A 72089-nucleotide genomic window follows, 5' to 3' on the forward strand; every position below is an offset into this window, starting at 1 on the left:
TAAACGATAGACTACTCTTTTCAGTGTTTTATACTTCACTTTTTGATTTTACGCCACTGAGCCAGTTTCTAGGCCATTGACTGGCTGCCAAAGAAACATACACTTCTTTGTTACTAGAAGTGGTTTTTCAGTGACGAGCCACTGCTGCAAAATTCTGCTCCTACTTTGTAAAAGCCATTAGTATATAATTCTTAAGCTTTTCAGCCTGTTTGAGATGGTTACCAAAATCTTAGGCATGTCAAACTCTTTGGGAAAAGTCGCTCTTTTCAGGTATCATAGTCTCACAGTGGCATAATTGTGTTTAGCAACACGTGTTTTCAAATATTTAACATGTGTTAATGTGGTTGACTAGAGAGAGAATATAGGTTGTATCAATATTGCTTTCATTTTTGCAATTTTTTAAATATCTAAAGCTGTGAGAGGGGGAAATGGCAAGAAAAACTGGGAATTTGTGGTCGATTATTATTTCAGGCTGTTTGTAACTTCAGTATTTGGTAGATGAGTAATCACTGGTTGGGTAGCCTAAGTGTTGGCTAGACTAGGCCTAGTCTAATATCAGAGGCTGTTTAGTGGTTGATTCTAAGTAAAAATTAACTGAATAAAATAAATATAAAATTTAAAGGGCTGATTGCTTGAAAGTAAAGAGTTTGTAATGCACTAGAATATCCTGTCCAATGTTGCCAATGTATTGGGTGACCTCCTGAGAATAGAAATTGGTAAAATTCTAATTTAGCTATTTTTGGCTATCTTGGAAAGTGGTTAGGTTAGGAAAATGAAACTTTCAGGGATGTTTGTACAAGCTAAAGTATGTCATAGGAAGGTAGGCTATTTTGAAGTACCTAGGCCTATATCCACTCCATCTTTCTCTAGAGGGCCCTGAAATTGGCCTACATGACATGAAATTTTGACAACACAGCATTTGGTCAATAGGCTAGGCCTATATACCAAATCATATTATTGAGTTTCAAATAAAGTAAATACACCATTTGATGCCTTTTTTTATGCTGATGACAAATATAACAATCATTTCTAGGCCTATCAGAAATGAATTTTAGCCCCCCCCTATATATGCCAATTCAGGGTATATATTTCTACATTAGAGGGGGGGGGGCAAATTTTATTTCTGATGTAAGTGGGAGGTAAGTTTAAACTTTATCCCCCCCCTTATGTAGAAATATATACTCTGAATTGGCATATATAGGGGGGTGGGGCTAAAATTCATTTCCAATAGAAATGCTTGTTATATTCATAGTCAGCATAAAAAAGGCATTGAATGGTGTATTCACTTTATTCCTAACTCAATAGGCATAATATGATTTGGTAAATATTGACCCAACATTTTATTTTAATTTTCAGTTATCAGTTTCCTTTTCTCTGGCTTTAGTTCTGAAAATGCAATTCCTGTTATTTGAGTAGAATTTTAAGCCATATTAACGTTTTTTCAAAAATTTAGGAAATGTATTTGCATATCTTTAAAATCTCATAAATTAGGATAGAGCGAAGTTGTGAAATTGAAAAAAATTTTGTTGTATTTCATTTAAGCAGAAGATCTATTTTGCAAGGTTTCACTTTTATAATACACAGATTTTTAAAGGTCATCAAAGGTCAGGACCCTCTAGGGAGAAAAGGAGTGGAGCTAGGTGCTTCAAAATATCTTCCTGGGACATATTTTAGCCTATAGACCCATCTCTAAAAGTTTCATTTTCCTAACCTAACCCCTTTCCAAGATAGCCAAAAGTAGCTAAAGTTAATTTCTTAAACCACATTGACCTGACATCACATAAAGAAAGAAAAACAAGTAAAAATGGGGTTTTTAAAGGCCAAATGAAAATACTGAAAAAACACAACAAAGCAAATATTTTGAGAGGACAAATGCCTCTCTTCTTCAGTGCAAAACAAAATAATGTATCCAAGGAAAGTGCCAAAGAAAAAAACAAACACAGAAAGTCAATGTGAAAAGAACCAAAAAACCAAAGAAAAAACTTAAAAGATGAATGAGATTCAATAAAAGCCAAAACTTATGAGAATTAAAACCAAATACCTAACAACCATAAAAGCAAGTTATTTCCCAATATCCACAATTTGCACAAAATCCGAAAAATTATGAACTGTCATTGATGGATACTAGCATACAACTGAGAAATAAAAGAAAAGAAAACAATTCATTCACTCAAAAACAAAACAAACCAGCAATTAAATAAGTTGGAGAACTATGTCATCTGATTTCAGATTTTAATAATTTCATTTCTTGCAGACACCCTTTGAGACGTAAGGGGTTGTTCACATGTTTGATTATATGACTGGGAAAGTGGTTCAAGGTTTATTTCAGGGATTACTAAAGTATTGGCTTCTCTTTTGAGAAAACCAAAATATGACTTGTTTATTCTTAAATCACCGGAATCTCTGTTTAAAGCTAGACCTAAATGTTGGTATTTATAAATTTCAACAGCTTCTCTGTAGTGCTGGACAATACCTTTGTCATGCAAAATTAGGCTAGCTTGATTAAACAAAATAGTATGGTCTGAGTTTTCAAAAATGTGCTCTGTAAGGGCAGAGTCAAAATTTTCTGTTTTTTTCCACTTTTTAAGTGTATTATTAATTGAACTAGAGTGCTGAGTTAATCTATCTGTGAGTTGCTGATCAGTTCTTCCAATATACCAAAGACCACACAAACAAGGAATTCTGTAGACACCGGAGTTTTCACCTATCAGGACAGGGTCTTTACCTTGATAAATTTGGGACCTGATAGTTTTTCTGGGTCTATAGTAAGTGTAAATATTATTTTTTCTTATTTTTTGTTTTAAATATGGTCTGAAACCCTTTTGACATATGGGAGACCAAGATATACTGAATTTTCCATTTGATTTGTGTTTTCTGTGTAACTATCTGATAATCTTTAAATGTATTTTGCAATTACATAATTTATTAAACTAATTGGATAACCATTCCCAAATAAAATATCTCTTAAGGTGGCTGAGTTCTAAATCCAAGAAGCATGTTGAACAAACTTTCAATGCTCTATCAACTAGAGAAGTTGTCACTTCTTAGAAGATTTCATTCAAAACAGATCTATATGCACCTTAATTCTGGAAAAGGACTTTACCTTAATTTTAGGCTTTCAATTGGCTTTTGTTTACAAAAGTAAAATAAGTCAACCAGTTATTTCAATAGCCTAGAATTTAAGTCATATTAATAGTTTTTTCCTACACTTAACCCAGCAACACCAAGCATTTCCATTTGGGAACATGGGTTTTAAATTTTCATTCTGCACTGTTGAGTAGCCCTATGCTAAAAGAAAATTAATTCATTCCATTCAGTTCTAAATACAACAGCTATTCACAGTAATTATCTTGTTGCCAAATCTTAAAGCTCAAGTGAGTTTTATCTAGCTTGTGCCAGATACAGTTTTTTTTTTTATTCTAGTGTAGAGTGCAATCTCATGGAATGAGAGTAGAATTATAGGGAGTAATTACATTTTCTAATCAGTTCAGTGTTTTGTCTTCTATAGTGTGTTTTTGCTATTATTTATGAAGTTTCACAACTGAATTTGCAAATACTTGAGTATGGTCCCATTTGGGAATGTTTGGCAGATACAGTACTAAAATGGTATAGGCTATTTGCTGGTTCATCTAAGAGTTGTTGTTGTATCTTTAGATACCTTTTTAAATCCTTAACACTTTGGGAAATAATATCATAAATATAGAGTGATGATAAAAAGACTTGAGATAGCAATTCAATTTATCTTCTAATAGTCCCACCTGACATATCAGGTGTAAACAATGAAGAAAATGTACATGAAGATAAAACATTATCTTTGCATGATTTACTTCCAAGAGACATTACTGGTACCCTAGAAGTTGTTTTCTCTAATAAAACTGATGTAGAGATAGAACACTTCAGTGAAAAAATAAATATTTCCGCAGAAAAATTCATAGAAATGACTGATGCAGCTCAGGAAAGTCAGCAAGTAAACAGAGAGGGGGCTAGAGTGAAGAAAAGTAGATCAAAAGAGTACTCACCCCAAAGTGAAAGAAATTAAAGGATTTTGGTAATCTTGAGAATGTGGATATGATATTGATTGATGGGAGATTCAATGTTCATGAATTTGGACCCCTGTGATCTTTGTGCACTTTTCTACAGTGAGCAAACCCAAGGCTTTACAGTCAAAGAAATGATATTATACACAATACATAAAGGTAACTTCAGATGTCACTTCAGTATTATGGACCTTGATTGCTTTCTTGCCATTAGGTCACTAACCAGGTATTACCAAATTCCAAGTGAGACGTTGTAGTTTTAGAAGTGCAACAAAATGCTTGTTCCAGTGGTCAGTAAGACAATGAGTTGACATTGTTTCTTACAAATAAAAAAGTAGTTGCATTTTGTTACCTTAAAATTTCAGCTAGGAGCAATCTAAGGATTTCTCCTTGTAGACCTCCAGAATGATGACTTGAGTTGTACACAAAGTTCTTTAGTGACCAAGTGCTGTTCCATGATCAGTAGCATCCCAATTGAGTTTACACTCTGGAGAACTTCTCAGCATCCAGACTTTTTTTGGAAACATCAACAAATTCAGCAGTAACTGTTTCATTAGATAGTTTGTTCCAACTGTTGACATTTTATGATGAAAAGAATTGAGTGCAGACTCTAGGTATTGTAGACTGCTTGATAACTTTCAGGTAATGACCTCTAGTGTTTGAGTTGCTACCAACATCAGGAAATAATGCTTGGACAGTATTAGCCCTCAGTAATTTGTAGGCTAAAATGGCATGCCCTCTATTTCTCCTATAAACAAGTGCAGGGAGATTCATCTTTGATAGTCTTACCGGGTAGGAAAGCTTCCGCATGACAGATCTCACTTTGGTGTTATGTCTCTGCACATCTTCAAGAACTTTTATGTCTTTTTAAAATATTTGGAGGCAAGAGACATTCCAACTTCAAGCTTCAGTTGCACAAGTCCCTTATATAGAACACTGATGACTTTAGAGGAAGAAGTGGAAATAGTATGCTTAGTCAGTCCCATAGGGGAACTAGCCCCAGTAGGAGTCCTCTTAGCATGAGTGCTGAATTTTAGTTTATTATCATTAGTGACACCAGGATCCTGCTCATTATTTACAGGGGAGATTGGGTGGCCTGAGAAAAAATAAGAGTGGCAAGGACTCAGTTAGCCAAAGTGAATGATATGGCACTTGGCAACAGTGAATTCAAGGAGCTGGACCTCAGCCCATTGACCCAGCAGTTGAAGACTATTTTGTAGCAGGGTATGATCTTCACAGGACAAGGCTGGTCCAAGAAGCTTCTGGTCATCCGAATAAAGAGTTGATTTACTGCTGATAATGGAAGGAGCATCATTGATGAAGATATCAAATAGTGTAGGACCCAAACACTTCCCTGAGGAACTCCACTCAGAACATCCATAGAGGATGGAAGAATACAATTACCAGTCATCAAATAACTGAACACATTGAGATAGCAAATAAAGAAAATCAAGGATCCTGAGCAGGTATTTTTCTTCAAGCTTGACTGCATGTAATTTAATTGCAAGTTGCTTTTGACACACTTTGTCGAAAAGCTTTAGAAAATTCAAGCAGAATCATGTCAGCAGGCATCCCAATATCAAGTAACTTGGTGATGTGATCATACAACTCAAGGAGATTGGTGTTAACAGATCTTCCTGAACAAAAGTTGTATTGTGAACTGTGTGAAACATTATTTGCTTCAAGGTGTTTAACAACTGCAGAATTGATTATTCTTTCATTTTCCTGCTGATGTCATGTTAATGGGTCAATAATTTTTAACACGGTCCTTTTTACCTTTTTTTAATATAGGAATGACATGTGCAGTTTTCCAATCCAGAGGGACTCTGGAAAGATTTAATGATAACTTGAACAGTAGGGAAAGATGTTGACACAAAACTGTATGACATTCATGTGGGATATGTGGGTGAATGATGTCTGGACTAGCAGATTTATTCAGTTTGAGGGATATAAGTTCCTTTAGAACCAATGTATCAGCAATTAGAATTGGTTCCATATTATGTGATACATCATATAAAGGAGATCTGAGATAAACAATACTAGAACTGGTGGAAAAAACATGACAAATGTTGGTGGAAAATTTGAACTTTCAGCTCGGGATCAGCAACTGATTGACTATTGTGCAGGACATCTGGGACTGTGTATCTGCTGCTACATTTTTGAGTGGCATAATGTGAGGAAGATTTAGGGTTATCCTTACCATCCTCAGCCAGTTTTTCTTCAAATCTTCTCTTCAACTTCTTTATTTTGTTGGCTCTGATTACAAAAAGATTTGAAGACTTGATAATTTTCTGTGGTCTTATTTTTTCTATAGTAATTCCATGCTTGGTGTTTTTTGTTGATTAGCTTGCTTACTTTGGTAGTTAAAAAAGGTAAATGTTTTGCCTGAAAAATTCTGGTGCAAGACTTTTCAACATACAGAATTTCCATTTTTACATTTGACCCGCTTTCATCAATATTGTCAGTAATAAGCTTTTTCCAGTTGACATTGGCAAGTTTTTTAGAGCCTAATTTGTAGTTTATATATTTTAGTTGCTTAGAAAAAGGTTGTTTGGTAGGCAGACATAACTCAAAATAATTACTACCTATTCATTATTACCAACAGGCCTGGTTATTACATTCATAGTAAGAAGGTCATGATTACTGAGAATGACAGGATCAAGTGTGTTGGAGACTTGACCTTCCCTGAAACGAGTTGGTTGTGATACTGTTTGACAGAGAGAATTGTCAGAGAAGGAATACAAAAAAGGAGAATATCTAGTACAAAAACCAAGATCTATCAATCCATTGGATTTCAGGAAGGTTAAAGTCCCCCAGAAGGACAAGATCATAGCTGGCAAAATTGGACATGACATGTGATAACATGGCAACCAAATTAGATTCAGTGTCAAAAACACAAGGGGCACCAGGGCTTCTATAAACAACACCCACTACAATTGAGATTGCTTGCTTGTGTATTTTTATCAAAACAGACTCAATTCCATCAGTAGTCAGAGAATTAAAATGAATGAGACTAACATTTAGTCCATCTCTTACATATAAGCACACTCCTCTATGGAAAAGTAATGAATTCAGGTTAGAAAAGAGTTGGTAACCATTGATTTTGGTTTTATCAGGTGATAAGACTGACAAGCTGTTGCTGTAACATCCACTTCTTCTGATATCATACAAAAGGAAAGTTCAGAAAGCTTATTAGGGAGGCTATCAATATTGGAGCTAAAGAACCTCATTCCATGTGAGGTAGGAATCTGAGAGGACGCAGGAACCAAAGGCCTGGTAAAGTTGTTGGATACAGCACTATGAAATGACATAGAAGAAACAGTAGGTGAGCAAGTTGTTACAGAAGATACAAAAGAAACATCAGCATCAGACAGGGAAACATTAATATGGTCACTACTAGACAGATGAGTGACAAAATTTGGTGGTATGAGCCCATAAACATTTAAACAATTTACAGAGGTAGAAGGAGGCACATACATTAGTGGAACATTGGTCAGAGGGATTGCTCCAACTGGCAAGTTTTTTGAATGATGGCACTCTTACAAGTTATCAGATCTGCCTCTCCATTAGCTTTTCTGCATTTCAACTCCTCAACTAGAGTTCTATGCTTTATTCAATCTTCCGTTGGACTATCACCATAGAAACTGATTGATCCATTTTTTTCAAATGATTTCTGCATTATTTGCTTTCTAACTTCAGTTGATGGCACAGAGAAAAGGAGAAGAGGGGGACAGCTACCAGAGGGTTGATGGCTATTTGAAAGTTTTTTTTACTTTGACTGGGGAGGGGGTACTGATATCAACTCCATAAGTGTGTAACAGATAGTTATACAGGAAAACTGCATCATCAGTCTAGGTGGGGATTCCATATGCAATGACATTCAAACGTCTTTCAAAACGCTGACACTCTGAACGTGCTATCTGACAAAAATCAGTTTCAATTGGCCTACAGGAAGTAGAGACAATTGAGAAGCCACTAGGTCCTGAACAATTGAAACAAAGCAGAAATGTCATATTTAATGTCAGTTCTCAGTTTAGAAAGTGTTTGGGGTCAACTGACTAGTGGTGGTAAACTCCATCTTGAGATCTTCCCTAAAAAATTTTGAGGAATTATCCATAACAGAAGCTAACTTTGCTATCATGGCCTGCTCACTAAAGGGGGACGGGGAGAGTCGATTTTTCAGGCTGGACATGACCATGAACAAGTAAGTGCTTGCATCATCTTGCTTAATAATTTATATTCGCCAGGAAGACAGGTCCAGACAATCGCCACAAATCTACTTTTCACAAATGTCACACTCTATGGCAGAGAACCCCTCATCCAATTCTGTAAAACAGGCAGCATACCTATCATGGCCTTTAACTGGGCCTACGTGTTTACACTTTGCCTTGCTGGACATGATAAATTCAACTAAATCAGAAAATGAAACTAAACAAGTCCAGGGTATGTGGTCGGCTACTATCTAGTGCTTAGCTACTAGGTTACTACCTAAAAATCTCTCCTAAAATCTATAAAATCTAACAAAAAATACTTCTCTGCAACAACTTCTTAAGCTGTCACTAAATCAGAAACTTGGAATTAAGGCAAATGCTTCTTAAGAGTTAAGGCAGACGCTTGGATCACTGCCTTTGTACAATAAACAAAAACAAAATTACAAATCAAAATATTGAATTGGAAATAAGTCACAAGTACCATTAGATTACTGGTTAAAGTCATCTCTCTGTTTCTTCTGAAATTATTTGTCCTTTTCCAGCTTGCACACTTTCAATCCATTATGCAATCTGTAATTATGATTTATTGGACAGAATGGCAAAGTTTCCACCATTTCTAAAGGCCATTAATGTGAGCTTTCAGTAGTTTGTTGTATTCACTATGGATCTATCAGTTGATGCATAAATGATTCCTTGTTTGGTCATCATGGATGTTTTCACCAGAGGAAAGTCTATCAGATTTGAGCATAAAGCATGGGTCCAAGCGTCTTCCTGTGGCTACCCTTTCAAACTTTGAGGTGTACATAGGGAGAAGGTGTGGTCAACAGGACAGACAAAGTGAACCTTTGGGACAAAGTGGTGAGTGACCTTCTGAACAAAGTCCTGAGTCCAGCTTAGCACACACTTTACTTTGATAATTTCTTTACTTGTTTGACCTTCTGGTGACACTTTGCACTTATTGGTATCTAGCTACAGGTACTGCCAGGGAAAACAGATTGAAGTGTGCAAGCTCGAAGAGGACAAATAATTTCAGAAGAAACAGAGAGATGACTTTAGCTAGTAATCTAATGGTACTGTGATTTTGGGGAATTAGAAAAATGCTAAGGCTGTTTCTGTTTCTAAAAATCATGATAGTATTTACCCAATGCTTTCCATGAAGCACTACAGTTCAGCAGAATAAATGGAAGTGACAGTCCATCAGCTAAAGATAATTTGCAACTATAATGCTGGTAAGGGAGGTGTTGACCTTTTGGATAATGCACTGTTGAACTACTGGCCAATAGTTAGAGCATGAAATGGCACTGGGTAATTGGACTGAATAAATTCTATAGAGCAGTCCACATAAATATCACTGAGGTAAACAATTAGCAACTGGATTTCCTAAGTAAAATATTTGATAGATTAGTGACCAACAAAACTCATTGTGTTCCAGGGTTTAATGGAAACCAGGGTACAATTAGAGTGTTTCTTAAAAAGCTTCCAGCTCATTTGCTTGATACTGCCCTGAAACAAGGGACATGCAAGATGTAGATGAAAAACACTTGAATGCATTTAAAGTGCAACTTCATTTAAAGATCTGCTGAAAAAGTTTTGCTCTTGAATACATTTATGTATCTCTTGCTGTTTTATATGAGTTTTAGTATTGAATAAATTTGTAGCTGAACATTCACATTTAAGAACATACTCTATCCCTATTTCAGAAGTTAAAAAAGATTATTAGCTACTAGGAGCAGGTGTTAACTGGTTAAGAAATAGTTTTGCAGATAATATTTAAAACTGCATAGATTGGGATTGAGCAAAGGTCTGAGGCTAAAAACAAATTTCTCGGTGTCTTGTTTGGGGACAAGATTCATTGTTGCAAGGTTTCATTTATAACACAAAAATTATAAAAGGTCAATGCCCTTAGGATAGGAGAGAACTGGAGCTAGAAGCTTCAAAAAACCTTCCCAGGAGATCATGTTCCTTATGCATTCCTGAGAGTTTTGTTTGCCTAGCTAAACTACTTGAGTTACTTCAACTACATAAAATCCCCAAAACAACACAAAAAATCTAAAAGTCTTATATCATTCCTAAAAACATTTTACAAACCCCATAATTCCCTCCTTGTGGTCAAATATATAGTCCATATTATATATTCTCTGTGAGTTTTCCATATAAAACTTTAATCGAATATATTTGATGACAAAATAAGAAAAAAAACATCAAGCAATTGGAAAATTCATGGAGAAAATATAATTTGGGTATATATTTGACCATTAAGGGTGAGGGGGGGGGGGGGTCTTCATTAAAATACAATATTTTCAGGAATGGTATAAGTAAATATTCTAGAATTTTTAAAAGTTGTTTTCAGAATTTCATAGTGCTTTCTTCTGATGCCAAATGCTGCACTAGTGCCCTGGTAAAAATTCAATAATAACTGATGTTAGTATCTTCATGTCACTTTCTGTCAAAACAGAACCTAAAACTTCTACTTGGGCTAGCAAAGTGCAGCAATGTCAGATTCACAATTAGGCTGGAACCTAATCAAGGTATCAGAGCCATCTCTATCCTCCAATAAACAAAGAACAACTGTTATGTTATATCCACGTTGCTCCCTGCTGGAGCAAAATTCAAAAAGCTAAAAGATGCATGGGTAAAAACTAGACTGCAAAATTGGAACAGAATAATGAGTTGAGGGACTGAGAACCATGGCAGGTATAACAAACATTTTTAAAGCACCTTTCACCCGTCATTGGCTTAGCAATGAATAGGATGAACTTGAGTTCAGAATTAAAAAAATACATAGTAAAAGTGCTAAACCCTTGAAAAGAGACCAAGAAATAGAATTTATTAAAAGCAAGGGGCTAAGATCCTAATGGAAAACCAAAACACTTGGTGTGGTATGACTGGTGGCAGTGAAGGGAAATTGTGCCAAATTTTTAAATTCATTGCCTAATGGGACACACATTTAGCAAACTGGTAACATGAAAGAACAGAGTAAACCACCTTAGTGGTATGTCATAGAACCAGTTCACTGGTAAAAAATGGTTTACAAGTCTTAGTGCATGGTTGTAGCCATTGTGAGAAGTAGTACATATTCTATTAATGCAGATGGCATTCTGGATTACTTGTCGCCTTGTTATTCAAAGATGATTCGGAATCCAGATCACTAAGTTACTTGAAATCGCTCTATTTCAAGGAACTCTGCGAAGTTCTCAGAAAGTGTACAGAAACGTTTTGAGTGAATGGTCTGGTTGACAAATCTCCAACTACTCTTCTCTTCTAGAGCCAGGACACTGAAGTCTTTTGACTTAACTGACATTAGCTATTAAAGTCCTTCCAGGGCGACAAAGCTGTTTCCGAGATGACGAAAAGATCTAGATCCTGTTAAACTAATGTTATAGATTAAGGCCTCCAAATGCCTTTTAGGATGGACTGGGGTATTAAGCAACAAACTCAACTCACTTATAATACTATTTTTAGGCTTTCTTCAAATAATTTTTTTATTATTTTGATACTCTTGACTGTCTGGTATAGAAATTGCAGCCACAATGGACAAAAGATTCAGATATCTGATTTTGCTCAAGATAGTCATGTATGTAACGATGGACTCGTCACCATAAATACAGACTGGAGATTTTTCTACTGTAGTATAGCCTTCTATACTACATACCCAATTACTGCCTTTAACAACTACACATTTTTTTCTCCACTGCCAGCTGGGGCGTCCCGAGACTCATTTCATTGGATGGGCGATTTTCGTAAATTTTACCGAATCGCTCCCTGATTTATACCGAATCTTCTGCAGAAATCAGCAATTTTGCTAAATTTCGGGTAATTTTGCAAAATTTCTGCCGAAATTTTCGCCTTTGGTCAGAATTTTACCGAATGCCAAAAACGTTGGAGTGGCGCCCCCCCCCCCCTCGGGACGCCCCTGACTGCCAGTGAGAACTAAAACATGATAGAGAGCTGTTTAAGGGCCAGTTTCAAAGCTTAATTTTTATATCTACATGTTATTTGCAACTTTGACTTCATAACGTCATTATAAAGTGTCATATGAATTCCAAAATGACACTTTGGGTGCTGTTTCTGGAGAGAAAATCAAACCTGAGGTTTGCAATCCTAACTCCTGTGAATATTTTTTTTGAAGAACATACATTTACAATATAGTGCTCTCATTATGATAAAGAAAAACCAAAAAATTCCTGTGAATATTTTGCATGCACCACAACATAACATCTGTTTTCTGCTTACCATGGGCTAACTCCAACACTGTCGGTTTTACCCTGCACATTGGAAATGTCTCTGGGAACAGTATTTTTTCAATTTTTTTATTGTAAATATGAAAAAGGTAACACCAAAATTCAAATAAAGTGAAAGAAATTGTGATTTTAATTAGTATCAGAGACAATTTTTTTTTATTTATTTTCAACTGAAAAAAAGTTTTTTTTTTTGAAAAAAAGTAATTCTAATTAGTATTAGAGGGAGTTGAGAAAGCAAACTTTTGATCAATTGCCAGCCCTAGTGTGCTTCATTTAGAGGCTGATGACGTGTCGAATTTTGAATGATGGTAGGGTGAAGGAACCAGCTCCAGAAAGCTTCAATGATCTGGCAAAGATGTAGTCTTCTTTGACTCAGAAAGCAAAGATATTTTATGCATACAAGATTTTCTTCAGGAAAATCAAGCACCCTTCTTATATACCAGCCCTGTTGATCACGTTTATTATCGTATGCTACAGCATATTATTCATTTAGCTCTTTGTTTTGCTTCTTTTCTTCCTATTCTTCCTGCTCACAGCCAACAGTATAAAGGATGTCCATTTGGTCAGTTGAGGACCCCAATGAGACGTCAGAGTCTTAACTGAAAGGTCATTCTGCTTTTTCATTTTTGGCTTGAGGGTATTCTTTTTTACTTTCCCTTTTTTGTTCTCAAGCTTTTCTTTCTTTCTCTCTTTGTTCATCCACTTTCAAAACCTTTCAAGATATGATTAGTTTAGCTTCCTGAGCATACCTCTGCCTTTCTGGATGTCCTGGATCCCAAGGCATTAAGAGAATGGCAACGTGCTGAGTCCAAAAGAAGTTCTTCAAATGATTTCTCATATGTATGATTCTTTTTGAACTAACCAACACTGAAATGGTAGTGTGGTTGCAGTTTTCAATGTGGTGTTCACCCTTGTTGAATTCTGACTCTCTGATTTCTTACTCTCAACATATCATTTGAACCTGGCTGGATAAAACTTTCCCTTGTCGATCACGTCGTGGTTCATACGTGCTGGAGTAGTGGAATCGTAAATTCTTCCCACTTGAAATGGTTTTTGAATCAGTCAAGAAGTAAGGTAAGTCTCCCAGATCTGACATGAAATTTTGACGAGTCTTTGTTGTGGTAAGACATTACCTGGGTGTGATTGTTGCCCCTTTACAAGCTTTTGCTTATAGGATGATTTCAGCCCTTTGTAAATAGCCCTATCAAGAGTTTGTAGAACATGGAATGTATAGGCTGGTAGCTTGAGGATGGTAACGTTCTTTTCTGAAGCAAGCTTCACAAGAGCCAAGGATAAATGTGAGCCATTTCTGTCAAGAATAAAAAGGGTTTGTCTTTCACCTGAGGTTTGAAAACAGCTCTGAACCAGTTATAAATGAGGTCTGCTTTATCCATTATTTTTCTGTAGCTAAATAACATGCATCTGGATGGTCTTTAATGGGTAGCCATGAACTCCATGTGTTTTTTCCCAAGAAGAATACTAGTGGTGGCTGCTTGTCACCTGATGCATATATATTTGAGATAACCTCAAAAAATAGTTTAAATTTGGCGAAAATAGTTTAAATGAAAGGGAAATCGTGTAGATATTGAGATACAAGGATGGGGCTAGGACCATAGGCTCCTGGGATGGAAACTCCCACCTTGTTTACAACCCGGATATACCTTGTCTGATTATAGATCTAGTTTATATTTATTGCAATATTTGCCAGTTGTTTACTTTTAAATTATGTGATATGATAGCAATTTGATACAGTAACAATAGTAAAGCTTGCAGTTTACAGTAGACCCATCATTGGTATGGAGAATTGTTAACATGATGAATAGTTGACAAATACACTTTACTGAAATCTAGGCTAGAACTGTGAAATACTAGCCACTTGTGTGCATAGTGTAAGGCCATCCCCTCGTGTCAGACTTTACCCTGTACAGAGTAAGTCCAACATATCGGAGTTACCCCATGTGGGGGTTTTTCTGGAGTGAGTCTGACATCCCTTGTGTTTATCCTTATAACTCAGTCAGCTGTTTAGAATTATTCTATCCTCTCTTTATTTTTCTGAACTATCACCTAAAAATCACTACCAACCTTGTAGCCAGCAAAGATGTCCTCCTCAAAATTTCAAAAGTCTTTCATTACAAAAGGAACTGAAACTGGCAGCAATATTTAACACTGTTATTAAGTGGCAAGTCAAAGGAAGAAGATAAAGTACACAACTGCATACTTCTGTTATCACTGAGCCAGATAAGACGGGAGTGTCTGAGTTACCCCTGTGTTGGACTTACCCCAGTTCAACGTATAGCTGGTTCCACTCTTTGGGCTTGTATTACAGTACTCAATAACTGGCAAGATAGTAGCCTTGAGCTTTTTGGCATCATTGGCAGAGACAAAAACCTTCATTTGCAGACTTTTGACTGGTTTGGAGTTTTGGAACAAGTTATGAAAAAATTATTATAATTGCTGGAATTCATGGCTAGTGTAAAGCAGAGCAATCTCTTTTGTCACTCTGTAACTTAATAAGTAAAAATATTTTATCTAAACAAGACATCTTACTTTTCAGGACTTATCAGGAGAGTAATTTTTCGTAGTAAGAATGGCAGACGATGAAAAGTTGACAATTAAGAAGGATAAAAGAGTCCATTATGGGTCAATGGAAGAAAAAATTAAAGCAGGTGCTGCACAAGTGCCTCGACAACCTGTTGTTGCTCCTACAACTGGCTCTACATCTCCAACTGTCGACTTGAGTGATAGTGGTATGTCAGAAGAGGAATTAGAGGAACCGTCCAAGGAGCAACACATCTATGTTTCATCAGGTAAGACATTCATCTACTCCTACTACTGCTAATAAATCACTGCAGTATTAAGCCGTTTGATGCCAAAACCTCTGCGCATGATTCGTCTCCATGCTAATCTATCCAAGGTTTCCCTTTTTAGTCATCCCCCCCCCCCCCCCAGAAAATTTCAGCTCTTGTTAAATCTTTCCGCATGACGTATTCAATTCCACTTGAGGATAATTTGCTTTTTGTTTGGCCCTAAAAGGACGATCTTGGGCAATTTGTCATCCTTCTTCTCTAAAACGTAGCCGAGCCATCTCAAGCTTTCTTTCCTTTTTGCCGTAGAAAGGGAGCCAGAGCCGTATTTTTCGTAAAGCTTGCTGTTTGACGTCCGGTTAGTCAAACAGACACACAAAACTATCCATAGACAATTCATTTGGAGAGCATCGACAAAATCCCCCTTTGTCTCCCAAAGCGCTCACGTCCTAGAACCATAGCCTACTTGGCGACTGTTGGCACTATAGCTTCCAATACTCTAACCTTCATTTGCAGACTTATGTTCCTTTTACTTCCAAAATTTTTTCGACGGGGAAAAAAGCCACCTTAGACTTTGGCTATTCTATTTTTTACATTGTCACTGCTTCCATTATCTTTATACCAAGAATATTACCCTGGTAATTGAAACTTAGACATATCACCCAACATCACATTTTGACCATCATTTATTCCTTGTCTGAGCAACTTTATCTTCTTATCATTAATTTCCAAAAGTATTCTTGCGCAATATACTCTTAAAGCCTCTTAGAACTAACAAAATCTAGACCTAGGATATTTTTGCTTCCCCATTTGATTCTGTGCTATTTCGGTTGTACAAAAGATGTTGTATTATAGAATAAAAATGGTGCAAAAGAAAATTAAAAGGTATATATGAAAATTAAAAACAAATTCTTGTATTTTTTGATGTTTTTTTTTCATATTGATCTTGTATAAGAACATTTGTTCTTGAAACATTGGTGTAAAAGGTTTAAACTTCAGTTTTGTTATAGTCCTAGGTCCTAGTCCTTAAGCTTAAGCTATCGCTTATTTGGAGTATGCCAACCTCTTGAACATATATAATATCATTAAATAAGAAAAAAAAATTAAGAAAGAGAAGCTAAGGAAAGAAAGAGGCTAATGTTTACCTTGTTTTATTATAAAAAGTAATGCATCTAATTGGCTCGGGATCACAAATATTAAAAATAGCTTATCTGTTCTTGTGCTAATTTTTCATTTTAGAATATTTACCTATGGAGAAGAGAGAATCTGAAGACAAAATTCAGGCTTTAGCTGAATTTGAAAGAAGAAAAAAAGCAAGAGAAATCAAAGTGTCGACTGATGACAAAGAAGTGAAAAGATATTTGAGGCAAATTGGTGAACCCATTTGTCTGTTCGCTGAAGGACCAGCAGACAGAAGGAACAGATTAAGAGAACTTCTCTCAGTGTAGGTGCTTTTTTGTAAAGATTTCGTAATAATGTTCAAAGCGAAAATTTATAAGGTAAAGAAGAAAAAAAAACAAAACACGAAGGGACCGCAAATTAAAAGTTATTTGATAAAAGCTAATAAAAAAAATGTACTAATAAGGGCTACAAAATGTAAAAAACGAAACAAAGAAAATTTTTGTACAAATATAGCATAGTATATATTTCAGTTTTTTCGATAAATGATTAAAACAACCGTGGATTGGGCATTAATGACGAACAGAAATTAAATATAAAAATGTTTTCCTTTCAATGAAAGTGAAATTAGTCGGGCTCCGTTCTTATTCATCGTCATTGATACCCTCGTTAGAGATAGGATAATTAGATAAAACTGGATAAAATAAAAGGTCCTGTTCACTGTTCCTAGCCCTGTTAGAGACGGGATTACTAAAGGCAACAGGATAAAATAGAAGGCTTTATTCATTGTTCAGAGCCCTGTTAGAGACGGGGTAACTGTAGCAACAGGATAAAATAGAAGACCCTGATCCAAGGCCGTATCCAGTGGGGGGGGGGGGTAGGGGGTTTGACCCCCCCCCCCCCGAAATGTTTGTTTGGATCGTAAAAACTTGAGAAAAATGGACATAAACAAAATTTGTATGCGTTTTTGGAGGTTTTTTTTTTTGTAAAATTCCTTCCCCCAATTTTTTTTTCCTGGTAAACCTGGTAGCCTGGTACTCACCAGGGTAACTCTAAATACGAAGATAACACTGAAAACTACAAGATATTAATATAAAATTTCTCTGCAATTGCGCAATTGATTTTTATTCTGACAAATATTTCTCAAATACTTTTATTGAAGAGTGTTTGGAATAAGCCTGGAATGGGTATTACTTAGGATTTTTTATAAATAACTTTTCTAAAAAGAATCTGTTCAAAGAAAAGTAAAGAGTCATGTTAAATTTCGGAAAAGCAGAAATAAATTTATACAATAACTCAAACTTAAACCGACCAGAAATGACTATTAAAGAATAAATGAAACTCAAAAAGAACATTGATTAAAATAAATGACCATATCAAACATAAAGATAACAGATACTGATACAGATGAACAAATAAATCTTAAAACGAGTATAAACTAAAATGAATAGCCAAGTCAGATTTAAAAAATGAGTAAAAATTAATGCAAACAGGAGTTTGGCTATTGCCTCCATCCCCCTTCCCCAACCATAAAAGTTTTAAAGCCTGTTGCATCATTTGCGTTTTACTGAAAACTACGTAATTTGAACAGTTGGCTTCAATTGTTTAAAACATCGACGACAAATACAAGTTATTTTGCTATAATATTCATGATAACTAGAAAGAATTAATGAAAATAGAATGAAAATAGATCATAGATGTTATAAATATAAAAAAAATGTTATAATACATTTTGTTTTAAGTAAAGTATAAATGAAGAAATAGGCCTTAGAACTCTTACGGTTAGGGGAAAGGGAAAGGGGCAGTAGACAAACTCATGTTTTTAGTAATTTTTGTTCAATTTAGGTTTGACTTGACTAGTTAATTTTTAATTGTTTTAAGATTTATTTATTCATCTATACTTGTTTTTTTGATCATTATTTTAATTTCTGTTCGTTTTTGGTTTTATATGTTCTTTAATAGTAAAAACTTCTTTTTCGGAAAGTTTTTTTTTTTAAATTAGTTTCCGTTTGTTTTTGATTGCCAAAGTTTTCTTATTGGTTAAAATAATGAATATTTCTTCAGTTTTTCACATCTTCCGCTTGAGAATTGAAATAGTCGATTATAATTTATCAGTTCTAATTCGTGTCCTTTGATTTATTTCGGCATCTTCCTCAAAATTACCTAAAAATTCACCTTAATACTCTTGGTTTGTTGGCACAACCACGATCAAACATTCCCCCTTTTCTGATGATAAATCCTGTATATAAACAATGGGCAGATGACATACTTTACTACCCTTGTCCCAGAGCTGGGAGGAGGGGGGCTTGGCCCGGGGTCCTAGTTATTGGACATTTTGACTATTTAAGAAAATGTGATTTTTCAAAATCAGTCAGTGTTGGGGAGATGACATCTAAATAAGGCCATTAGATAAGTGGCTGGCTGCCCTCCAATTGCTTCAAAACATTCCCTAAAAGTTTTAGTTTAATACCCTCAGCCATCTTGAGATATTGCCAACACGCCCTTTTGACAACCACCATGCACAAAGTGTGTTTTGGTTTTGTCAAATGTCCCCTTAAAAATTTTCTGAAAGCAGTCACAAGTAAAAGTAGTTGCAGTCACAGTGGCAAGTATTTACAGTCGCAGTCACAAGTAGTGGTAGTCAATTCGTATTATCAGTTTTAAAGGTAGCGCCCCTGTAAGTTTCAAGTAATATATTTACCCTTTCCTAAGATATTGTAGATTCACTCTGTTGATAGTCTGAATGCATACAGTGCCTTTTCATTATCCGTTCCCCTCAAAATTCCCTGAAAATTTACCTTAAAAGCCTTAGCTTTTGTAGACACCCCACGACCAAACATTTTCCCTTTCTCAATGATAAATCCTGTATGGGAACAATAGGCAAATTGCGTAACTTACAACCCTTGCCCGGGAGTTGTAGAACTCGGCATCCTCTGAGGCAAAGTTATTAGACCTTCTGACTATTTTGAATGAAATGTCTTATTTTTTCGAAATTTTAATTAGTATTAGCGAGCGGGCATCCAAATAGAGCAAGTGGGGAAGTGGCTGGCTGCCCTTCGATCACTTTCATGAATTCCTTTGAGCATATCCTGAAAGTTTTAGCCTAATACTGTCAGCCGACCGTGAGTATTGCTCATACGCTCTTTTGATAACCAACATGCACATAGTTTGTTTAATTTGGCGCAATATACCTTTGAAATTTCTAGCAGCCTTAGTAGTTGCAGTCACAAGTAGTTGTAAACGAAGTCGCAAGTAGTCATAGTTGCAATTAATCTTAGTCGTTGTAGTTGTCGTACTTGCAGTCACAGAAGCTGCTGCAGTAGTAGTGCCCCTGAAAGTTTAAAGTGAATAACCTTACCCGTCCCAAAGATTTCGAAGACATGTATTTTTGATAACATGGATGTACATAGTCTCTTTTGATTTAGCTCAGCATATCCATCAAGCCTTTTCGGACACATCCAGGATTAAACATTCCCCTCCACCTTTCCAAATCATTAATTCTGCTTTTAAAAAAATCGAAAAATTGCCTATTCTATATTTCTTGCCCTGGGGGTTGTGGGGAGATTGTATCACTTGGGGCATATTTATTAAAACTTTTGACTATTTTGAACAATATGGCTTTTCAGAATTCCTGTCACTCGGAAGGGGGGCATCTAAAGGGGCAAGGCGGAGGGGGGGGGGGATCGGTTCCCACTCGAACACTCTTTAGTATCCCATGGAAGTTTCAACTTAATACTCTCAGACTTTCCTGAGAAAATGCTCATACGCCCTTTTGACAAGCATCCTGCTTATAGTGTGTTTTGATTTTGTCCGACACCCCCTAGACATTTTCTGAAAGTTTCACCTTAATAACCTAAGCCTCTCTGGAGACCCAGGGTCAAACAAGCCCCCTTTTCCCAAAAAAGGATTCTATTCATCTGTCAATAATCAACTAAAGGGATAAATACAACAAAATAGATAGCCTAAGTGGTCCTTCCAAAAATATTCTTCTGTAGGTAAGTAAATCAACTAATAATTTGAACTGTTTAGTTTTTAATAATTGTAAAAATAAATCTACCAACGTATAGCTTAAGTTTTTAGCTGTTCAATGATACATAAATTACTTTTCAATTCCTCTTTGGAAACAAGATGATACGGTTATATTCTTGCATAGTCCTAATTATTAAGCCACTGTTTTATTGTTTTATTATTTTGTTTTTACTAAGTTTACTACCAATTAATGGCAATGTCTGTCTTTTGTTACGGCAATCAGGAAAGTTGCACTTTCTAGAGCTACTTGATGATATTTTTTTCGCTTATTTTCTGCATATTTTTCACACGTGTTCTTTATTTTTAAATTTGTCGCCTCTTAAGCGTCAAAATTACATACCCGAATTGAATACCTTTTGGTTTAAAAATTTAGTTCCCGAGTATCCCTAATTTTTCAAAAACTATATGGTTGTGTAAGTTTCCACTTAACCAATTAAAAGAATTGGATTTAATTTTTGGTGTGCTTGGTACTTTTATCATTTTATAGCACTGAAATATTTGGTCAGTTCCAAGAAATTTGAAGTTGATTCCCCGTTGTCTTGTACTCTTTGGTTACCACTGGAGAAACACGATCGGTAATCTAGATGCTTCCATGGGAATTACTGGCCGTAAGTGCTGCCATCTTTGTTGTCTGATTAAATCACCAATGCGAAACTCTGTCTCGGTTGTTTCTTGGTGAATTTTTATGTTGGCTATTCTTTCCGGCCAATTAATGCTTAGCTTTATTCAATAGTAGTTTTTTTCATACACAGTGAGACATTTTTCTCCCGCTCAGTGTTATGTGTTAGGCACGTAAAATGAATCTTCGTTTGTAATAGTCGAAAGATTATTTATGATGCAATTGATTATGAGATGATCATTCCTTGGAAGAAGGATATTAGTATTTGTTTAGCTGATCCGATAATGGCACTTTAACCTCACGTTTATTTCAATCTCATTTCGGAATATTTTTTCGAAAAATCACGAGTTTTGTGTTAATAAAAATTGTCGCTGGATCAATATTTGTGAACCAACATCTCTCGCGCTTATTAGACTAATACTTTTTAACAGAAATAACTAATATTATTTGTTTTTTTCTTGTGCTGTGCGGTGAATTTTTTCTGGAGAGAAAACTTCTTTGGACCAATTTCACCGATATTTCTTTTTTATGATGTATCAACAATTTTATTTAGAGTGAACGAGTCGCTGAACTGATATTTTGAAATCACTATCAATAATATTTCTTTTAAATGCTATGCCAGAAGTTTATCAGAAGAGAAAGGGTCGTTGAATAAAGATTATACCAATATTTCGTTTTTTGCGCTGTACCAGCAACCCCATCCGAAGCGAAAGGATTGAGGCATCTATATGTATGTAGCTTTTACTGAAAATTACAAGGATATTTCTATTTTTGTCTTTAGGTAGGATACCATCTATGTATTCACTTATTTACCCAAGAATTATCATTATGATCTCATTTTTTTTAGCCTAGGCGAAGATGCAATAATTCGAAAAGAGGAGGATGAAGAAAAGAAGGCAGAAGTTGAAAGAGAAAAGGAGACTTGGTTCCATGAAGGTCCGGACTCATTGAAAATATCAAGACTTTATATAGCAGGTTAGTTCCCCATTTTTCAGCCAGGTCTATTAATATTGTTAATCAATTCTTCAACTAAAGGTGTGATTTCATTCCTCAATTAAAGGTGTGAGTTCATGGTGTAAGCGTATTTACAAGGAGAGGTTAACGATGAGAAGCCCCCTCTTGTACAGTTTATGTTCATTTCCAGTTTCTATAGATAGATAGATAGATCGTGTATTTCAAAAGCCCAAGAGCCATATACACACAAAAATTTATGAAAAATAAAGAAATCACAACAGAACAAATTACGAAACACACCATATAATTAATAATAATTAATTGTAAAAAATTTCCTTCTTTCTACTTTTCCATATATTTCCATATATTTTCCATATATTTGCATATATATATATATTCCATATATTTCCTTTATATTTCCTATAAAACTTTTCCTATATTTCTCTACTTCTCGCACGTATTTCATGCTGATTTGTAAGTTGGATTTTAAATGAGTTGCTTAGCTCGGGTATTCCGATGCTTTTTCTTCATTATTTTGTATCTATTCATGTAATAAATTTGTGCAAAGCCATTAAATCGCTTTTAGATTTGTAATCTAAACAGCAATAATAATCATAGAAGGGAACAATTGTATCTGAACATAACAACAATTAAAATTGCTCATTGGTGCGAATATTGACTAGTGTACCATTTTTTTCTGTATGAAACTAATGGCTTCTGAGGCAGGCATATAAGTAAGATTTCTTTTGGGGGTTGCCCAATCATAAATCTGTTGGAGGGGAGGGGAATAATAATAAAACAAATTTTTTTTAGACGATTTGATTAAGAAGTGCCCTGAAATTAAAGTGAATTTAGGATTTCAGGGGAGGGATCGGTCCTGGTACAGTCTTCTCGAGCACGTCTCTTATTTTGGGCTAAATTTGTTTCTCTTTTCTTAAAAAAAAATAAAGTACTTGATTAGGAGATTTAAAGTGTAAGATTAAAGAAAATTGGAAAGCCCCTTTGAATATTTTGAACAAAGGGCTTTTCAGAATTTCCGTCACTGTTGAGGTGGTCATCTAACAGGGAAGGGTGGGAGAGGGGGGGGTTGCCCTTTGATCAATATTCAACATCCCATGAAAGTTTCAACTTAATACCCCCTATCTTTCCTTTGATAGTGCCTATACGCCCTTTTGACAATCATACTACATATAGTGTGTTTTAATTTTGTTCGACATCCCCCTGAACATTTTTTGGAAGTTTCATTTTAATACCCTAAGCCTTTTTGGATACCTAGGATCAAACATGCCCCCTTTTCCCTAAAAGGGATCCATAAAATGATAATATAGAGCTAAAGCTTTTATTGTTTAGTGTGGCAATTCCGTCGCTTAACACGCTCTTGAGGTGTCAGGTAATTTGACATGTGTCAACTGCTGTAATGATCTCAAAATAAAACTCTTTGCGTAGTTTTCACCTCTCCCTTATAAAGAGCAAAGAAAATGCAAGTAGAAACATAATGAGTAAGGAGATAGGAAAAATACGTGATATACATAAGAAACGACAATACCACTAGGGTAACAGAATAGTTTGTTTCAATTTCTGCTGCAATCTAAGTCCAATATTTAGTGAAGTAAAACAGTTTCAGAAAAATCTGAGGGGTAGCGACGGATATCGTTAAGAAACATAATTTTTTTGCTTTTATTTTAGTTTTTGATCTTTTTTCTTTGAAGCTTTTGCACTTTGATGAACAGTCCAGGGTAACCCGGTTTTTCTTGATGGCTTTGATGTTCAGAAGCGTATTGTCTGAAACAAGGTGGTTAAGGTTAAGATTGACCTTTCAGTGAAGCAATACATCCCTGTGACGTGTTCTAAATTATTGATTGCGGGGGGTTCTAACCATTTTGCAAGGATTTCTTTTCAATATAAAAAATAAAGAAAACTCATTATAATATATACAAACTTGGTCGTATAGGTGTTAAAGTTATTGTTTAAATCCCACAGGGCTTATAGTACAACAACTTGTAAGTGGGCTGGAAAAAAAACTTTTTAGTGAATCCCCCTACTCAAAGTCAAATATTAATGTCCACTTAGCCCCATGGCACAAAATTCTTTTAGCCCCTATCCAAAAGTAAAAATTTAAGATCCACTTGGCTCCTTGGCCAACAGAAAATATACTGATGTATTCCTCACCCTAAGTTATATCTTACATGTAAGGCGTTAAAAGGCATCAGTTTATACGAGATAAGGTCCTCGCTAGCCTTTAAATTGGGTGAGAGGGGGTATAGACGTTATTTTATTTGATCTGTTAGATTCCATTAATGTAAAAAAACATTGTTCGGGTGCTTCCTTCACCCTAAATTTATGCCATATTTATAAGGCGTTATAAGGCTATAGTATATACTACACTGGGGCAGAACAATTTGAGAATGTGCCAAACCGGGATAGAGTTGCAGGAAAAGCTATAGAGGAAAATTAAAAAGTTTGTGATACCTTGGATGTGAAGGAAGATTTGTTTTGTGAGGAAGGACTAGCGACAGTACTAAAAGGATTAAAAAATAATAAGGTCCAGGTGCTGATACTGGGGTAAATGAGTTTCTTAAATATGATTGCTCTGAGGTTAAAAATTAATTACTGAAGATTATGAATATGATTTTTGAAAAAGGGGAAGTACCAAGCGATTTTAGAAAAATCCTAATTAAACCACTGTATAAAAAAGGTGATAAGAATTAGTGTGGTAATTATAGTGGCATAAGCCTGGTCTCTTTAGATAGCAAATTACTGAGTAATTCGGTACTTGTTCAGACTGAATGATGCTGTAGACAAAGTTTTAAGAGAAGAATTAGGAAGATTAGAGGATGTGTCCCCAAATTTTCACGCTTGGGTTAATAATCGAAAAGTGCCTGAGGTATCAAACACCTTTAGTCCTCAGTTTTATAGATTATGAGAAAGTATTCGATTCTGCTGATAGATTAGCAGCTGGTTTCGTATTTAATCAGGAGTTAAACAAGGTTGTGTTCTATCTCACTTTAAATGGATCATTTTGATGATTTTGTCTCAAGGAGAACAGGAAGGGCAATGGGAGAACACGGAATCAAATGGGGGAGAAAAAACTTTCCTGGACTTAGATTATGCTGATGATTTAAGTATCCTTGATGAAAGTGTGAGCAAAATGAACGAACTTCTAGAAGTTTTGCGAGTCCAAGGTGCTAGAATAGGCTTGAAAATAAATGTTAAGAAGAGTAAGTCACTAAGGCGGTTAGATTTTGAATATATTGTTCATTGTCCTCTTGAAATAGTTACGCCTAAGTGTTCATACCAAATTAAGGTGAAAGAAATTAATGTCACTAATTTGTTTCAGAAATAGATTACAACTAAATATAAGAGAATGAAAATGTTTAGACCAATATCTTACACTCAAAGTTTATTGATCTATTTGAATCTCAAGTGTTGTTGGATTACATTTTTAGTGAACAGGTTCGATTCCAGAGCAGTCTGGGTAACTATCGGTGTTGTTAGCCATACTCCTTTTACTTTTTGCTCGTTTTGAGCTTGACTAGGCTATCTATTGTAATTTCTGTTAGTTTTGGGTTTCATTTATTTGTTAATGGTGATTTGTGGTAGTTTTACACTTGGAAGATAAGAAAAACAAACTCGTAGAATTTGACAACGCTTTTGTCTTTAAAAACTTAAACAATTTAGAATGTATTGGTTCCCAAAGCCTCAATATCTTGCTCTTCACGAAATTTTTTTCGTACTTAAAAAAAAAGCTTCCTATTCAAATTAAACGGCTCTTGTGTTTCAGGAGTCGTTATTAAAAAAAATTAGGACAAACAGCCAAACTTTAGCGTAAAGAGCAAGGTATTTTTGAATGGGCAACCCATTCATATTCAGAATAATTTCTGTTCTAATGGGGAGTATTTAGACAGTGTGAAGTCAGAAAACAATTCTTACATAATAATATCAGAATAATTGCGGTTTTGCCTTAAACCGGAAAACTGGTCGTCCGCGGTTGGGGTGGGAGGATGTCGTAAAAAGATTTAAGGGAAGTGGGAACTTCCTGGGAGGGTGTAAAAAGGGAGGCTTTGAATAGGTTAGGACGGAGGAGCAGCGTAAGTAGCTTTGTTGGCCTCAGGTGGCTTAGTGCTGCAGTGAGTTGTTAGTAGTAGTAGTATATGCAAGATAAGAATCTAGCTATCCTTTATATTGGAGCGTAGACGCGTCAAAGTTACTACTTTTTAGTTTAAGATCCCTTCACTACTAAAAAAAAATTATTGAGATACCTCTCTCGAACTTTGGCTGCAGCTACAATGCCTAAAAGCTGGGTTCTTGCTTGTCTTAGAATTTAGGGGTATAGGTGTTAATGTTATCGTCCTTTAATAACTGCATATTTGAACTTAAAAATATTCTAATACCTCCTTTACCATATGCCCTTGTCTTTTTTCAATTGTACCTTTTAGTTCCTTTAAATTGTTTTTTTCTGGCGGGAGGTTAACATCTCCTCGAAGATAGGAGCGTTAATTATGGATCATCAATTAATTAAGATTAAAAGTTGCATTAGTGAAATCAAATTAATGAATAAGGGTAGAGATTAAATAAAGGAATAATGATTTATGGTTTAGGACAGTTTTTTTTTCTGACTTATGAATACATTTCGTGAATTTAATTTTAGAATACTCACTGCCAAAAGCCAGGGCTCGCTTGGAAAAATCAAGGGCTGAACAAGAATTGCCAGAAGCAACAAAAAATGGCAAAATACAAGAAATAATCAGAAGAATGCAGACTGTGAATATTAGCGGTAGTCAAATTGGGGACTCTAGGCCCATTTCATATTGTACCTTTAGTCCAAATGGTGAATATATTCTTACTGCTTCTTGGTAAGTTTTTCCGAACACTTTCGTGAATTGAATCGAGTGGTGTGTATTTGTATAACCCTCTCCTCCTGAAAATTTTGTAGCTCAAAAATTATAAAATGTTTCCAAAATTTGAAGGGCAAGACCCAAAGTCTTACTCTAGTGAGGGGGAGCTTTTATTTACTTTTAATTATCTTGTGCATGCTATTCGTAAAAAAAGACCCCTCCCCTGAAATTTGGAAAATTTTTATGTTTAAAAAATTGTTTAACTTGTCTAGCAAAATTGAAGGACAAACGTCAAAATTTCGTTCTTAAGGGAGGCACTTTTCACTTACTTTTGTTTAGTTTTCGCTTAATTTTTTACGCATCTTTAAAGTAAAAAAATAAATAAATAAAAGAAATAATAGTAATAAAATCACAACTTTTGCACGAATTTGCTTTTGTAAAGTAAGAAGTTTGCTATTCTTTTATTAAAAGCAAATTAAATTGCAAAAATGAGAAAATTACCAAGGAAGCTTCGTATTGCGCTTGGACAGTATAATGAGGTCTCAACACTAATAGAATGTTAATACTTTGACACTTCTTGTTCTATGAGATTCTTCTAGACAGGCCGCTTAAGCCCCCTGCCACCACATGTGTGGGTCTCATACGATTTTGTACAATTTGGACGATATGCTCAAGCTGCCTAAGTTCATTTTTCATGATCCGAGTCACTTCGAGTGGGATCGAGCCAGTTCAATCGTAAAGAATCCATCAAGGATTATTGTATATGTTTGTCCATAAACGATTGGATATATCCAAAATTTTTTGAAAATATATTTCTCAATCTTTCTGTATAATATATAATATACGTATTTTTAGCTCCATTACTTGCTCAACCATGTAAGAACTTAATCCTAAAAGCTTCGATATAAATCTATTAATCTCTTTGCCCTTGATAACTGGGCACAAAGTTTCAGATAGTATGATAAATTGATCCCTCATCTATTTCGATGTACCCATTCTCATACGGCTGTATGAGAATCTATCAAGACCAAAAAAACTCTTTCATGTGCATTAAAGGGCATCTGGATTTAGATCTAAAGAAAGTGCTTGATTCTTACGATTTTTGTATCAGTCTCTTATAACTCTAATATGATTGCCGCTTTGAGCTCTGGCACATTTGCTTGAGCTTCTCATTTTATTTGCCGGTCATAATTTGTCGTTTGCCACTCTCATTTGATTAGCCGTTTAGGGCTGTGCCACATTGGCTCGTGCTACTTGCTTCGCAAAAGTACATTTTCTTGGCTCTGTAAAGAAAAGCACCTGCCTAATTGGCTATAAATTGGCACCGGACCATCAATTGTTGAACGCGAATTATTAATCAAGCTTGGATCACTATCAACTATTTTTAATGACAGGTCATAAGCCCAAACATTTTATCTAATTGTAATTAAATGGATTTGTTACTTTAAAAATTGCGGCACAATCAAAATTTGAACTGATTAATTCTGCTAAATAGTATTCTCGGCAGAATAAAGAGTTGTACAAAAAGGAAACACACGCAAATAAAAGTAATAAAAAAACAACAACAACAAAAAATAAAAAAAAAGCGACAGATGCTTAGATTGAACTGGATTTATCTAAAAAAAAAAAAATACAAAGGACAATACAACTTCACATTTAGTAAAACTTATTAAATGTTTCATGACGTAAGACCAACAAACTGTTAAATTAGTACAAGATCTTTCTCTCTCCTAATGAAAGAAAGACTTATTATTAGGGATTCTACACTAGCCTCCAAACATCTAAAAAAAAGACTCCTAAAATACCCAACCGACATGTGGTCGGAATCTATGGGAGGGAGGGAAGGAGTTTTATGGTATATCACACACAGATGGGATCTGTACTAAAATTCTTCTATCAGGTGGATCAAACGCTTGCTCATAGTCTGTAAAAATGAGGATTAAAGGGGTTTGTTGACTCAGACACTTCTCAATTATTAATCTAAGAGCGAAAATTTTGTCAACACATCCTCTCCCCTTCTTAAAACCACACTATTCTTCTCCTAAAACTTTATCTACAGCATCTTCAAGTATAAAGTCTAAAAAATATCACCATATTAAGCAAATTGCTTCCTAAAGAAACCAAGCTAATGCCTCTAAAATTACGAGACTCACTCTTATCACCTTTCTTATAGAGGGGTTCACTGAAAGTTTTCATAAAATCGCTAGGTACTTACTCTTTTTCATGAATTATAGTTATAGCTAATTTCCCACGCTATCGGTACCTTCGATTTCATTATTTTTTAATTCTTGTAGTACCGTCACCAATTCGTCCTCAGAAAATAAATCTTCCTTCACATCCAAGGTATCACAAACTTTTTCATTCTTTTTTATATCTTTTCTTGTCGCTCTATCATGGTTTAGCACATTCTCAAAATATTCTGCCTTTCTCTCTTCAACTCTTTCCTTATCACTAATTGTGACCATGTTCCTATCTTTAACTTGGACATGTCCAGAATGAAGATTCTCTTTCAATTGAATTGCATTCCAATACAATACTTTACTATTATGCTGTGTGGCTGCATCTTCTAGATCTTCAGCAATTTTATCCGTGGCCTCTAGTTCGTATCTCCTTAATTCATATTTGAATGTTTTCTCCACTTTCTTTACATTCCTTTTATTTTCATATGATCTATCACTCAGATAATTTTTACACAAGCCCCTCTTCCTCTCTACTAAACATAATCAGCATTATCACGAATATTGTTAGCTTGGTTTCGAACTTTCTTCCCTAAGACACCATCAGTGACTTCAGAAACTATTTTCCCAAAATGATTCCATCACTATTCTACACTGTTAAATTCTAGACTCTTCATTTTAGTATTCAACTGTTCCTGGAATGGTTTTCCCAAATTCTCATCCTGGAGTTTACCAACGTCATACCTTCCCTGAAGGTAGCTACCCTTCCTAAATTTCAGCTTTAGATTAACACTTGACACTATCCGATGGTGATCTTTGCTTTTAACATCAATAACAGCACTCTTTTATATCCTAGTATCTTGTATGGATCCTGCCAGTCTTCGGTTTATAATAACATAATCAATATGGTTTCATTATTTTAATACCATGTTAGCTTATGGGTTATTTTATGACTAAACACTGTATGGGTTGTAACTAGATTATTATTTATACAAAATTACATCAGTCTGTAACCATTATTTTTTTTCCCTATAACAAGTTTACCTAGCCTCGAATACCATCTTTTCTTATTTCTACCAACCTGGGCATTGAAATCCTCTAATAAAAATACCTTATTTCTGCCTGGAATTGTTCCTGTAAGTAAAATTTATCTGAGTCGCTACTATCTCTATCAGTCGGTGGTTCCACTGGGGCACATACCCTGCTGCTATGGCAGATACCCTGCACTTTTTAGTCATTAAAAGAGCAACTAACATTCTAGTATTAGTACCTTTTCGACCTAAACAATAATTAGCAGCTTCCTTATTCATCATGAAGCCTACTCTCATCCTATGGGAGTAGAAGGATGTGTCCCATCCTTCCTACCTGAGTAAATAAATTCTACATCACTTAATTTCATATTTACTACTCTTGGGATATGAATTCCTGAAATTCCTAATAAGTCTAGTTCGACGCGTATGAATTAGACAGTAAAAATGTCGATAAGAACGTTTTAAAGTTCTAAGTTGCAACTTTCATTTTTGAAATTATTGAAATTATTGTGACCACAGGAAAGGTAATGGTTCCAGATCCTATGCAGGAAGGGGACTAACACGTCTTCCCAAGTCTACATAAGCTGCTTAAGCTGGCTTAGAAACAGACAGCAATAAGTCTTGGGACCTCCAGTGTGAGCAGAGGCTTTGTGCAATCCTTGGCCCATCTTGTTCACAACATGGTTTTCCGTACTTGGTGATGCTCTTCTACCAACAGTAGTCGAAATCCTGTACAAGCAATCTCAAGCCCATTGCCTCTCTTTCTTTATATATTCTTGCCTACAAATATTATATACTATGTCGAGGTAACCCATAATAGATAACTTAGCTTGGAAGAGGTTTTGTCGCCCAAATGTTCACCAAAACAAACCAAACCGCAAAGAATTAGGTGTTTAAGCAGAATCCAGTGCGAATGCTTCGTTGTTTAATAAGCTGTAATTTCGTCGAAGGGTGCCACTCCTCAAGTTCACCCTGAAGCGCTGTTAGTATTCACGATTTTGGTTATGAAAATTCGTGGAAAGTCCCCTATGACGCCACTAAAGCAGGATTTACCTGTCAGGAATATGTGACGGAGAAAGGAGCTTGTGATGGAGCGGAAACCCCAAACCATCTCACAGGACCGGAACAGCTCCAATCTTTTATGCCCAGCCTATCCTCGTCAAGGCATGGGATAAATTCGCATAGGCCCTACCTGAGAGTTTTCTATGTAATAGCTCCAACTTTAAATTATATCAAACAACCTAAATCACTCTGAAGAAATTGGTTTAGTGTTCAAAAGGGAAGTTCGAGAAGATATCTAAAAACTTAAGGTAATTTGTTTGGATTCTATTGCAGTTCATATTCTTAAGATTAGGGAAAGGACCTGAAGTATAAAAAATGATCCGTCATAGACTATCCGTGTCCTTATGGTCGAGTAAATTTAGGTCATGTCAGGGTTCTGGTCCGTTGCTGTTTGGATTTTTTGTTATTATGATAATTTAAGATTTTTCTGATAAGTTATAATGACGCCAGAGCCGGAAGCTTCAATAATACATGAAAAGAGCAGGGCCGAAGAAGAAAAGGAACAAAGAAAGTAATAAGAGTTGAACAAGACGATATTAAATTGTTTCCTTTCAGGAGTGGTCTATGTAAACTATGGTCTTTGCCTGATATAGAGATGGTGCAAGTGTATCGAGGGCATGATATTAACGTGGGTGCAATTGAATTTCATCCCCAGTCAACGAAAAGCGTGGAGCCTACTGATGTTAATATGGCATCCTGTTCCCACGATGGGACTGTTAAACTTTGGTCTCTTGAAAGGTAAGGTGTCTCAGTACACTTTATTTTCGTCTTAAGAACCTCATAACAAAGCAAATGAAGTTTATATTCTTCTTTCTTTATCTTTTTTGTTACTTTTTTTTTATACTGAAAATCATCTATAGAGAATTTTTTCCGAATTCCAAACCCTCCAAATAGCATTATTTCATGTCTAGTAAGTTAAAACACTAAATTAAAATGGCAAAAAAACTTAACCGAAGCAAAAGTAGAAAATACATAAGTAAATGCAACTTGTATGAAACCAGAGGATACCTGATCCCAATTGGACTTATTGTCTGAAGGGCCATTAAATGGAGATCAGAACCGCCTGTAGGGACTGTAAATTTCAGTGCCATGTTCTTTACTTTACTTGCCTACTTTTATATCTTAGTTTTTGTAATTAACCTAATAATGTATCTGGGAAACTATATGTGCTCTTGGTTTTTCCTTTCGCTGAAATGAACTCGAGTTCCATATTTTATTTGTATTCCACGCTTTGTGGTTCAATATTCTTGCTTTAGTTATGTATTTTTGCTTAGCAATCGGTGAGCTAACTTTGTAATAGATGGTAGTTATAAGCGCCATCACAAAGAAAATATTTATGGGAATCCCTTAAAATATCGTTTCTCTTTTAATGTATCTTGCAATGTCCGGTCAAAATATCGTTTTGTTTCTTGTCTCGTAAGTAAGGTCTTTGCGCCAGTCCTTACAACGACTTTTAATTTGTAAGCTAATTTTCCAAATATTTGGAAACTAGTCGATTTCCTCAAGCAGTCAACGTTGTTGATTTTGTCTCCTTGGTATACCCATTCTTGAGGTAGTACTGCCGTAAGCAGCTCTCATCGACGGCACAACTTTCTTAGCTTTACCATCCAGTCAGACCAACCGTAGTTCGCACTGTAGTTTGGACAAGGTCTAAAGGTCAAAATTCGTTTTTTTTTCTTCACAAAGGCAACTGTCAGAATAAGGCACAACTATCGGAAGAAGCTGATCGGAGTCTTTTAAAAACAGCTTTTTAACGTGTTATGACCAACCTCAATTTAAAAGTGACTAATAAATGGATATTTTTTTGGGGTTTGGAATCATTTGCCAGTCTTTTAGGTTTTATTGTTTTTTATGGTGTTTTGTTTGTCTTGTTTTGTCTATTGAACCCCAAGCTTGAATCCGGCCCTTTATAGCTTGTAAAAGTAGTTTCTTGAAATGATCATGTTGTATCTTAAATGTTCTAAGACCGCCATTGTAAACAAATTCTAAAATCCCTAAGCAAAATCGCCAACATCCTTAAGTGGTAGAGTATGTGCTAACTCTATTTAGCTAAAAGAGTTACAAAAGACAACTAGAGTTTGAAATTAAAAAATCAGAACACCTGTGTATTATATAAGGTAAAGTGGTTGCAGTGGACTGTTATTGAACTACAGTCAAAGAGCAAAGTGTAAACCCTGACTTTTCTGAGTCAAGACGTTCTGGAAATAACTCGTGGCCTAAGATTATGCACACAGCATTGAATATCTGTGAAAAAATCAGAGTGGCTGTAACTACAGAAGGTAAAACACTTGAAGTTGACTTTAGTTCAACTACAGCCAAAGATAGTCAAAGAGTAGAACGTTCTCCTAGACTTTTCTGAGTCAAGATGTTCTGGAAATAACTCGAGGTCTAAGATTTTATACAGAGAATTGAATATATGTGAAAAAATCAGAGTGGGTGTTACTACAGAAGGTAAAACACTTGAAGTTGACTTTAGCTCAATTACAGCCAAAGATAGTCAAAGAATAGAACGTTCTCCTTGACTTTTCTCAGTCAAGGTGTCCTGGAAATAACTCGAGGCCTAAGATGATACACACATCATTGAATATCTGTGAAAAAATCAGAATAGTTGTAACTACAGAAGGCAAAACACTTGAAGTTGACTTTAGTTCAATTACAGCCAAAGATAGTCAAAGAGTAGAACATTCTCCTTGACTTTTCTGAGTCAAGATGTTCTGGAAATAACTCGAGGCCTAAGATGTTATACACAGAATCGAATATCTGTGAAAAAATCAGAGTGGGTGTTACTACAGAAGGTAAAACACTTGAAGTTGACTTTAGTTCTATTACAGCCAAAGATAGTCAAAGAGTAGAACGTTCTTCTTGACTTTTCTGAGTCAAGACGTTCTGGAAATAACTCGAGGCCTAAGATGATACATACAGTATTGAATATCTGTGAAAAAATCAGAGTGGTTGTAACTACAGAAGGTAAAACACTTGAAGTTGACTTTAGTTCAAATATAGCCAAAGATAGTCAAAGAGTAGAATGTTCTCCTTGATTTTCCTGAGTCAAGACGTTCTGGAAATAATTAGAGGCCTGAGATGGTATACACAGCATTGAGCAGCTGTGATTACGGAAGGTTAGACGCTTGACTTTAGTCTAACTTAAGTCAACGATGATCAAAGAGCAGAACGCATTTTTCTATTTCTCTGGGTCAAGCCGCTATGAAAATAAGTCGTGGCCTAAAATGATATACACAGTATTATAAGGTACGGATCCGGAAGAAAAAGTGTAGTGCACTGAGTAAGCGATAAGGGAAAACTTAAAGAGGAAATCGGAACAAGCTATCCGTGATTTGCACTGTAGACCTGACAAGGTCTGAACAGTTTATTTCTTCCTCGTTTAGATATTTCTCAGGTTTTGAGGCACAACTATCAGAAGAAGTTAAACGGAGTCTTTTTTTAAATTTCCAAGGACCGTCTTTGTACAAAAAAAAACTCCACTTAGTTGGCATAGTTGGCAGGTCGACTGGACTTTGAAATTGGATCAATCAGAGTAGCTGTGATTAGGGAGTGTAAAACACACGAGGTTGACTGTAACTCGACTACTACTACTAACAACTGGCAGCAGCACCAAGTCACCTGAGGCCAACGCAGCTACGTACACGCCTTCTCCATCCTAATATAATCAAAGTTACCCTCTTTACACCGTCCCAGGAAGCTCTCACTTTCTTGAAATCTTTTTTTATGAGATCCTTTCACCCCATTCGCATACGACCTGCTTTCTGTTTAGCCCTAGACGGTTGGCCAATCTTTTTCAATCCGTCATTCTACATCTGCAGAACGTTTCCTATCCATCTCAACCTTTCTCTCTTTATAACCCTAGAAAACGGGATTGAACCAAACTTTTCGTACCAAAGAAGGGACTTCGGTAACACTTTTAGCACTCTGCTCTGGCAGTGGGACTTTGAAGAGAAACTCTTTGCTAGTATGACGCTTTTGGCGCAAAGTAGAATAGTTCTTCTAATAAATGGATGGAAAACCTACCAAACAACCTCATAACCTACAAGTATTGCAACCTACAAGTCTCGCAACTTATCTTTTTCATATTATGCCCCTTTTCGTTTATTTTTTCCACTTCTTTCCCAAAAAACATACTATTATTTTTGTTAAGCTATTTTTGTGCAATTTTTGCGAAGCAAGTGGCAGTTACCTGATGCTCAGTCACTTCAGTTGCTAAACCCTGATGCTTGGAATCCATCCTATTCACTTAAACAAGGTTAAGCAATTCACGTAAAACATAAAATTTACCTGATTGTTGTTTCTACATCGCTGTGAAACATGGACTGTGACTTACTCCTGGTAAAAGTTGTTCGTAACAACTTCTGACGCTGTAGGAGTGTGATAAGTAAGGAGCTGGTTGTATCCAAAATAAGTGCAACAAATGTTCTTACTGGATTCGACCGTAACCTTCGGAACTTCAGCTGTACGAAAGCAAGTTAGAGCGGGCTCTCTTGGAGATCTCGCTAAGATATACCACATTTTGCTGTAAAGGCAACAGAGATTGTCAGACCATTCGGCAATCCAAAAGTGACAACCTTTCAAATATAAAAGGATATAGATATGATACCTTATGGGAAAGAGCATGCTCAGAATGTTGGTTCGTCATGAAATTCTTCCTTGCCTCCACGGCTATGATTTCATTAAGGGACTCCGTAAAGGGAGCATCATTTGCAATAGTATTACAAAAAAAATCAATCCCATTTAGGATTGCATATGGTCGACTCGCTGTTGGGTATGAAGAGGCACTTAGTAGCATCCTGATGTCCCAAAAGAGAGCAATTACTTTAACAAAACCGTATACTGCAATCAAGTGATTGGGTGAAAAAGCAAGATATTAGGATCATTTCCACTGTTGAATGTGAAAAGTTTTCCCAAAAGCTCCATACCCTTTTTGCAGCCTTAATTATTTCCAATATAATATTTCAACGTAATTTCATATCAAGAGGAACCTTAAGGCTTTCATACCAAGGAGACCTTAAGGCTCACGAGTAATTCTGCTGCTTTTTTAATGGTTGAGCAAAATGCTTAAAAATGGCATTTGCTGCACTTCGTCTTCCGAGTGACTCCCATCAATACTTGGATGAGTTAGGAAAGATATCTACACTTAAGGAATTTTCAAACACAGAATCAAGAAATTCATCTTAACCTTCTTCATCCGTTGGCTTAATATTTTGGGATTCCTCAGAGGATTCCAGACAATTCTCTTGCGGTGTATTATTAACCAAGTTTCGAATACAGAAAAATCCGAAAACAGTCCACGTAACGGGTAAACAAAAATAGTTTAGAAAATATGAAGTGGAGCGCATTGCCCCTAGCCACAAACTTTGATTAGATTACTCCCAAAATCAATCACATCGGACGATTTGTTCTGTTAGTAGGAGCTTGCCGAGTATACCCGAGAATGCTGGAAGACTTCTAATAGCTGTATGAGAATGTTTAAGCCTGTTTAAATACAAAACATAAAGTGGAGTGCACTAAAAATTAAATCCTGTCGACGGAAATCATTTCCAAAACTCCTTGCAATTGAGAACTATGAGATTTTACTTACACTTATTGGCGTAAACATAGAAAAAAATATTTATTACCCAAAATTGCCATCACAAGCAATGAAGGGCTGAATTTGAATTTTGAAGTCCATAAGTAAAACGTGACAAACGGAAAATCATTAAAAAAAAACATGAAAACTAAAAAACTGGCGAAAAAAAATGCTGTAATGGGAATTGTTTAAATTAAAATAATTTGTTAGTCAATTAGTAAAACTGGGAAATGCCAGAAAAAGTTAAAAAGATAAAAATCAGACATTGAAAAAAGAAAAAGAAAAAAGAGGCGAAAAAACCAGCGAACAAATGCAAAACTTGAGCAGCACCAGCCCCAAATAATAAAAGGGAGAAAAGAGTGGGATTTTTTTTCTTTAATGAAAGGGACAATATTTTTTTTTTCATATCTGGGCATACAGCATCGAACGGGAAACAAGGCAGGAACATGCTGAGAAATGGCCCTAGAAGGGTGGGTTCTGGGCGGCGAGTGTCTTTTCTCCGAAAAAAAAAAACATGTTCCGTGTGAGGGTTTGTCGTTGTATTCATAGAGAAATGGAGGCAAAACATCCCGGATCTAACCTTTTTTGAAAATTATTCCCAGTATTTTTTTCTACGTAGATTCAATTTTATGTGACTCTTCCCTGGAAATTCCAGGATACGAAACTAGACAAGTGTATTCGAGCAGGGGCGGACAAAGGAAGTATAACTTCTTAAAGGGCTGGGAGGGGGGTGAAAAAATTTATTCGGAAGCTTGTGGAGGAAGATAGATGCATTAATTTTATTGATGGAGTATTTCACATGGACGCCTCACTTTAAATTCGTAGAAATTGTGGCGCCAAGTAATTTAAAGGAGGACACTCATATTTCAGGAGAGATAGGATTAAGGAAATGGGCTCAGGATTTAAGGAAACATTTTGGCATTATCAAGGGATTAGAGCGGTTAACTCTCATGCATGGGTTCCCATAGGCTGAATTTTAAGGGGGGGGGGCTTACCTGGTCTAATCGGCACTTTCAATACTGTATAATTGAAATCTCAAGACAAAATATCATAAGCAGCGCGATAGCGCTGCCTAAATAAAGAGCGAAGTGGGCCCAATATATTGTTATGTTTTTTAGACCAGGACACTTCTTATCGAAAGAAATGTCATAGGAACTTCAAAAAGAGCTCATTGAGGGCAACCAGTTATAGTGCTTTTTTAAGTTATGGTGTTAGTTATAGTGTTTTTTCAAGAGTCAAGGTGATCAGAAGGCAAATACCAAACACACAGACATACGTTGCATTCTCTCGAAACGCATCTGATAGAAATTTTAAGATGGCCAATTGTTGTCGTAGACACTTCGAAAAGCGCTTAGTCGGTTGGTAATTGAGAGGGCTAGTCCCCTCTTTAATAGTCAAAAGTGATTGGAGTTATTTTGTTTGACGTAGTTTAAAAGTCCAGAAATTATGTCTTTGAGGATGAGAACCTCCTCACAGTCCTCAGGGCAAGGGTTGTAAGGTATGCCCCGAGGGCATTTAAGGTTTCTAAGGAAACGGTAGTCGTATAAACTTCGGAGGAGGCTCATCGGATTGGAAATCGGAAGTTGAAGATCCATTTTTAAGAGTCAAATTTATCGGTGGGCAGCTATACCGCAGCCCCCCGTCATATTTTCCCCAAATGCATCCGATAGAAATTATAAGGTAACTATTTGTCCAAAAACAGTCCAAAGGTCCCATAACCCGGTCTTTGGGGTTCGTATAACCCCCCAGAGTATGGGGATAAGGTTGTTCAATTTTGCCCTTGTGGGTGTAAGGTTTTTAGGAAGAGGTGGTCTTGTGAAATTTAGAGGAGGCTCATTTGATTTGAAATGCATAGTTCTAGATCCATTCTAAGGGTCAACCTTGATGGAGAGAAAATAGCATTTCCCCCCTGATATGCTATTTTCCCCAAATACATTCGATCGAAATTGTGAGATAGCCATGTTGTAGCCAATAGTCCAAAGAGAACATAACAATGTCTTCAGTAATCAAATATAAGTAATATTTAGGTGAACATTGAGCTAAATCCAAACGAACTATGATCATGTGAACTTCCAAAAAGGTGACAAAGCAATATCTCAAGAACAACTTGTATCATTTAGATCCTTAAGAGTAAGTTGTGGGGGATTTTGAATTAACCAGAAGGCACTAAGTGTATACTTTTAGCACTACAACTGCAGTTACTGTAACTAATGACACCAAGAGTATTAAGGTGAAACTTCTAGGAAGTGCTTAGGAGGCATTCCAATTAAACGAAACAACTGTATACATGCAGGTTTTCAAAAAGGCATATAAGCAATATCGTAGGAAGCACCATTCTATAATAGCTAGAAATATCATTGAAACATTTAAACAAGCTACTTCGATTCAAAATCAAAAGTTCTAGTGTCTTTTCTAAGAGTAAAAAGAGATTTGAGGGCAATCAGCCCGTCTCTCAAGCCAATTTATTTCCCAAACACATCTAGTCAAAATTTTGAGGCTACTACTTTGTTCAGCATAGTAAAACGGTCCAGCAACTATTTCTCTAGGGATATTGGGAATGTCAAACCCCCGCAATTATGCCAAACTATAGATTCTTATAGAAAAAAAACGAAAAGGTATATTTTTTTTTCATGAAAATAACTTTGTCAATAAAAAACGAACAGAAATTCATTTAAAAAAAACTTTTTCCACAAAACAAGTTTTTCAAAGAAAAATAAAGAGCTCCATTAAGCCAAAAACGGGCAGAAATGAAATCAAGTAATCATCCAAGCGTTCACGTTTTTTTACTTAAATAAGTAAAAAACTTTTTTTTTAATCACTTTTGTTTACCCTTTTTTTATTTTAAGGAATAAACATCAGTATAGGTATATTGAACTGACAATCCACGGTCATTTTTTTTTTTTTTTTTTTTTTTTTCAGTAAAGCCTAAATTATGTTCTGGTCTTGAGAAGGCATGGGGTTTGTCAGCCCTAGTAATGTTAATTTTTCTCGTTTTGAGTTCATAGTGATTTGATAGTGATTTTTGGTAGTTTTATGCTTGGCAGATTATTTGACTTTATTTCTGCCCATTTTTGGGCAGAAATACTTTACTGCCCTAAATACTCTTTACTTTTCTTTGAAAACTCTATACGTTTGGTTTAAATTCATGTCCTTGAATAATGGAGAGAATATCAATGTTTTGTCAGGTAGATTTGATTTTGTTTCCTTAGTAATTTAATTTTTATACTAAATAAATCTAATTCATTTATTTTCGTAAACTACTGATATATTTTTATTTAGTTAATAATTTTTCAGTGATGAGCCTATAGCAAATATAGAAGGAAGTGCGCCCTTTCGAGTGTCACGAGTTAAATTCCACCCTTCCGGTCGTTTTCTTGCAACGTGTGTGCATGTTTCATCCTGGCGGATGTGGGATTTAGTACAGCTTGAAGAAGTATTGCATCAAGAGGGGCATTCAGGGCCTGTTTATTGTATTGCATACCATCCAGATGGATCACTTGCAGTGACAGGGTAAGTGACGGAGTTTAGTTGGGTGAAACGTTAAAAATTACGAGGCGAGTGATTTCAAAAGTTTGACATCATCTTTGTCAATTTGCTCTTCTAAAAGAAAAATAATATGGACGAAACTATTATTTTACTATATACAGAAAGCTTTGTTATGTGGATTTTCACATTTGTTACTGGCTTACATTTTAATTCTCGTGTCGTCCATGGAGGCAAGTGATTGGAGGGTAACCAGCAGCCCTTTCATACCGTTTTAAGCTACTCTCCTCGCAAATAAATAAGATAAAAATTTTCATAAAGCCATTTGGCTAAAATAGTTAAAGGGTCCAATAACTATGCCTCCAGGGATGACAAGACCTTCCGCATCCCTTGGGGCAAGGGTTGTAAATTGTGTAATTTGCATTGTTTACACATAGGATTTATTGTTTGGAAAGGGGGGGGGGGGGGTATCTTGTCCTGTGTGTGTCCGAAAAGGCTAAGGGTATTAAGGTGAAACTTTGGAATATTAAGGGTAATGTTGAACTAAATCAAAAGATACTGTATGTATCTGGATTATCTTAGGAACAAGTAAAGGTATTAAGTTAAACTTCCAGGGCTAATAAATATTAAAAAATAAAGGTGTTTAACTATGATAATAATAAATTGCAATAATAAGTAAGAAATAATAAATTTAAAAAATACTGAAAACGCAGGATATTTTGAAGGACTAGGACATGCCCAGAATACAATAACAAGGTTTTACATATTTGGTAAATAAGAGAATGCCCTGCGTTTTTAGTAGCTGACTCTGCTTAGTCTCATTCAGGGCTTCTAGATAGGGGGACATCCTTTACATGGGTAGGGTACCTCCATATTCATGTAGGCGCAGACCAAGGGGACCCAACCCCTTGGAGACGTATAATAGAATCCCGAGTACCCTCGATTGGGGGTTATAAATATAGGAAGAGGAGGCGGAAGACCCCTATGATGTGGACCATACGGGGTCTATCGACATGTGGTCATGTCTTAGTGGTTATAAATCTTATTCCAGCAATGGGAAAAATTGGCTTGGTCGCAGATTCCTGAAGGAAAGGGCCTTTATTTAGAGGAACAATTGTGAAGTACAGATGATCTAGCGCCACGCAAAAAAGCCTCTGTATCATGGTAGAAAGGAGTGGCTTGCTGCTACCCCCCCCCCCAAAAAAAATAGTCATTTAAAATTTCTTTTTTAATAACAAATCAAGATAAAATATAAAGATAAACTCTGCTGCTACGTTCGTAGCTGAATCCAGTCAAATGTAACTGTGTAAGAGTGTGTAATTGGTCAGAGTAAACAGTAAAAAAAAAAAAACTAAAACATAATTACTCTTGATAATCTTAATAAGCTACCCCATCCAGAGCATTTAACCATATTTTGTCCCGTTGATCTGATTTTTAAATATTACTACAATTACTGCAAATAGTCTGAATAACCAACACTGACGTGAAAAACAGACTGTCTCTGGTGCATCAGATGGTCTCTCGTATAATTTCAATTTGGTAGTGATTGAAGTATATATATTTTTATTATATTTCGCTGTAATTTCTGTGTTGCTTGTTCAGGGTTTTTGCAATGATTGCAGTAATTTTTGAAAATCATTAAGATTTCTACCCAATTTAAATTATGCAAAAGACAATCTGTTGTGCCAGGGACAATTTGTTTGTCATTTCTTGCTTATTCAGGCTATTTGTAGTGATATTTGGAAATTATTAAGATACGAGTTTTGTTTTAATTTTTTTTCTTTGTATGTTGTGTTTAATTTAGCTTCACTCTTTTTTTTTCACGTTGATAAAGGCTCCTGAACATCAAGTTCGAAGTATTCGGATCTTTATTATTGGTTTTCCTTTTTTTCTGTTTTATTCCCCTGCTTTGTTTAAATATTATACCCGTTTTTCTCTCTATATTTTCATGGAAAGCTAGTATGATCTAAGAAATTGTAAACTTTGAAAACTTCAACTCAGGTATTTTTACCTGCCATGCTTTTTTTTCATTTCTGGAGTTCCCACCGAGTATTATAAAAGGAATTTCCTTGGAAACTAGGTACTGTCGCTAATACCATTGCTGCTGATTCGTTTGTTGAAGATTCTTTATAGTTTTGAGTTTTAATGTCAAACTTTATGTATCTTTGAAGAAAAAAACCTTCTGCAATTAATTAATTTTAACTCCAAAAAGGGAATGAGTGGGTGGTAACAAAAGGATAGACTTGCTGGGACCAGGGTTGCCAACTTGAACACTTTTCGTGTGAAATGCACTCTTTTTTACCTCAGAGGGGATGCGGAAGAGTGAAAATAACTCTTTTTGGTTGCAGTTTTCATTCTCTTTAAACGTCAATATTTTACCTATTCGTCGTAAGAGCATTTAACCCAAGGAACAGGACTGCCAACTTGCACTTATTTCGCGTGAAATGCACTGTTTTTTGTAGCAAAAATCACTCTTTTCTGGCCTTAATTTGCGCTGTTTTAAGACGTCGACAGTTGGCAACCCTGTCTGGGACCCGAGTAAATAATTTATTACCAATACGATAATGTATCGTAAATAAAGAACTAACCATGGCAATACTAACTGAGAGTTCAAATAGTGGACGGTAGGGAGCAATGTACCCATCAAAAAAATCTTTTTTGTGCTGGTGCTGGATTCGTAAATTTTATTAAGTTCGACCACACATAATATAGCTTATTAGTATAAGGAAGCTTGCATAACTTCTGAAAGGGATCAAATTCCAGATCGAATTCCGAATACCAAAAACCTCCCTACTTACCTAATTTTACATATCATTGATAATCCTTTTTAGGGGTCTTGATAGCTTTGGAAGAGTTTGGGACTTGCGTACAGGTCGATGTGTAATGTTCATGGAAGGGCACCTGAAGGGGATTTTAGCTGTAGATTTCTCCCCCAATGGTTATCATATTGCCTCCGGCAGTGAGGATCACTCTACAAAAATATGGGATTTGAGAAGACGAGATGTGCTGTATACTATCCCATCGCACACAAACCTTGTGTCTGGTGTCAAATTTGAGAAGAATCATGGACAATTCCTTGTTACAAGCTCCTATGATAACACGGCAAAGGTGCGTTATTAATTATATAATCATTCTTGTTCAATGATTTACCTTGAACATTCTAACTTTTGAGCGTTAGTAATTTAAAGGCAAACAGAAAAATTGGCAAGAGAAATTTACTTTAGTTTGAGCTGAAGATAAAAAAAGAGAAAATACTTTCGTCAAAATAGAATTTTTATTCTATACATTTCGTGTGTTTTATCTATTACATGCACATTCTATTATTACATGCATTCAATTCGTTCTTATAAATATTTTTTAATTTTATTTTGCTTTATTGTCTGGACTTTAGTTGTATATTTTAATTAAAAATCAGATTTTATAATAATAGTAAATACATGCAAGACGTTGTTCTTCTAACCTAATATTTCTCTCTTCTTCACTTCCATTTTTGACTCTTTCTGGTAATCGCTATTGCATATCTTTTAACCGCAAGTGTCTTCAATTTTTGACACGTTCTGATTCTCGCTGTCGGTTGTCCTCTAACCGCAAGTGTCCTTGTTCTTCACTTTTGTTTTTAATTCGTTCTGATACTCATGGTTGCAAGTCTTCTAGCCCAATTTTTATTTCTTCTTCATTTCGGATTTTCATTATCTCAGACAATTTGTCAATACCCTTTGCTTTGGCTGCCCGAATTGGTCTAGTCCCATTTGTTGGTCCAGGCCGTTTATTTTCACCCATTGTGAACTTACGTTATTAGGGTTGTTCTCTTGGATTTATCACGTTTGGTAGTTCAGGTAGTTGGACAATTTTTTTTTTCCCAACGAATCACCATTTCTAATAATTGCAAATTTGTATTTTTTGGGCCGTTCTCTTGTCAGGTTTTCTTGTAGCTATTCTTTTGAACTCGTGACCTATCTAGATCGGTTTTGCAGGCCAGAAAATCCCAGAATACCAATTAAAAAAAAAAGAAAAAAAGAAAAAAAAAATCAATATGGAACCGATATCGAGAAAAATTTATACATAAATACACAATTATTGCTCGTTTAAAGATATAGTGATCAACATTCTAAAAAAGAAGTTTTGATAGCAATGTACACATTAAAAGAATTTGGTTTTATGGTGATTCCAATTTATAAAACCCATCAAGTTTAAAGTTACTCACAAAATGTTACAAGCCGGAGGAAATTCGCCGAATTTTGGAAAAGTGGGAAAACACCCCCATAAGAGAGAGTTATTTTTGATGAAAACTACAACCTCAAGTTCATTGTGAACTATTAGAGCCTTCATGCTCCTATCTGTAAAAGTGCGAAGTTTTTTTTTCCAAAATAAATGATCATGGATGTTAATTGATTTTTTTCTTATTATTGTTTTTCAGAGTTATTTTATTGAACGAATCGCCCTTGAATATTGAGAAGAAGCTTATTAGAAAAGATTTGGAAAGTTTTGATTGATCTTTTTGAATAGCACAAACCACTGTACTACAGCAAAGTGACACGTTTTTGCCAGTATGTGGCGTAAAACAAAAACTTTGGCCCAAAGGGTTAAAAAAACAGTTGAAAATTCTGAAATAGTCCACCGATTTAAATCTGTGAAAAAAAAAAAAACGTTTGTCTTGGACTTTAGAGTTTCAGATACAGCAACACCGCGCGGTGGCGCTTTCATTCATAAACTCACATGTTGTGCATATAAAACAAGCGGTTAGTTGTCCTTTTTTGCTACATATACCTTATGTATCTGCATATAACTTATGTTTATGCATCCCGAGTTATGCTGAATGTTCCTTGGTTATCAGGTGCAACTTACCCAACAACTAATCAAGACCGTTTCAAGTAGTAATCCTACTAACGTCGATTACGTCTCATGAAACACTAAGGATCAGTAACTGGGCTAGGTTATATAATATAACTATGGATATAAATGAAAACGAGAGGCGCAAAATGGATATAAGTGAAAACGAGAGGCATATATATATATATATATATATATATATATATATATATATATATATATATATATATATATATATATATATATATATATATATATATATATATTTATATATATATATATATTTTTTTTTCAACGCAGGGACATTGATTTAGTAAAGATTGATGTATCTGTTCTGTATCATTTTGATCTTTTTTCTTACCTAGATTGAATATCTAAACAAATGGTCGCAAAATCATGAAATTTATTTGATCCCAACCTTGGTCCCGTGCTGGTTTCCCGTAATATTGTTAGTCATACAGTAAGTATAACCGTACTTAATGATTTTGTAGTATCCAATCATTACCCTTTGTCTTTTAGTATGAAAAGACAAAGGGTAATGATCGGATGGCTCCATTTAACTGTGCATGGGTAACCCAAGAATCTAAATGGCGTACTGTAGTAGAATGTAAAAAGGTTGATATACTCTAGTACCAGCATTGCATTGATAATATTCTCGCAAACATAAAAATACCATTTAAGCTTCTCCAGAATTCAGTTCTGTCTTTAATTAAAGAAACTTGTCTTAAATTAAATATATCCGCACCTTTGCTTTTGCCAGATACCAGATTCCAAAAAAATCCGTAGAGGTAATTTTACAGTCTCAATCCAGCCTAACCTGGCGCGTTTAACCCTTGACCCCCTTGATGGCTATTTAGCTGAACTCTATTTTTTTTTATGTCTGTAGGGCTTTACCAAGCGACCTAAGTCACTTTTACGAAATAGGTTGCACCAACTGGTGTAACCATTATTATTCAAAACATGTTTTGTAGCTTTTGGTTGATATAGGCTGCAGTTTGCCCTTTAATATGTTACAGCTACAGCTGAAACCATGATTAAGAGCCCGTTCTTTACTATAAACTAAGTACAATGTATGCACTGGTTTGTTCTTCTACTGATCGTCTTTTAATGTAATAGAAACTTAAAAAAGGGCTCATTTGATTGGAAACTGAAAGGGCTAGTGCTCTTTTTAATAATCAAATGCAGTTGGAGGCTAACTAACCCCCTATCACGCCTACCATTTCCCCGAACACATTCAATCAAAATTTTGAAAATTTTGACAAAGGGATCTGAGGGCGAATGCCACCCCCCCCCCCACGTCCATTATTTCCCCAAACACTTTCGATCAAAATTTTGATATAGCCATTTTGTTGGACGTAGTTTAAGGGTCCGGAAATTATGTCTTTGAGTATGACAACCCCCTCCCCCCACATCCCTCAAGGCTAAGGTTGAAATTTATGCCCTGGGGGCATATAAGGTTCTTATAGAAAGTGTTGTCTTAAAAATTTCAAAAAGGGCTCATTAGATTGGAAAGTGAGAGGGCTTCTGCCCTTTTTAATAGTCGACCCCCCACGCCTATCATTTCCCCAAGCATTTATGATCAACATTTTGATATGGCCATTTTGTTCAACGTAGTTGAAAGGTCTGTAAATTATGTCTTTGAGCATGACAACCCGCCCCCCATAGCCCTCAGGACAAGGTCGTAAGTTATGCCCTTGGGGCATATACAGTTCGTATAGAAATTTTTGTCGTAGAAGCTTCAAAAAGGGCTCATTCGATTGGAAATTGAGAAAACTAGTGCTTAAATTATTAGTCGAAAGTGATCAGAGGGCAAATGCCCCCCACGCCCATCATTTCCCCAAACACTTCAAATCAAAATTTTGATCAACGTATTTGAAAGGTCTGGAAAATATGTCTCCGAGGATAACGAATCCCCCAGCCCTCAGGGCGAGGGTTGTAAGTTATTCCCTGGGGGCATAAAATGTTTTTATAGAAAGCATGGTCATATAGACTTCAAAGGGGGCTCATTGGATTGATAATATGACGCTCTAGTGCTCTTTTTAAGAGTCAAAGTGATCGTAGGGCAGCTAATCCCCCCCCCCCCCACACACACACATCGTGTTATCCCGAAATGCATCTAATAGAAATTTGGGATTGTCATTCTATTCGAAATAGTCTAAATATCATATAACAAGGTTTTTGGGGTTGAAACAAACCCCAGAGATTAGGGGCAAGGGTTGAAAGTTATGCCCAGGGGGTATTTAAGGTTTTTTTATGGAAGGGACGGTTGTTTAACTTCAGAATAGGCTTATTCTTTTTCCCTGAAAAAGAGTATGTCAATATAAAACGAACAGAAATAAATTGAAAATAAAATTTTTCCACAAAATAAGTTTTTCAAAAAAATTAGAGAACTTCATTCATTCAAAAAAGAACAAACATAGAATCAAATATTTACCAAGCATACAACTACCACAAATCAGTATCAATAAATAAATAAAACCCGAAACAAACAGCAATTAAAATAAATAACAGAGTCAAACTCAAAACGAGCAGAAATTAATATGAGTAGGGTTCTAAACCCATGTGCCTTCTAAAAGCCAGAGTATAATTTCTACCTTACTGAAAAAATTCTTTTAAATGTTTTCATTTTTGTAACTTTAAGAAATCAAAAATTAATTAATATTTTAAGCAATAAATATCAACATGTGTATATTAAACTGACAATGCACATTTTTTTCAGTAAATTCATTTGAATTTATTTAGACAACCCTGGTACGTCAATAATGCGAAAGAACTAAATTACTTCTATCGAATGTATATTTTTTTTACTGTCTTTTACATTTCTCCATCGATGACTAATAGTATACCGAGAACAATATATTAAAGAAGTTAGTTGTTTTCTTTCTTGATTATTTATTTATGTTATATATATTTATTATACTGTTCTAAAAATTAGTTTGTTGGTAATATTAGTTGAAAGATAAAGACGGTATTAGCAACATGAAAATAGTAGGCTAGGGAACTACTCACGTCCCCGAGTTGAGAAGACTTTGCAGTATATCTGCAAGAGCATGGGAGGGAAATGATGCTTCGAGGTGTTTATAAAAAAGAGAGCCTTTTTGCTTTTTAATTTCTGAGAACTTTTAAGCTTCTAAATTTTCTTTATTTTATGAAGGTTTTAAAGTTGATGTTTTCCTCATTCTCTATCTCTCTTTTTATCTATTTTTAATTATTTTTCTTTCTCGTTGTTTCTCCCCCTCTATCTCCCTTCCTCCCCCTTTCTCTTTATTTCTCCCCTTTTTTATCGATTTCTTTCTCCCTCCCTCTTCCAATGTCAATCACTCACTTATACTCCCTTCTGTTTAACTTTTCTTGTTATTTCTGTTTAATTTTTGTCAGGTATGGGCGGCAAATACATGGCAACCGTTACGAACTCTACAAGGTCACGATGGAAAGATCATGGGATTGGATATATCACCTGATGGTAGCCAGATATGCACCTCATCGTTTGACAGAACATTTAAACTTTGGACTCCTGAATGAGATTTTGTTTTGGAATTTGTGTTTGATTAAATTTTTTCCATTTTTGGTAGAGTTCGTGTGTATGCCCAAATCTAGTAAATTTAATGTATTGCGTGTATTCTTGGGCATTCTTTAAACTGTCAATGCGCAAGCACGGATACATCTCAGCAGAGGACGAGATTAAAATCTTCAAAACAGTTCACAAACAGGTGGTTTGGAAGTTGTTTCATATTGTGTCGCAAAATGCAAGCGTTCGTTTGGCCCAGAACCCAAAATTCACCTTTTGCGTTTTTTCGACAATGTTCTTAAGATCAACAACTTCACATATGTAGTGGCAGACTTGGTTTTTTACAAGGGGGGGGATCACTAAAAGTACTTCAGGAAAGTAACCTAATTTGAACATCAAGTAACCTAATTTGAACATCAAGTAACCTAATTTGTTAGATTGTTATTTCCTTTCATATGTTTGGTGCGTAGAAAGAGGACTTAATCGTCTAGAATGTGAATGTTTTTCAATAATTTTTAGATAATATGACTTACCTACTGTTAGGAAAAATATGCCCTCTACTGGAAAAATAAATTATTACGTACGTGCCAGTCAGAAGAATTTACGACACTAAATGATTATTAGTTAAAGATACAATTTTAGCCCCAGCCACAAATGGCTATGGGACGTCTCAAGCTTCTTTCTTTTTCTTTCAAACGGGGCTAATATTTTCTAGGCTGTTAAACTGTTTCAGATTTATCAATCTGGGATTGAAGGGAAAAATCAATAAACTTACCAAAGGACGAGACCCCATTTTCTTTGGTGAGTCAGTGCAAATTTCTCTCCTGGTTTAACAAGAAGTAAAATCACCTTATTTTGCATTGTTAGCACTGATGTGTCCTCTCTTTTATATTCTTTTTTTTCTTTCTACTGCTAACCGGGCACAGGAACATCATAGAGATTTTCTTATGGCTTATTTCAAGTGAAATCGCTACATATACGTGCTTTTGTAATTAACAAAACATAATGTTAAAAAGGAAATCCATTTTTTGACAAAATCTTCATATGCAAGATGATGAATGACGTCATAATCGTAGGTTATAACCATAAATGATATTATAGTAAAACTGCACGACCTACGTCGGTTACAATGACATCGGTACCCATATAAAAGGGTGAGAGGTTAATTCAGTCGTGAAAGCTACCAAAACAGTTTATAGATTAGCGAGGCAGTATCAAATGGACTTTAAAGGGTGTCCTGGGGTAACAATGATGACAACTTAGTTTCTCTTTTCCTCGTTCCTGCTTAGTAAAAGCCGCAGGCTTTTTCCTGTATGTAATTTGTATTTTACATAATCTTGGTCGTTTTAAATAAGACCGAGTTGGCCTTTATGTAAAATAAAGATGCATGTTTCTTTCAGTAATATCAGGGTTGCAGTGATAGCTGAGCCGCAACCTAGCAATGAATGAACCACGGCTCCTAGCAATCCAAAATTTAAAACTACCTAGTGGGAAGTATTACTGCATATCGGATGAAGGTATAGAAGTGTGCGAAAAATTTAAAAAAAATTGAAAAGTTCAAGGGTATGATTATATTTATAAGGCAAATTTATAACCAAATGTATCAAAATGTTGTTACCAACTTCCTTACAATGGTTACATAATTTCAAAATCTAAATATAGAAATAGAAGAAGAAAGATATTAAACGATGCATCCTCAGTTGCTTTACAGTTTGAGTGTTGGCTGTCTGTGATTAAGCATGCAGAAGAGGGTTGGTTATCAGCCACGAGTGCCGGTGTATGTTCCAGAAGGCAGGTACATCTCCTTTAAATTGCGGGGAATAGGTGAGCTGGAATCAACACTTCCCTTGACTTATTCACAGGCATTTACTTCAGCACTTGGCGCCGATGGCTTGGACCACTGGGATGCTTGTTTACAGCCCACTCTGAATTCTGTCCAAAACAGTATCAAAAAAGGATGCTCCCCAGGTATGAAGAAACCTGTGTCGGAATTTTTTTACGTTCGCCCAGGTGTCTGAAGCAAGGAGACAATTCTTTCGGTTTTGCCATCCTGGTGAAACTCAGTCTTATAGAGTGGGCCCAAACGCGTTTACCAATATTGTTTCCGATGTTATTGACACTTTCATAAAGTGTGATGGCGATTAAGTTGGTCTACCAGGCTTTGTTATCCGTCACCCTTGTGAAGTTTCCTTCATTCCCGCCGATGCTTATTAGATAGATAGATAGATATTTGAAAAAAGACTATCACAAACCCTAGTGGGCCGAATTCGATTTCTCAGTAAAAAAAAATAGAATAACAAAATAATAAAATAACAACATATAGTTACCACTGTAACGAAACACAACAGGTAACAGTCAGAAAATACAAAGTCATAAACATAGGTCATAATTATAAAATATTTTATAGGTCATAATATAAAAAGAATAACAAATAAAACTTTTCAGTTAATTCCTTTAAAACAAAAATTGACATTCTAACGCAGTCCCGCATATAAAAGGGAGTCATTCGTTTCTATGCTGATACCTCAAAAGAAGACCGGCTGCACAGAAAAGAGATAGTAGAATATACTTTATATAGTTCTAAGTTTCTAGTAGTTGGTGACTTTAACCTACCCTCTATTGATTGAACCTCAAGTACACCGCAACTTTCTGATGAGTCGTTTGAAAATCAATTCGTACAAACTTTACATGAGCATTACCTGTATCAGCATATTCAAAACTCTACTCGTTTGCGCGCTAATTCTGTGAAGCATGCTAGTATACGTAAAAACCAAACAGCTGAAAAAAAAAAATCCAAGCTACTAAGAACGAAAATTTTCAGATAGTATCTCAACCTACACCACCAAGAAAAAGATCAAGATGTTCACCAAACACACAGCCAAATATTGAAGAAATCGTAACAAAAACAGATCCAATCTCAGTTTTGATAAGGAAAACTAATGGAGAGCCGTTTAAACAAGAAGAGATCCTAAATTTAAGGAAATTAATATTTTCGGCTGCAAAAGCTAATTTTGATGTGTGTCTTCTTAGATCAGGTATGGCTGTAATTTATTTTCTAAACGACAATCTTGCAAACATTTGGATTCAAAAGTCTAACACGTTGTTTTTTGCAGGTACCACAGTCGAATGTAAACTTGTAACAAAAAAGGCCCTCCACAAATATGTGGTATATGGACTTGACCTGAATCTTGTTAATGAAGAAATTCAGCTTGAGCTACTAGATGCATCAGGACGGCTAGTAGAACCAGCAACTGTAACTAGACCTCGACAAAAGAAGGATGGTGATCTAGTAGACAGTAAATCTGTCCTGATAAGCAGCCAAAATGGGATAAAAGCTGATTTGTATCTGTACGGCCAAAAAGTTTGGTGCAAACAATGCAAACAGACACCGTTCCAGTGCACTATTTTTCTGATGCACGGACATACGAAAAATAACTGCAAAAATAACAAACGATTCCTGCATGTCCACAATGTGGAGGAATAGGTCACAATCAAGATGCTTGCACAGCACGAGAACCATACTGCAAGAATTGTAAAACATATGGGCACTCTTCCCTGCAAAAGCAAATTTGTCCTTCGTATCAGAAAAGAGCTGCTATAGTAAGGTTGTCAGACCAAATGAGACTTCCGTACTCTATGGTAGCAGCAAGAATTCCCAATTCAGAATTACCTCAAAGACTGACAACAACACCAGGTCACTCCACACCGAAGCCCCTGGAAGAGAGTGTGAGTCAACCTCACAACAGAGATTTGGAAAGCAGCAGAGGCGGTCATCAAAAACAGCAAATATATGGCATTACACCTCTACCATCAACACAACAAACACAAAAAAAGACACACAATCTTCTCAGCACAGACCACAGGCAGCCTCAGAATCAAGCGAATTGGAAAAAATTGCCACTTATTTAGCAGTTAGCCATCTGATTCAATCCAGTGGAGAAACGCTGCAAGTGAAGGCAATTATGACTAGGAAAGCTATCACAACACTTCTTGGCCCAACCATTTGGGCTTCTGAGACTGCTGAATTTCAGCTCCTGAAAAGTGCAATAGCCATCCCCGTTTCGTCCCAAAAAAGTGAAAACGAAGAGGCAAGTGGAAAAGATTCGGTAAGCCTAAAGAAAGTTAGCAAAGGGAAAAAAGCACCTTGTACCCAAACTAGTCGAAAACAGCAAGCAGATAGAGAAAAGGGAAGACGATCTCCTCTCCTTTGCAAGCGGCAGTGATACAATTGATATGACAAATCTAGATGGAAATGATAAACCTTAATACACTGAAAATCCTCCAATGGAATGTGATTTCCTTAAGCTCTACTAAGCTTCTAAATTTAACAAATTGGCTAAGCACAAATAATGCCGACATTGTATGTCTGCAAGAAACAATCTACATTAGCTAAAAAAGATTATCATTCCTGGTTTTAAAATATATAGAAAAGATAGGTCTTCCGACCGCAATGGCGGAGGTGTTGCTGTACTTGCTAAAAATAATCTATCTCACTCTGCAGTGCCAATTAAACCATATAATCACGATCAAGATGTGGTTGGGGTCATTCCTCACCTAAAAAATGGTGACCATTTTAAAATATATTCCTTTTATAATCCCAATGGAAGAAATCCAATTTTCGATGTATTACGCGAACAGCTAACCGGGCAAAAACAATTTTGTGTGGTGATTTTAATGCCCATAGTCCCCTGCGGAAAGAGGTAAATCAGTCAAACACTGCAGGAAAGTGTATTGAAAAAGTAATTCTAGAGGTCCCAGTTGCTTTAGTCCTTACACCGTTTGGTCTAAACACCTATTACAATATAAGGAACGGAAGCATTTCAACAATTGACCTGCAGATAGGACCGGCATATCTACTTCCACATGTAACAATCCATAGTGTACAACACCTACAGACAGACCATTCTGCAATTCTGACTGCAATAAATGACACGAGCTGTGAAACTGTGCCACCTACCTTTAGATTTAATTATAAGAAGGCTGATTGGCAAAGGTTCAAACGCATATTAAGTGATACAAATTATGAAGCGATTTTTCAAGCTCCAGAGGTTGACCAAAAAGCCAAAATCCTAACACGTGTTTAAAAAAAAATGCTGCTTTAGAATCCTTTCCAAGATCTTTCAACCAGCCTACACTACGCCAACCTAAAAAGACAAACAAAGTATGGTGGAATAATGATTGTAAAAAGGCTGTCGATGAAAAACGCAAACTTAGAAACAGGTTTCAGAAATTTCCTAGCACAGAAAATGTTATACATCTCCGTAGAGCAGAAACTAAAGTGAAAAAAGTAGTCCTAAATGCAAAGAGATCAACATGGACGCATTTTTCAAATAAAATAGACATAAATAGCCCACTGTCCAATGTCCATAGCTTCACTAATCGAATGGCGGGGAAAAATCCAAAAGATGGTATTATACTGACATTGCAGCGTAACAGCATTCTCCTTGCCAGTAATAAAAAAAAGCGGAGGCCTTTTCCAAATATTTCGAACATCCAGCCCTTAGTACATTTCCTCATCCCAACCCGCGCGTTTGCAAACTCCACAACAAAACAAAGGCCAAGGAGGAGCTTCTGGAACTATTTACAGAACTATAGCTTCTTTAAGCTCTGGAGGCCAATCTCTTTTGACTCTAAAAAGCTGAACTAGAACTTTCAATTTCCAACCAAATGAGTCATCTCTGAAGTTTTTACGAGTATCCCTTGAATAAGAACCATATATTCCCCCAGGGCATAACTTACAAAGCCCTAAGGGGCTTTGTCGACCGCGGAGTATTCGTTATATAGTCTTTGAACTATTTAAAAAAAAATCTACCGTATCTCAAAGTTTTTATAGGAAGGGTTTGAGGAAAAAAGGCGTGGAGGGGGGGGGGGCTAAGTGTCCTCCAATCTCTTTTGACGCTTAATAAGTGAACTAGAACTTTCCATTTAAAACTTAAGCCCCGGGTCCTGGGGGGGGGGTTGTGTAGACACTGGAATTTTCGTTATATGATCTTTGAACTATTTTTAACAAAATAGCTATCTTAAAATTTTATTAGATGCATTTGAGAAAAAGAGGTTGGGGGGGGGGGGGAAGCTGGCTACCCTCCAATATATTTTGACGCTTAAAAATTGAACTAGAGCTTTCAATTTCCAATCAAATGAGCCCTCTCTGAAGTTTATGTGTCCCCAGGGCATAACTTATAACCCTTGCCCCTGAAGACTGTGGAGTGAGTGTCCTGCTCAAACATATAATCTCCAAAACTTTCAACCACGTTGAACGAAACGGCTATATCAAAATTTTTATTGGATGTGTTTGGGGAAATGGTGGGCGTGGAAGGGTTGTCAGTTGCCTTAGAATCACTTTCGACTATTAAAAAAGGAACTAGCAATTTAAATTTCCAATGGAATGAGCCCTTTTTGAAGTTTCTACGACAACGCTGTCTAAACAAAGCCTTATATGCCCCCAGGGCATAACTTACAACCCTTGCCCTGAGGTCTGTAGGGGAGTTGTCATCCTCAAAGGTCTAATTTCCAGAACTTAAAACTACGTTGAATAAAATGGCTATATCAAAATTTTGATTGGATGTGTTTGGGGAAAAGGTGGGCGTGAGAGGGGGGTTAGTCTGCCCTGCAATAACTTTCGACTATTGAAAAGGGCTCTAGTTCTTTGAATTTCCAATCGAATGAGCATTTTTTGAAGTTTCTACAACTACGACTTCTATAAAAACCTTTAATGCCCCCAGGGCATAACTTAAAACCCTTGCCCTGAAGGCTGTAGGGGAGTGTCCTCCTCGAAAACATAATTGCTATTTGGCAATCAACTACGCTGAACAAAATGGCTATCTCAAAATTTTGATTGGATGTGTTTCGGGAAATGGTGGGCGTGGAAGGGGTGTTTCGACTATTAAAAAGGGCACTAGCCACTCCAATTTCCAATTGAATGAGCCCTTTTCGAAGTTACTACGACAACTTCTTCGATACGAAGTGCCCTGCTCTAAAGGAAAAAAAATAATAAACAATACATTGTGCCAACATCGTTCTTATATGGCCCCCGGGCATAACTTAAAACCCTCTCCCTGAGGGTTGTAGGGGAGTGTCCTCCTCAAAAACATATTTTCTCTCTGGAAATCAACTACGTTGAACAAAATGGCTATCTCAAAATTTTGATTGGATGAGAGAGAGAGAGAAAAAATTCATTTTTATTAAATATCAATATCCACAAAAAAATCATATCAAATAGACCTACCACGTGAAAATCTATACAGATTTGTTTGTGGCAGGACTCACCATTTTACTCACTTGCTAGATATATATTGAAAAATAAATGTATAAATCTAAAAAATGCAATAATATAAATAAATAAGAAATAAACCTCATGGGAACCGCGAACCAATACTTACACAAGATAGAAGACAGAATACAGCCCCCCCCCTCACCCATCCTTTATTCATTAAGAAACTCTTTAACCTATTTTTAAAATAGGACAAACTCTCAGCCACCCTAGTGCTTTCCGGAAGACTGTTCCATACCGAAACACCCACATGCCTAAATACAAAACTAGACCTAGCAGTGTGTCGTCTCACATGTACTAAGTCCGCAGAATTCCTTGTATCATAAGAATGGTACGCAGAATTTGATGAAAAAACATCACAAAATAATTAGGTGCTAATTTATTTAAACACTGATACACAAAAATATCGGTCTGATAATCCGTCAACTGCCCAACATTTAAAATCTTAAAATGGCGATTACAATCCATTGTACGTTCACATTTTTCAAAGTCACCGAGCAGGGACAGCGCTATATTCTGCACAATTTTTATCCGTTTAAAATTTACAACAAAATTACTAGCTCACTCAGAACAAGTGTATACAATGTAAGGATGAATAAGTGAATTATATAAAATTTTCAAAACTGAAACAGGAAAAATATGGTTGAATCTACGAATCAGCCCTAAGCCCCACAAAACTTTCACCGATACAATTCCACTATGTTTATTCTAATTTAAATTACAATCAATCTGAAAACCAAGATACTTTGTATCAAATATTTGCTTAATCTCCGTACCATTAAAATTAACTAAACCTAAAACATTATCAATAACTCCAGTACGACTAGAAATCATGTAATTAGTTTTACTCGCATTCTCTGCCAAGCAACTAAGACTAGTAAAAATATGCAGGTCAAGTAGCACTTTATTTGCTTTTGAAACAAGCTCACTCAAAGCCTTTCCAGCAATCGTTATAGCTGTGTCGTGCACAAAGAATGTTATGGCGGCATTAGGAATGTAGAACTGTAATGTGTCAACATAAACTAAATATAAAAGCGGACCTAGCACAGAACCTTGCGGTACTCCACATAGTACAGGACGAGGTGAACTGACAATATCCCCCACTACTACACGCAATAATCTACCATACAAATACGAACGAAACCAATCAATCCAATTTCCTTTTATCCCTAAATTTAACATCCTATCTAACAACAGCTCAAAATCAACAGTATCAAAAGCTTTCTTAAAATCAATAAAAATAGTTAAAGGAGTAGAGCCGCTCTCGAATACATTGTTTAAAACATCAAGAAGGTTGTGCACTGCATGACTAGTTGAATGAGATTTTCGGAATCCAAATTGCGTGTCACATAAAAATCCAAGAGAATTAAGGTAGGAGTATAGTTTCTTATGAACAACCTTTTCAAATATTTTTGAGAACAGTGGCAGAATCGATACAGGTCTCCAGTTTGACATTTCTCTTTTGTCACCACCTTTATGTAAAGGTATGATTTTTGCTTATTTTAAAGCATCTGAGAACTGACCTTTTTCAATAGATAGGTTCACCAAGTATAGAAGACAGGGCAAAAGGTAAGCGGCGACAGCCTTAAAAGCCTTAAGGCCAAGACCGTCAATTCCTGCTCAATTCGATTTTATTGTTTCCAGTACGTTCTCGAGATCAGACTGAGTGCACTTTACGAATTTCATGGAACGACCTTCCCCACGGTCATCAATAAACAGCTCATTTTTATACCCATGGTCAGCAACATCATTTTTAACATCAATTCCAACATTTGAAAAATATTTACAAAACTCATCACTAACACCTTTCTTACCTTTAACTTGTTTTTCACCGACTATAAGTTAATCCACTGGGTCTATAGTGTTATTAGCACGTAGTGCCTCATTTATCACTTGCCAAGTTCCCTTAACATCACCGTTTATATCACGAAACTTCTCTGAATAATAATGTTTCATTGATGACCTTCTGAGGGAATTCACATTGTTCCGAATTTTTCTAAATTCTTCAAGGTTCTGTTGTGTTGGAGAATCAAAGCACAACCGATAAAGTCTGTTCCGTTCACTAATTTTTCCCAAAAGTTTATTCGCCACCCACGGTTTCCTTGGGACATTTTTCTTCTTACGAACAACCTTCACAGGGCAACACTTATCATAAATAGGTGACAATATTAAAATAGCATGGCGATAATATTACAATGGGCGTGGGGGGGGGGGGGGCTAGTTGACCTCCAATCGCTTTTGACCCTTAAAAAGGGCACTAGTACTCTCGATTTCCATTCGAATGAGCCCCTCTTGAAGCTTCTACGACGGCCTCTTCCATATGAAGTGCCTCTGGGAAAAAAATTAATAATAATGATAAAACATTGGAGCCGTATGGCCTTTACTATAGGCAACGCTATAGCATTGCCTCTGATAAAAAAAAGTGCCTAAAAACTGTGCACTCTAAAGGCCAGGTACTTCTATTGTCTTTAGACATAATTCTATTGTCTTTAGATAATTTTAGATACTTCTATTGTCTTCAACGGGTTATATAAGACAGATGATAAATTGTCCTTACCCTGGGTATTTATAGCGTCCCGAGGACACCAAGGGATATTCGATGGGAACACGTGCAGTCTTGGAAAGCCCTCTAAGGTTTTTAATAGAAAAGCATCGTGAGAGAGTGTTGCCAACTGGGAGGAATGTTTAGAAAAGATTCCTTACAAGCGTCAAGGGTTTTTAATAGAAAAACATCGTGGGCAAATAAAACAGGGGTGGCATTGGCTAGTAACCCCATTTATTATCAAATATAGCCAAACCAACAATCAAATCCAAAAATCATAACAAGCAATCACATTCAACATAGCCAACAAACATAAAAAAGAATCAAAACCAACAAGCAACAAATATAACCTTCAAATCATATAACCAACAAACAACAAACATAACCAACAAAAATTAAACACAAAAAAAACAACAACCAACAATCATAACCAACAACCAACAAACATAACAAACAAACATAACCAACCTAATCAACAAACATAATCACCAACCAACGAACAACAAACATAACCAACAAATATTAATAATAACCAACATAACCAACAACCAACAAACATAAACAACAACCAACAGCCATAACCAACAACCAAAAAACATAACCAACATAAGCAACAACCAACATAACCAACAACCAACAAACATAACCAAAACCGAGAATCATAACCAGCAAGCCACAAACATAACCATCAAACTACATAACCAACAAACAACAAACGTCACCAACAAACATAAATAATAACCAACATAACCGACAACCAACAAAAATAACCAACAAACTTAGCCAATGATCAACAAACATAAACAAAAAACATAAACAACAACCAACATAACCAACAAACATAACCAAAAACCAACAAACAGCAAACATAACCAATAAACATTAATCATAACCAAAATAACCAACAACCAACAAACATAATCAACAGCCATAGTGAACAACCAACAAACATAACCAAAAACATAACCAACAACCAACAAACATAACCAACATCCAATGTTAATTTCCCTGTGTTAATCTGCTACGGGCGTCATAGATAGCCGTGAGGGGATACTACTCATACAATTATTGCTCGTTTATAGAGATAAGATGCATATGTTACCGCGAATGTCCAAGATCTGGTAAATGCCGAAATTCACCGGTGAATGTCCGAAATTCATTTTTCTCTGCTTGGATTCAATTAGCTTTAAGAGTCAGCTTTTTCAGTCTTATGGAAGCCATGATGGTAAAAGTTAAAGTTAGGTTAGATTATATGAGTTTGGGTTCGGTTAAATTTGTTTCTTAATATCAGAAATGGGTTAAAAACTTCACCTAAGCTAACCTAACCCAACCTAATTTCACATCACCTAAACTAACCTAACCTGTCATCATCAAACCTTGCAATAAATTGAAAAAGCTGACTGACAACAATGTCTGAATCCAAGGAGAAAAAGGTGTTTTAGATATTCACGGTAACATATATATATATATATATATATATATATATATATATATATATATATATATATATATATATATATATATATATATATATATATATATATATATATATATATATATATATATATATATATATATATATATATATATATATATATATATATATATATATATATATATATATATATATATATATATATATATATATATATATATATATATATATATATATATATATATATATATATATATATATATATATATATATATATATATATATATATATATATATATGTATGTGTGTGTGTGTGTGTGTGTGTGTGTGTGTGTGTGTGTGTGTGAGAGAGTGTGTGAGTGTGTGTGAGAGAGAGTGTGTGTGTGTGTGTATATGAGTGTGTGTGTGTGTGTGTTACCGTGAATATCCAGACACCTTTTTTCTCCTTGGATTCAGACATTGGTCCCAGTCAGCTTTTTCAATTTATTGCAAGGTTTGATGATGACAGGTTAGGTTAGTTTAGGTTATGTGAAATTAGGTTGGGTGATGATGATGACCGACTGCGTCATCGAAATATTTAGAGTCTTTGTTTTATGTTTTCGTTTCACTGTCTAATAAAAGGACCTATCCCTATTTGGAATCCTTATTATTTTCATCATAGGAGAGATAGTGTGGTCATGGAGAATGATAGTAGCGTCGTATATATTGGGATGATAGACCAACTTTAGAATCAGCAACATTTCATTTGATATCAGAAGAATAAAATGATAAATTTAGCACCGGTAAACTCAGCATTATTTCATTTTTAATTAGAAGTATATTCAACGCAGTATTACAGAATTAAAGAACAGTTAGTGAAATTTCTAAGTCAATGGACCGGTAACCTGCTTTGACCTGCAATTTCGAAGAAAATTGTACCACCTTTACTCAACGCAGTATTAAACAATTCAAGAACAGTTAGTGAACTTTTTAAGTCAATGGACCGGTAACTCGCTTTGACCCGGAAGTGATTATTTTGTTTAGTATAAAAGCAGTTTGTTTTAATTTTGATAAGTTAGTAAATCTACTGATGATGATGACCGACTGTGTCATCGAAATATTTAGAGTCTTTGTTTTATATTTTCGTTTCACTGTCTAATAAAAGGAACTATCCCTATTTGGAATTCTTATTGTTTTCGTCATAAAAAAGGCAGTGTGGTCATGGAGAATAATATATATATATATATATATATATATATATATATATATATATATATATATATATATATATATATAATATATATATATATATATATATATATATATATATATATATATATATATATATATATATTTATATATATATATATATATATATATATATATATATATATATATATATATATATATATATATATATATATATATATATACATATTTAGCCTTATTTTCGAAAAAAGAAAGAAGCACCCCCTAAAAGTCATAGAACTTTAATGAAAATCGCACCGTCAGGTTCAGCGTATCAGAAAACCATACTGTACAAGTTTCAAGCTCCTACCTGCAAAAATGTGGAATTTTGTGTTTTTGGCCAGAAGAAAGATCACGAATGCGTGTTTATTTGTTTTTTTTCCCAGGGGTGATCGTATCAACCCAGTGGTCCTAGAATATCGAAGGAGGGTGATATTCTTCATTCGAACGGAAATTAAAAGATCTAATGGCTTTTATAAGTGACCAAAAAAAGGAGGGCAACTAGGCCCCCTCCCACGCTCATTTTTTCACAAAGTCACCTGATCAAAATTTTGAGACAGCTGTTTTGTTCAGCAAGGTCGAAAAATACAATAACTATGTCTTTGAGAATGACTTAATCCCCACAGTCCTCGGGGGAAGGTCTGCAAGTTATGAACTTTTCCCAAGGTTTACATATAGTATTGGTTATTGGGAGGTATATAGAAGTTATCAGGGGGGATTTTTTCTGGTAGTTGAGGGGGGGGGAATGGGTGGGGGGTTACGTCGGAGTATCTTTCCATGGAGGAAGTTTTCATGGGGGAAGGTAAATTGCTATGAAGGGAGCATCGGATTTACCAGCATTATTTTAAAAAAACGATCAGAAATTAAATAAAAAAAAAAAAAAATGTTCAACTGAATGTAAGGAGCAACATCAAAACTTAAAACGAACAGAAATTATTACGTATATGATAGGGTTCACCCCCTAGTCATTACCCTGCTCTTTACGCTAAAGTTTTTCTTTGTACTTTCATCAGAGCTATTTATTCTAATTAATGGCCTTTGTGATTAAGGGGTCATTCTTAAAGAATTGGAAAAAAATTTGAACTTAGCGCAAAGAGCGAGGTATTGACTAGGGGGCAAACTCCTTCATATGCGCAATAAAAATACACGAATATAGAAGTTAGTTACGTAAGTTAATTCGTAAGTTACGTCAGAGTAAAAGTTCGAGAAACCCATTTAGCCAAAAAAAGTAAAATTAATATGCAAATTTCGTTTTAGTTATTCATGTACGGTGAGCTAAAATCAAAGCTCTATTAATTCACAAATGTTATGAAATTAAACAAAAAAAAACAAGTTTTTTTTAACTGAAAGTAAGGAGCGACATTAAAACTTAAAACGAACATAAATTATTCCCTATATGAAAGGGGCTGTCCCCTCCTCACCGCCTCGCTCTTTACGCTACATTTTGACTTTGTCTCAAAACTTTATTTTAAAAAACAAAACAAAAAAACTTTAGTGTAAAGAGCGAGGCGATGAGGAGGGGACAGCCCTTTCATATACGGAATAGTTTCTGTTCGTTTTAAGTTTTAATGTCGCTCCTTACTTTCAGTTAAAAAAAAACTTGTTTTTTTATTTAATTTAGGTAAAGGCTCATCGCTCTCTAACGAGCTCCACAAACGAAGCTGATATCTGATATTTCAGAGGGCATGTTTTCCCTGAAAACTGGCATAGTAACATTTCTGGCCTCAAACATGATCTAAATAGGTCATAACTTTAAGGAACAATTCGTATTTTTCCAGACTGATTGTGTTGAACCTATGGTTCAAGTTCAAGTTCAATCATTTTATTATTAACATATACATGTATATAATTGACATAGGCCCATGGGGAGACAAGCTCGAAAAACTAGGCCTAGACAAAGATACAATAAAAAATTTTACGCTACAATACAAAGATAATTACGACGGCAAAGATACAATAATACAAAAATAATATGAAAGTAGCAGCTAGCCCAGGATCCAAATATAAATATAAATATATATAAAAAAAAGAGATCAATATTATTAAATATAAATTCATACTAAAAGATAGCCGAGAGGCCCACATTCACATAGAACAAAAATCCAAACAAATAACTTAATCATATTAAAAAGACACTTAATTAAAAATAATCCTGAACTAAATGAAATTTAAGATTCCTTTTTATTAAATGGGTAGAAGAAAATTTATCAATAAAATCCTTGTGAGCATCCCAGCACCGGGCTATTGATACAAACGGGGCGAATTTAGATCTCTCAGTACTATACTTGTCAATGTAGATACTCTTTTTTTGTCGCGTGTTATAACGATGTAAATCTTGTAATCGGGAGAACAAACTTTGGTTGAGGTAATATGGCGGTAATTTCTTAATGTCATAATTAAATTTGAAAATAATTGCTCCAAAAGTAAATTGTTGAGAAACTGGAAATATATCTAAATAAGTATATACAGATGCTGTAGAAGACTAATTTGGAAGTTAAATAGGCGATGAAATAAAAAGTTTGAGGATTCTTACTGCTTTATTTTGTAAAATCTGTATTGGTTTAATATGGCTTTTAAATGTAGATAAATATACTAGAGAACAATAATTAATATTAGACTGAATCAGAGCACAATAAATGCTTCGTAAAGCAGAGTAGGGCAAATAATGCTTCAACCTCCGCATTAAACCAACATACCTTGAAATCTTTAAGCGTATATTTTAAATGTGTGTTTTAAAAGATAACCTTTCATCAATCATAAGTCCAAGGTACTTTATCACATTTGCCCGAGATATTGATAATAGATACTTTGAAGAAGTAACTCGGGTAATACGAGGGCATATATTTGACTTCCTGCCGTAAATTATGAAATTAGTTTTTGATAAATTCAAAGCAATAAAATTTGCGGAACACCATTCAAGAACATTAGAAAATGCAGTATCAAGTTTTGCCTCCAACTCCTCTTCATTCCTCTCAGAAATTGAAACTGCCGTATCATCAGCAAAATGTATGCTGAGACATGGGATTGCCAACGCGCGGTGAAAATCATTTATATAAACTAGAAAAAGCAGAGGACCTAGGACAGAGCCCTGAGGCACCCCAACCATGGAGGACTGAGGAACAGGCGAAGAGAGAAAATTACCTCCATCTATTCGTTGCTTTCTCTTATCAAGATAAGATTGAACTAGATCCAACGCCGGTCCGCGTACACCACAATTATCCAATTTACGAAAAAGAATACAATGGGATATTGTATCGAATGCTTTTTTAAAATCCAAGTATATTGTTGCTGGAATTTCACCTCTATCTAAGCATTCATGAATATATTAGATGAGAGCAATGATAGCGTGCTCAGTATTGTGTCCAGACCTAAAACCAAACTGGGAATTTGTGAAAAAATTAAACGATTTAAGAAAATTATAGATCCTCTTATATATTGCCTTCTCAAACATTTTGGAAAATGCTGACAGAATAGAAATAGGGCGGTAATTTGATGGGTTTTCAGGAGAGTCACCTTTGTGAAGTGGAATTATCCTCGCTTCTTTAAAAGCAGACGGGAAAACTCCATTTTGAAATGAAAGATTAATTATATGCTATAATGGCAAAATTACTGCAGACAATATTTCTTTAACAATTATAGAACTAGACCCGTCAATTCCCGCTGAATTACCTGGATTTATATCACACACTATTTTTGTTATTTCAGACCGAGAAATAGGCGTAAGAAAAATTGAATTACTTTGAGGAGATGGAAGGTATGAAGAAAAATGTTTATTACTGCGTGAATGAAACTGGTTCATTACTGATGAAACAATTTTCTCTCCTATACTAGCGAAATAAGTAATCAAAACATCAGCCACTTTCTCCAATTTGTTAGTCGTCGATCCATCTTCTAAACTAATAACTTCAGGCAACTTAGAATTCCTTTGTTTTTTAATAATAGAATTAATTAAAGACCACGTTTTGCGAGGAGAATTTTGAGCTTCTTCGAAAGATTCTTTATAATACCTATGTTTCGACAATCGTATCAGTGCGGTTAATTTATTTTTGAAGATTTTAAAATTTTTAATATTATAATCAGTTGGATTCTTTAACTGCTTTTTAAATAACTGGGTTTTTTTATTAACTGATATCAAAATTCCAGACGTTATCCACGGCCTTATAGGAAATTTTTCTCTGCACATTTTCTTCGTAACAAATGGGCAACTAGAATCAAGGCAGCAATTGAAATTTCTTATGAAAGTATCAGTTGCCACATCTGTATCCTCCGTGGATATTACATCCTGCCAATCCAATAGACCAAGGCTTTCATCAAGTTTTTTAATGTTATTTTATTTATTAACCGTACTTGACGTTACTTACTTATCTGATGCATTTCATAAGTAAAATATAAATCTTAAACCATCAGGAAATAATCCGATATATAACTTAAAATAGCAAAATTTGTTTTAATTCGTAAAGATGTAAAAATATCAACAATGAGAGACGCAGAAATAGGCGAAATTCTTGTAGGTATCAGGCACGTAGGAAGCAGATATTCAGAAAAGCAGGAAGACAATAAATCAACAGAAGCTTCATTCGAAGCCTCCAGAAGGTCAATGTTGAAATATCCAGAGATGATAACATCTTTATTTTGAAAATGAGATTAGTGCAAAAAATCATGGAGTTTAGAGAGGAAAGACTTGACTAGAGAAGAAGGAGGTCGGTATACTACGCAAAAAACTATATCTTTTTTTTCCAAGACTAATTTCAGTTACCATTACTTCAAAAAGCATTTCCTCATGAGAACCTTCTAGATTTACAAGGCGTCGAAAAGAGATACCATCTTTAACTAATACTGCCAAACCACCTCGGCGCCTTGTCAGTCGGTTTTTGAAAGTAAATTGATATCCAGGAAAAGAAATATGAGGAGCCGTGTCTATGAGAAAAGCCTCACAGAATCCAACGACATGACAAGATAGCTTATGAACTACATCGACAAGATCATCCTGTGAACTAAAAAACCTCTACAATTTAAAAATCCTGTTCTCACAACCCCGGTACTGGGAAGATCAGAAACCTCGGAAGGTAATTTATATCTACATTTTGGAAAATTAATTAGCCCACCATCATTTATTTCATTTCCAAAAAAATTATCATGGCTCTGGAAAATGAAAAAGTCAAAAGGGTTAGACTCTAGGTCTCTCAGTCTATCCCAAATGCAATTATCATCCAATGTAAATAATCAGAATTATGATCAGGACTAGCAGAAACTTACGCAAAATGCACACCGTCTGAGTCTTAACCTAGCAAAAACAACTGAACCAGGGAGAACTCGAAAATAATGATGAAAGAAAAAGAAATTGCTTGAAAATAAATAGAAACAAGAGAAAGTAACTGAACTTATTCATTGTAACATGAAATCCGGATACAGAAAAAATTATTGTACTCAATTACTTCTTATAAATAGAAACACACGAAAAAGACAGAAAATAAACTTATAATAAGCTACAGAGGGACAAAAAACCTCACAAGAAATAAAAATAATAGAAACAAACAAAAAAGACAGAAAATAAACTTATAATAAGTCTACAGACGGGCAAAAAACCTCACAAGACATAAAAATAATAGATCCTATGAACAGCGAAACATTACATAAAGTAATAAAAATAATCTCACCAAACGAATGTCATTATTAATCACCGTAACTAGTCAATCTTAGCCCACTGTGAAGACGAAGACTTTTTACACTCGAGCCATAATTTACTCCCTTTTTGTTTAATAGGCGTAAGATGAACCGAACCCAAATCACGCATGTCCTTTCCCTTGGATAATAGATCATTCCGTAGGAAATTTAGCTTTGGTGGGAGATCAGTGCAAATGCGAATTCCACTACCCTTCAACTTATTCACCTCACTGAGAATTGCCTGAATGCTATGATCTGTGTCTAGCGATATAAACACAGAGGCCGGTCGAACACTATTTTTCCTACTAGTGATGTTTGAACTGCTATTTCTCGTAAGGCGATAACACTTGGTAAGAGAAATGTCCTCGGTAACTTGCAATTTGTCAGAAAGAAGAGACTTTACGTTGCTAGTCACTGATTGATTATGCTTTTCAGAAAGCAGACCATGAACAATCAAATTCAACTTTCTTTTTCTCACTTCGATGTCCAGAAGCTTACTCTCCAAATCGTTACTCCGCAATTTTTCTTGCTCTAGATCATTTCGAAGCTTTTTAAATTCCTCTCGTAGATTCGCATTTTCAGCTGATATTTGCCTAACTTCATCTTGAAGGGAAATTATTGAGACAGAAAAACTTTTCTGTTCTGCTAATATTTTATCCAGCAACGCCTGAAGCCGTTTCATTCCTTCATCAAATTTTGCTTGAGTGACAGCCATAATGAATGCTATAATCCGCACGTAGAAGTCTACACTTGCATCAAATTACGCAATGGCAAAGTCGAAAACAATATCAAATTTAATCTGTGGTTTCACATTATCTGTGGTTAGAAGACGTGCGATAGTGAGAATCACATATATTCAAGTGTGCAGCGTGCCGAATACCAGGGCCCAGACTTCGCTCGGTACGTGGTATTTTCTCAGTTTAAATTACAACGTAGCTTAAAAGTTCTGCTACAACCTGAAATGAACGACGAAGTGTGGATGGAAGTATTGAACACTCCCAACAAAACCCCTTTTGGTCAATATCAAGAAATCTGGCTGGTTGATAATACACAGCAGTTTTACTCAACAAGGTTCCAAATATAATTCTATACCATCGTCCTCATAAAATATATACATACAATATCCCGGCAAAATAACCCATTTAACCAGGAGTTACTCATAGCTTATATGTTACGTAACCTGCCATATTCCTAGTGCCACATTTTCCAGTGTATAGACAATGATGCGCTCCTTGTTTTTTGTTATTTTGTTCTTTTTACTATTGGCATCTGTTCACTATTTAGTTTAATTAATATCAAAGCTTAATAAATATAACATAATCCAGTTCAATAGACTGTTATTCGAGAAAATTTATAATGCAACTGAATATTCGTCTATGCCTATGCATTCTGCCTTTTCTGGACAAAAATCACACCCCAGCTCAAGCTTTATGCATTCTAAATATTTATTTTTAGCAACGTAGCCTAGGATTCAATCTCATCCATTCACTGCTTTGGTTTAATTAATATCATAAGTTATTCATTAAATTCTAATACTTTGTCACTCTAGCATTCTATGCATACTCACGGAGTGCGAATAAAATTATCAGCAGCATAGACATCATTTTATCTATTTTCCGAATATAAATTAGTTCCATGCAAGAAAACATAACACTAGTTTTAAGTTAATTGTTTGTGCAAGATGGGATTTAAGGAAGGATGCCAAGGCAGGTTCTAATAAATTTCTCTAAAAAAAAGCGAAAAATTTGTTCACATATTTATAACAACAAATTATTTTGTAAAAATATTATGTATATGCGGTATATTTAGTATTGTGAAATTCTATTATTGTTGGATAGCTTTTATACTATCATGTTTGAAACTGTAATAAAGTTTTTATTATCAACAAATTCAAACTTTTTTTATGATCTAGTACACATTGACTCCCATTGACATCACATGAAACAGTAAATAGCTTATAAACTGCAACAAAAAGATAAAAGATTTGTTTTCTCCATAAAATTTCCCCTATGGTGGGGGTTACCTCAGGAAGATCATAAGTACTATCTAAAGTTGATACAGTTTTTTTTTTGCTTTTAATTTTTTTTTACCTATTTATGCATACTGTTTATAGCAAATACTTGTTGCAATTTGGACCGTTTACAGTATTTGGCTCTTTACTTGGCTAGATTTTCATTTTTCACTGATAATGACGGCAAAATGTGTCTGGTATTTATAAGTAAGTATTGTTGCTATACTTGGTTGTATTTATACTATATGGGATCAGAAAAGGTAAGATTAAAAAGAGTCTTATTTAAGTCACTGCTCCTTTTGAGCTTAAGAATGAGTTGCCCCGTCGGTTTAAACGGGTTGCCCCGTCGGTCCCACAATAGTTTTAATGTAATTATCTTAACCGACTCTTTCAGTTATAGAAAAGGACTTTTTTTGATTGGATGTAATAAGAGACTTTAAAGCTTTTAGGAGAAATTGAAATTAATGCCCGCCAGATAAAATTAGGAAGGGTATAAGAAAGCACAGGATGATTGCCCCCAGTCCCATTGAATTCCCTGTGTTAGGGGCCTTGAAAAGGAGATGAGCACCACCGGTAGGGACTCTAAAGTCCAATTTTGCATTCTTTACCTTTTCTGCCTTTACATGAATAGATCATGTTAGTTATGCGGTCTTCAGACATGTTATGCAGACATGCAGTTATGCAGACATGTTAGTTATGCGGTCTTCAGATACCAACTAAATTCCCTTTACATCAATACTATTTACCGTGAGCTCTTCTTTCAATTATTCAATTTCCTTCTTTTCACTAACTACATCCACTTTCCTATTTTGTTTAATTAACTTTATTTCACAATGACATCTGGTACTTATATAGAAAGCGGTAAGTGTATTGCAAAAACAGATACGCATTACCCGGTACTTATATGAGACGCTGTATAAAGATAGGCATTACAAAGGGTTTCTCACTCCGGGAACTATATTTAAACTTTAGTTTTTTGGGGTTTAGGGGGACTAAAAGGTACCTAGGTAGGGTTAGATTAGGTTACGTATTTAATATATACTATGCTTCCCCCCCCCCCTAATGTGCAAATATATAACCCAAATTTGTTTCTGAACTATTACATTTTCATCCTATTTTGTTTGGTTTCATTAGCATTAACGACACTTCCCATTTCGCACACTTACCACTTTCTACATAAGTACTCGAAATCTTTTTGAGCACAGTCACCTTTTTGATTAACTTAAAATCTTAGCATATGCAGTGAACTCTCATATATTTTAACAGTCTCATCCAAGTAGACTCACGTATCATACACCTATTTTACGCATACTCATGGGTGCTGAAAAAATATTATCAGGAGAATTTTATCTCCTTTCGGAATTTAATTTTGTTTTATTGAAAATAAACGTCACTAGTTTTAGTTTAACGGTTTATACAAGATGAGGTTTAAGGAAGCATGCCAAGGAAGGTTCTAAAAAATTCCACTAGAAAAAATGCTTTCCACGGAAATTAGAAGTGACGAGCTAGATTCGGAGAATATTATGCATATACGCTTTACTAGGTATTGCAACGTGGTTTACTTTTCGACTACCAGATTTGAAATTTCGAAACTGTTTTAAATTGACATGTTACTTGCTTTTTACACTTTAATTAAAAAAAATAATTCTGGACTCCTAGAAACTATTTTTTCTTAGTTTAGAGATTATTTTTCACTTTCAATGGATTGAAACATTTATTATGATGTTTACTCTTTTTTAGAATTAAAAATAGAGCAAACCATTAATGCCTCACCGTTGAAGTTTGTTCAACTCTACAGAATCGCTGCAACTTTTCAGTTGGTGGTGTTTTGACATCTTCATCAGAGTGGAGATTTTGACTCCCTTTAAATTCTTTAATCAAGATTAAAAGAGATGAATTATTCTTGATTAGTTTTTGTCTTTCCGTAGTCGTTTTAGTTATATGCGTATGAAAATAGCCCAAACACCAAGTTTTTTTTTACATCGAATAAAATATGATATTCCTTTGCCAATTACTAAAATTGATTATTATTCATTAATAGAAGCAAACCTTAGAAAATGTCCTATTACTAACTTAAATAGTATTTTTAATTTAGAAATTTAATTAGACCTCTCCATGTAATATAAAATAAAGCTACTCGAATTCTTGGTTCTTTGTTTCATCACCCTGTATGACTTCAAAGTCTTTCAGAAACAGAAGGCCTTTTCTCATTTAGCAATATATTAAGCCTTAGTAGTAGTAGGAGTAGTCATCAGTGATTTATATTTATGGTACACATATTCTTGCTTCCCCCTCTTACTCACTCGCTTCTACTTCGGCTGGCTTTGAAACTTATAGACTCACTCTAGTAAGTTTTGAAAGAGCCAGGTTTTTAATGAGACTTCAAATCTCTTTTACAGCCAATAACCTTAAAATAAACATATATTAAGATATATTAAAATAACTATATATTATTTACCCTTGATGACAGGGATTTCATATATTTTTTTCTTTTTTTCATATAATATTATGACTTTTCCACGGCAAAGTACCGGTCGATTTCGTTTCTTTGTCCCTTTCGTGCTCTACGTTGTCATACTGTTCTAAGTTGTTCTTTTTATTAAAAAACAAAAACAAAAAAAAACAACAACATTTTATATTCTTTTTATGCTGTTTCTTTCTTTTTTTTACTTTGTATTTTGGTAGGTTCGTAGACTTTCCAACAGGTATGTAAATTTTTGTCAATTTTAATTGAGTTTTACCAAATGTTGCGACTACATCGCTCTTCAATAGTAGAAAAGAGGACAAAAAAGGCAATCTAGGCCTTACATTTTGTCCCCCCCCCTTTCTAGCCCAAATAAATAATTTTGGCAAGTGCCACTTTCACTATGAATGACAAAATCAAGAAAAAAGATTATCATGAATATTAGTTCTGCTAATAAGCAATGTTGATTTTGTTTTTGTTTTATGAATATTTTTCCCACATACATTGTATATAGGATTTTTTCACGATTTTGTTTTGTATTCTTGTATTAGCAGTGTTTGAGCAGTCAATGTTTTCCTATATTGACTTTCTGTTCTATTTACTTATTGAATGACAAACAAGCTCATCTTTATTCCAAGTTATACATTGAGAGATAAAACAAAAACAAAAAGAAAACAAGAGTAAACACAAATAGACAAAAATTGACCAATATGCATATTCAATATAAGTGATTGTTGCTCATTTGTAAATGTTTACCTGAATTGGGATATTTTGGGCGCATGGGTACAAACAAACAGTGTGTGGAAAACATGTCTTTCTGTTCATTGTCTTTCATTGCAGTGCTCAATGCTGGAAATGAGCTTAAATCCAGAATTTGCATTGCTTAGAAGCGATTGGGGTTAATAATAACCTATTGGAAAACCTATTATAGTTTAAACCTATAGTTTAAACCTATTGG

The 72089-nt window shown here is 35.2% G+C and overlaps 2 protein-coding genes across 2 annotated transcripts in view; both read left to right on the forward strand.

Moving 5' to 3' along the window:
• The first annotated feature begins 333 nt into the window (after window positions 1-333).
• On the forward strand, window positions 334-48583 carry U4-U6-60K (U4-U6 small nuclear riboprotein factor 60K). Its single transcript, XM_089087490.1, has 9 exons — window positions 334-365; window positions 15044-15296; window positions 16533-16737; window positions 21908-22035; window positions 26663-26867; window positions 31675-31857; window positions 39992-40207; window positions 43012-43288; window positions 48389-48583. The coding sequence occupies exons 2-9, from the start codon at window positions 15077-15079 to the stop codon at window positions 48530-48532; spliced, it is 1578 nt and encodes a 525-aa protein (XP_088943616.1). The 5' UTR covers window positions 334-365; window positions 15044-15076; the 3' UTR covers window positions 48533-48583.
• Window positions 48584-68280: 19697 nt separating this feature from the next.
• The window catches only part of LOC148956836 (putative inorganic phosphate cotransporter), a 122317-nt gene continuing 118508 nt past the window's right edge, over window positions 68281-72089 (forward strand). The window contains exon 1 of the mRNA XM_089096550.1: window positions 68281-68362. Coding sequence (XP_088952676.1) covers window positions 68338-68362 — 25 coding nt within the window. The 5' untranslated portion in view covers window positions 68281-68337. The remainder of the gene's footprint in view (window positions 68363-72089) is intronic.

This window comes from Artemia sp. Qi Xiang Cuo, chromosome 1 (assembly GCF_049724085.1).
Source record: "Artemia sp. Qi Xiang Cuo chromosome 1, ASM4972408v1, whole genome shotgun sequence".
In the NCBI taxonomy this organism is placed as follows: domain Eukaryota; kingdom Metazoa; phylum Arthropoda; class Branchiopoda; order Anostraca; family Artemiidae; genus Artemia; species Artemia sp. Qi Xiang Cuo.

Coding starts and splice junctions, on each gene's coding strand:
- U4-U6-60K (XM_089087490.1), top strand. CDS start 15,077: ATGGCAGACGATGAAAAGTTGACAATTAAGAAGGATAAAAGAGTCCAT. Junction 16,738..21,907: donor TTAAGAGAACTTCTCTCAGT/GTAGGTGCTTTT, acceptor CATTTTTTTTAG/CCTAGGCGAAGATGCAATAA. Junction 43,289..48,388: donor CCTATGATAACACGGCAAAG/GTGCGTTATTAA, acceptor AATTTTTGTCAG/GTATGGGCGGCAAATACATG.